We start from the raw sequence: 72,089 nt of genomic DNA on the forward strand, positions 1-72,089 counted from the left end.
CCGTCCAGTATTGATTCAAAACGGGACGCGCAATTTCATTCTCAAACGCGCCACGATTCCGTATTTTAAAGGACGGGTGGCAACCCTACAGTGCCAGGTAACCACCCATACAATCAGATTGTGATTCACACTACGAATGCAATGAATGTAATTACCCCGATCTACATACAAGGCGAAAGTCTTGCAACATTCAAAGATGATGGTTTGGGATAAGTACACCATACAACATAAAAGAGCTTATGAAGCCTTGAACCGAAAAAAGCAAGATCTCAGAGATCGTAAAAAAAAAAATAGGAGGTAATGTCGTTTTACTCGCTGTAGATTTTAGTCAAACATTACCAGTTATTCCACGAGGGAGACCAGCAGATGAACTCAACGCGTGTTTAAAATCCATGCTTCTCCCACGCTCGGTTATATGTCGCGTGTTCTCCGGTAGGTGCACCAAAAAATGTAGACATTTAAGCATGCAATGGGCAAACAAAAAATGAGGTATACCCGAAGGCACTGCAGTAGTACTTAATGTAACTTTACTTCTTAAATGTTAATGTTTTACTGTTTAATAATTTATACGCTTCTTATATGTTCTTCAAATTCTTTTATCAAAATACCACTGACAGCGCAATGCACGATAGCATGGAGTGAATACACCATACGCATCCGCCCACGGCTGCCCTGATGTGCGCAGATAGGACTTGATTCTACAATAAAATAAAATAAACATAAAAAGAGTAAAACAATCATCACCCATAAAGCGTGTGTGTGTGTATATATGTGTATATATATATGTTGATATGTGGATGTGTATATGTATATATATATATATATATATATATATATATATATGTAGATATGTAGATATGTATATATATGTGTATATGTATATATATATATATATGTTTATATGTGTGTGTGTGTATTTTATATATATAAAACACAGCAACACTCATAACAATGACAACACAATTACATTGACAATCATGTTACGTTATTTTTACAATGTTTCCTTTTTTTTTCATAACCTCTTTAACACACTACTTCTCCGCTGCGAAGCGCGGGTATTTTGCTAGTCCATTTATAAACATTAACTTCACAAGTATATGCAGGGCATATGTAGTAGCTATACTTATCAATAAAATCTAATGATGTTTCTTATATAACAAACATGGCCACAGCAATAGTTTCAGACTGATCCTTTGGCTGGCTAAATCTTTGGACAGGACCCTTTAATTAATATAACAAAACATTCTCAAAGCCTTCCTATCCCTGCAGCTTCAGGCACAAGATTGGAACAAGCCCAATACAAGAGACCAGGTAACTGTAGATATTCACATTAAGTCTGCTACTATATTTAGAATTTCCTTACATTACTCCTAAATGCATACTATTAAAATAACCTGGAAAAGGTTAGCTGTCAAGAAATTTGAAATCTTTAATTATCCATTTCAGTGATGATTATCAGACAAAAGCATATCAGACTGTAGGCTGTTTTACCACTGTTGTCACATCCATGGTTTAACATGTTGCATTGAATAAATACCAGATACAAATACAGAAATATTTTTATAAATGCTGTGGAAATGTGAAAAAGTTTAGTGGTAGGACAAAGGAAGACTAAGTAAATCATTCTGGGTAACTGGACCATTATATAACATAAATTTAAAGACATTAAAGAGACATAAATAAAGAAGTAGCTGTAGCATAGAAATCCTTCAGCAGAAAAAAGAACTATTGTCGCTCCTCATGAACAAAAAAATATTGAAAAAAGTCATACAGAAGATGGTACAAAGTGTGGCATTTCATGGATATGGAATGTGGACATCCGAAGTACTAGAAACGTGGCTATGAAAAACAATGGAAAACAGGAGTTGGAAAAAAGCAATACAAGTTTTACCTGAAGACAACAGATTTACTGTATAACTAAAATTTTGGTCTGGAATTGATTTTTTCAATATACAAGTAAATGATTTAATAAAATACATTTTGAAAGGTAAAAAGAGAATTTATAGATAATATAGTAATGAAATGATGAAAAGACAACCAGAAGACAACCTGTGAAGAAAGTTAGTAGAAAAAAGGGAGAGCAAGTGGAATGTGAAAGTGTAACTTTACATTTATTTGATAACTCATGTTTCATGATAACTCATGTAACTTATGTTTTCTCTTTTGCAGCCGTATTCCAACCAGCCTATTATAAACACTGTTACTATATAGACAAAAATTTGACTTTTTGATAATACACTATATACAGCCTAAACAGGGGCCGGACGGTGGCACAGTGGTAGCGCTGCTGCCTCGCAGTAAGGAGACCTGGGTTCTCCCCGTGTCAGTGTGGGTTTCCTCCGGGTGCTCCGGTTTTCTCCCACAGTCCAAAGACATGCAGGTTAGGTGCATTGGCGATCCTAAATTGTCCCTAGTGTGTGCTTGGTGTGTGTGTGTGTGTGTGTGCGCTTGCCCTGCGGTGGGCTGGCGCCCTGCCCGGGGATTTCTTCCTGCCTTGTGCCCAGTGTTGGCTGGGATTGGATCCAGCAGACCCCCGTGATCCTGTGTTAGGATATAGCGGGTGGGATAATGACTGACTGACTGATTGACAGTCTAAAAAGTTGGCTGCAGTTATCTGCTTATCATCTTAAAGCAAAGCCATTACCTCAACTGAAATGTAAGTCTGTTTCTTCCACAATTACAGTGTTCATAGTGTTATATTTAACATTACTGTGGTTTATGTTTAAATTAATTTTTTATGCCTATGTGATTCATTTTGGTACTTTGATTATCATCATTTATGTTAATGTTGTTATTAATGTTCATTATTTGTATATTTATGTATTTTCATAAGTTTGTTTTATTGTTTGGTTTCTATGTGTGGATGCTTTTTCTACAATGTTTTATAGGTGGTTCCCCAAGAGGCTGGGCCCCTTGTTAATCATCAATAAAGGCTCATGGGAATTTGAGAATTGCAGACTCTCAGCAGTACATTGTGTGTGCTTGGTGGTTGTTGAGTTTTTCCTTTTTTGCCCTTGCAAATTTCTTTGTATTTACTGGATTTTCAACTTCTGATTTCTCTTTTGTTTTTGCCTGCTATTTTTCTTTTTCTTTTCTTTTTTTTTGGCTTTCCCCATAAAGCCTACTTCTCAGACTTTGCAATTTTGAGATGTCTTGCTCACCTCCTGTCTGCTTTTTGGTAGATGGTCCCCATTACCCACTACAAATACTCCCCATCTTTGAAGGTGACTCTTAGTATGCCTCAACCCCTCTCGCCAGGCACTTCCTCTGTTAATCTCGTCAACAAAGCCAAACTGACCAATCAGACCAAAGCCAAAGTTACCAATCAGATTGCTCAGATGGACTACATATACACACACATACACAGTGTCACAGTAGTATTTTATTATATAGTAGATACCGAAGACGTGTGTTAGGCTGATATCCCAGTGGTTGTAAAATCTTTTAATGCATATACATGATTCCAACCATCATTAAATGAAGACCTCCGTACAGATGATTTGTAATAAGTTATAGTCATTTTTACTTTCATTTTGGGTCAATTTAGATTTTCAACCTATCTAACATGCAAATCTTTAACATATGGGTGGAAACTGGATTAGCCAAAAACAGCCCACACAAACATGTCAGCAAATTCAACACAAGCAACAGCTAGACAGGAAATTAGCCTTGAAATTAACACCACACTGACCTTTGGACAAATTTGTACTACCAAGATAAAACTGAAAAATAACATAAAGTGACCCATTCATTGAGTTTCCTAATCTTCCTTCTAAACAATGTTGCAGTGACAAACAGGACTGAATGAATATTTCTTAATTAAAGTTCTTCTAAGTTTATTTTTAGAAATAATACATATAAAACAGATATTGGAAACTGATAGTGCAAGTAGTCTGTTATAATTTAAATTGTAACACTGTCCATTAACCAAACTAGTACAATAAATTTATTATAGATTTTAGTTTTATTGCAATAGACTCATGTAATTGAAACGTAAGGGGTCATTAAGCATTTACATCAATAACTTGTATTATATTCATGATGACAATATTTCATACAGTTTTTTCTTTTTTTCTTGGGTAGAGAGCATAACACAATGTTCTTCCAAACATTCTTCGGATTTAATGTATTTATATTACAGAATTTCTACATTTTGTGAACTTCTCTTGAAATTTCCCCTTGAGACAAATAAAGTACTATCTATTACAATATATAAAAATAACTGTATCATCTCATATACTATACCCTTTAGTAAGTATGAATAGTAGTGGTTACTTCATTGCGCTTTTCAGTGTTTACTATTCAAAAATTAATCAAGTTCAGGCAGCAATAACAGAGAAGCACAACTGTATGTTCAGTCACACACAGCAATGCATTTTTCCTGGTATACTTGTGGCAGCCCTTCTTTGAATCAAAATAAACTTCACATGTTTTGTGCTTCCAACTAGAAAAAATCACATCACTCCAAAAAAAGTTTTTTGTTTCACTGCATTAGTCAGACTTCTCATGTCCCCTTTCTAATAACTGTCTTTTATCACAATTAAAAAAAATTGTCCCAGTTTTGTCAGCAAAGAAAACACAACAAATTACACAAACGTACAGTTGTTAAACAAAAAAAAAGTTTAAAGTTGGGCTTAAAATTCTTTCATGTGCTATTAAACATATTAAAGTTTTCACTAAAATTATAATTGGCAGAAAATTAAAATAGTATTCTTGCAGTGTCATACTTTGTACCATCAAAATAGTAAGGTGAGTATTATATCACAGATTTACATAAAATAACACACCATATCAGAATAGGTTTTTAAATATTTCCATGTGGTATATACTTAAAAAAACAAATCTCACATTTTGACAGTGAAGCATTACGCTGAAACCAATGATCAGCAGGTTGACACTCTGCTCCACTTTTACAAATGATATAATCATTGCTGTCAAGTAACATGCTTTGAACCTTCTAGGCTATGATAAGATAAAAGATAAGTTTGAACAATGTACTGCCAGTGTTCAGACTTCACAGCTACCCTCACCTAGGAGCAGCTAAGAACTGCATCAACGCTGATTTCCCACTTACATTCTCTACACAGCCATTCTGCAGTGATGTCACTTCTAGGACCTAATGAGCAGAATACCGGCTAGCATCTTCAAGTGACATCATTTAACCTCCCTGCCATTTGAACTTACACAACATTTGCACTTTGTTAGGTGACCAAGGGTCAACAGCTGATCTAACAATGAGAGCGATTAACTTTTATATACTGTACAGAAGTACTATAGTGTTATAATCCACAGTGATTTAATATATGAGTAGTAATAGTTCTCCAGTTAAATAAAATGTATATTCTTAATACTCAATAAAGTCAGAATCCCTGCTAGAACCATTGTTTAGTGTAAACAGGCATTCATATACTGTACCTTATACCCACCTTAGGGAAAAAAAGAGTACCTAGGTATGGTACTCTTTGTATATTCCCTATCACCACATAATTCTCTGTAATGAGTGGAAGTTGTTTTTAAAGCTATATTAATAATGCTACTAATTTAAAAATGTTGTGTGCTACTGTGTGATATTCTAAAATGCAAGGAAAATCCACATGCATGTGAATAACAAATGAGAAAATGCTTTGTTTGACACCCTGACAAGAAACCTGAAAACTAATCTAGATCATTTTGTGAACTGGAATAAATAACAGGTTTCAAATTTCTGTAAGATCAATGGCATTTGCATCCTCTTTGAAAAGATAAAGGGGTTTCACAAGGTTTGTTATGTATGTATATCTGAGTACACAGCCTTTGTAACAGCTGTGTAGAGTATAAACATACAAATAATCACTGAGTGTATTTATAGTTAAAAAGCACCCCCTCTCTCTCTCTGACTACTTTAAAACCATTATAAACGTGGATTTCAAATACTACAAGCCATCTGTTAATCTCAGCAATCTAAGACACAGAGGACATAAGTAAGGTGCCAAGACAGAATAAAGCAGATCGATTTTCCAAACAAAACTTTCCAAAATTATAAACAAGTAATTCATTTAACAATTAACAGAATACATATAATGCTTAAGGGAAACTGAACAAACAAAGCAATAAAGAAAGAACTGTAACAGACTGCAAATGGAAGAAACACAGACTCCAAGAAAATTGACAATTAAGAAAAGGCAAACCCCCACTCACCCTGAAATAAAGGAAAGCATTAAAAATTGAAACAGTTTGAAGATTCTCTTGTCTGAACAATAATACTTTTTTAACAGTAATCAGTCTGAAACTGTTGTTATAGCAAGGTTCAGAAATAATAGTTAAATAATCTTTATGCATTTATGAACTGTGGTTATTTTTATGGTATTTTGAAGCAAATGCTTTTAGCACCTGTCACACACGTGTGTTTAGGAGACAACTAAAAGGCTTGAATGCATGTGATTCCGTGCCAGACCAGGGGGTGGAGAAGTGCACTAATTTTCCCTCTCGATCTTTTGCAGACCATTCTAGGGAAATCCCGCCTGGCTCTGGGGCAGCCGATGACGTCACTTCCGGTTCCAGTATTGATGACATCACTTCCTTCACTGGCCTTTAAAGCCACCATCTTGTCTCAAGAGAATCAGTTCTGTTTTGGACTCAGTTGTATGAACATGTCTTGAATTTGAATCACTTTTGCAGCCGGGAACAATTATACGGGTGGCTGCCCCAAACCTTCTCAATGTTTTATGGTCGTTATTGTGACACATCCGTCTACAAGAAGTAAAATGGATTTAAGATCAGTAACAAAAGGAAGGCCTCTGTTTCATTATCAATACCTGACAGCTTGGCTTCTTTATATATACAAGCACAATGCACTTAATAAAAGTTGAACTCTAAAAATATATATATATATTTATTTTATAGAAACATTAATTATTTATCAGTGAATTATCAAATCCATTTTATTTAAAATTATAGTCTAAAAAGTAGCAAATATAGAAGAAAAGGTTTTCAGTCATAATTGAGGACTAGCGTATTGCCACAACCCGAGTTTAATACATTAACATTTAATACAATGTTCAAAGACATGGACTTACACTTCATGAAAAAGTCAAGTGTTTGTTCTGTCAGATAACTAGTGCTGCTGTCAGTCTCACATAAAAGGCAACTTGTCACTAAAACTGGGCCCACTTTAGAAGTATTGTCGAAAATGGGCTCTGGAGGTTACACTGGAGAACAGCAGGGCTATGATATCACAGAAAAGAAAAAAAATGGACCTTTTCTAATTCTTGAACATCTATTTTTTAACTTATGATTTTCAAATATGTTTTGTCATTGTTTTTTTCCATTTGGATTTTTTTTTCAATTTGCTACATGCTTATTTCTTTTTATCGGTTATTTAGAGATTGAATCCTGTAATTTTTCAGTATAATCACATCTCCTCAACCTGCTGCTGTCAGTCTCACAAATATGCCAGCTGTTTAAATGAGGTGCTGTGTTCACAAATAGATTTACTAGGAAGATTAGCTGTTAGCACCAAAAAGGAAGCAATCTCGGAGTGTTGTTCTCAGTATTCAGCAAAATAATAAAAAATAATGAGGCCAGAAAGACACAAAAATAAGGTGTTGACCCAATGAATAACCGATATGTGAAATGAAGAGTATACAGTAATTAATGCCTGAATAATCATTAAATTGCGAAGGGTGATTGTGAGGTAATTGTTATAATTTGGCAACAGCAGAAACAGGAAAGCATGGTTAAGAAAGTGACCAAGTTTTAAGGCACACCATTGTTCTTCGCTTCCTGTAATTTTTGGACACATGTACAGTAAATCCTCCTTTAAGGAGATGCCAGCAGGAGGATCTAACTGTATATTGAAAGAAACTTCCTCAGACATTGCCATAATTCGAACAAATAAAATTAATCCTTTTACTTTCACAGAGTTAAACTAACAATATGGGTTCTTTCTGGCAAAATAACAAGTCACAAAATAATTTTGTGTTTTTATCAGTATTAGTTCAAAGATTATATTTTAATACAATATCTATGTACTGAACTAATCCAAAACTTTCACTATGACTTGAATCATTGTTTGTCCATAATGAAAGAAATTATTTTCTTTTTTTTCCCTTGTGCTTTAACCTTGTAATTAAAGCTGTTCATGTTTTCTTAAGCACATGCTCTCTCCCAAAGTTTCTTTCCAAATTTTATTCTTTTAAATAGTGTGCTTTTGCACCAAAACAGTTTTTCATATCTTGATAAAAGGATAAATACATATAATATATATATATATATATATATATATATATATATATATATATATATATATATATATATATATATATATATATATATTCTTAATTAACTGAAGTTTTGTGTTATGTTTTTTTTCTTGGAAACTCTGCATACATTACCACCTCAAACCATGCACAGACTTACTACATTGTGAGCATAGATAACCTGAGATATTAACAGAAGTAAATGAACTGTAAAACTTAGCTGCTATTTTGCTAATTGTCATAGATCACTACATGCCTAATTTTCTTTTTAAATGGAAGAAGTGCATTGCCAGTTATCATAAATAAGTTTATGACTGGTTAACAGATGTTTTGCCTTCAGTAACATTTGTTATTTTAAGATGTATACGCATGTATGAGCCAAGTTACACATTGATATATGGTTTTCTTTCCTTAGAAAACAACTACTGTGTGCCTAATTAAAAAACGTTTGCTGTATTTAACTTAACCAGATATATCAGTTTTACCTTTGGTAATATAAAAAATGTAAGCAACAAAGTAATTTTTCACTAAAAGTGCAATTTAAAAATATATATAGCATATAGTATAATGCAAAGTGTATAGGATACTGAAATGAATGCTACCTCCTTAATTCTGGAGTACAGTTGCATACAGAATAGATACAAATAGACAGTCTTCTGCAGGACCGCTTGAATGCAAAAATTGTCCCATTAGGAACTTTCTGTTGTCCCAAAAGACATCATCTAAAAGTGACACAAACTGTAGGTTTTTCTTCATGTCTCTGATACTGTTTGCATTCACCAGAGTCAAGTATTCTTAAGGCAATTTTCCTGAAATATTTCATAAGTTCAAAAAATGTAGTAGGATAGAACGAACCTGTGAACGAAAATTGTCACATAAATTGCTTTTAAAATAGAATAGTTAATATGTATTATTTGCAAAGAAGGTTGCCCAGAATATGTTTGGGAACTTTTAGATTTAAATGGAATGGAACCTCTGCTGATTTTTTTTTGGTCCTCCCTGGCCTCCTGACCTTATCATCAGATTGACATTCAGAGACGTAAAAAAACAGGTCTTAGGGACTCTACTTCTCTATTAATTACAAGTCTATCTTATGTAAGTGTGCATTATTTATTTTTTGCAACACATTTTATTAATTATTTTTTCTATCTAATTTTACTTTGTTTTTTCTTTGATTTCTGGTAAAGCACTTTGAGCTGCATTCTCTGTATGAAAATATGCTACAGAAATAAATACTGTTGTCTTAACAATACATTGTCACATATTTTAAAGGTTACTTATTTTTCACAGCAGTAACTTAATGTGGACATAATTCACTACATTCAATCAACCATCAGATCAGTTCTATTTAAGATGTAAACTGTCAATTGCCCTGTGATTAAGAAGATGTTTCCTGTGTCAATGTGCATACTAGTCTGATAGTTTGTTTTAGGTCTTTACAGTGCACCTATAACTCTTTATGATTTGAGTGGCTGTGTGGTTTAGTTCTGTGTAGTTGTTATATGAACAAACAATATTAAATGTGATTAAAGATATGGCTGTGACTTGTAACACATGCATTCTAAGTGTAACAGAGAATTAAGAAATGTTAAGAAATATTAACAAATTTACATTTGTGAATATTTTTCACACACTGCACTGTAACTAAGTTGCATGCTGCATAATATAAAGTTGGGTCCCTTGGTCCAATGAGACTACTGATGGCACATCTGGCTTTAAATGTCAACTAAATGCTGTGTGAATTTTCTTCAAATATCCCAAAATGAAACATTTTTGGTTGTTATATTGTTGTCTTTGTGTTTATTCTAAATGTCAGTTTAGTTTGTCATTTGACAGCGGTGCCTGAGTAATCCATAACAGTTGAAGTGCCTGACTTACAGCTATAGTACTTTAAAACCTTTGTGATGGGCGGGGTAGAGAGGATCGCTGAGGCAGTATCTCCTCTGGGATGCTAAATGGCAGCCCTTCTGGGCGGCTGTGGCACCACAGATTCCCACAGGACACGCATAGAGCTAGAGTTTGGTATAACCCTGCTGAGCTCTGTGGGGGTTGCCAGGATGAGCTACAGAGGCCTATAATGGATTTCCACCACACCTGGGAGTGATTCCAGGTAATACTGATGAACCACCTGGAGAATTTCCAGGTGCTGAATAAAAGGAGGTGCCTCACTCCATGCTGGGAGTCAGAGTCGGGAGGTGGAGGACAAAGGTTGCTGGGAGAGGAGTGGAGGTGGCAGAGAAAGAAGAAGAATGAGAAAGAAGAAGGGACTGATCATTACTGCTGGTTTTATACTGTGCTTTTTATTTACAAATAAAGTTTGTTTCTTTAAAACCCTGAATGAATCTGTGCAACTGTGTGACACAGGCCTGACAAGTGGTACCAGAAGTGGTTGCACAGGTGGATCCTCAGGACGATGTGAATGTTCCGCTTCCTCCAGACCCAGAGGTACTGCCTCCTATTCCTGCTGTTGCTTCTAAGGATTTGCTAGCGAAGATGGGTCCTACAGACAACCCTGAGATGTTCCTGTTAGCTTTTGAACACTCTGCAACTTTGATGCCCTGGGATAGACAAACCTGGGCTGCCGTCATGGTCTCATAATTGTCCAGGGATGCCCTGCTTGCGTTCTGTCTCTCAGACCGATGTTGTCATTGGTGACATTGGTGGTTCATTGACTGACTCACAAAAGACAGAGTTGCTATCTTTGATTGAACAGAACGCTGATGTTTTTTCCACCCTGCCAGGCTTGACTCACCGAGCAGAACTTAAAATTACTACTGAACCCAGTGTTAGGACGCAGAAGCGCCTGTTTCGGATACGGGAAGCGTGATGGAATATTGTGCGCAAACAAGTCAAACAGATGCTGGCACTGGGTGTTATTCATTAAAGTAACAGCGAATGGTGTAGTCCCATTGTATTAGTCCCAAAACCGGATGGTTTGGTTCGGTTCTGTATCGATTTCAGATGCTTGAATAAGGTCTCCAAATTTGATGTTTACACAATGCCCCATGTTGACAAATTGCTGGAAAACTGGGTCAGGCCTCCTATCTTCAACTGTATGCAGCAGTCTGCCCGGGCATTGGCATTACTACAAGTGATTGCAGAAAACTCACTAATCTGACAAAGAAGATAGAAAGAAAATAATCATTGTGGGCTCTCTGAAGACAGTAGTCGAGACAAGAACACCTTCCTTTGGATGAATATAATGTATCTAAAGCAGAATATAAAGTTTCTCTTTGTCAATCTAAGCAATCAGATCAGAATCTTTCAAAGTTTAGCATAAGTAATAAAGATTTTGAACAAAATGTGTCACACAATGCAACACCAGCATTGCCTTTCATCTTCATGATGGTTGTAAGACATTGACTTTAAGATGTGACTTTTCAAGACATGTTTCAGTCTATTTTAATACCCTTTTAAAGAACATGATAAATTTTTCCATTTACAGATCACAATTCTGAGCAGAACTCATTGCACAATGGTTACTATAGTTGATTTTTTGAAGATGTCTTGCCTTTGTCCGATCTGACATACATTCGCCACATCAAAGATGATATGCAAGAGCTAGTCTTGTGGTCAATATTAATTGCAGATCCATAAGTTAGGGTGTTATGACATTTACAGCAATTACATGTGCAACATTCTGATATGTCTTGTTCCGGCTGTTCTAAATTGTGTACATTTTGATTGTATTGATTGTTTTTGATTACTAATTGATTATTAGTTTATTTTACCCCTAAGGGCTGAACAGCGTGTAACCACTTTATACAGTATTACAATAAAGTCGCATTTACCATTTTAATCAAGTGTTGAATGTTGCAAGGATAACTGGATTTGTAGCCTTAAACCTTTCATATCAGACATTCTGTGCAAAAAGACTTTTACTGAACTCCATAAGTCATAGTGACTAAGTAGGTCATCCATATAAAGCTCAGCAGCAGTTAGGGTTTTACCTCAGTTAATCCATTCTATTACATGTTGGCATTTTAACTTTCCAGAGCTTTACTTCAGAAGATCCATTCAGTTGCATAAAGCAGGAACTGGTGGTGGTGGGTATATATTAAAACTGCAACACATAAAAGTGCATTATTATTTTCTGTATGCAACCTACTTGCTCCTTTATAGCTGTAGAAAATAATGATTATGTCTACTTCTTTGCTCATTCTTAAGTGGTAAAATTTATTTGATAAAGCAGTTTTATCTTTTTTTGTAATACTTGGGTTTTATAATGTTCTAATTTACATACCATTGAAAGAAAAAAGTGACAGTTAAAAATATTTGGACATAAAATAAACAAAGGAGCATTAAATTGTATGTTAATTTTTAGGAAACATAATGGCTGCAACCAAACATTAAATTGTAAAGGAATGTTTTGAATAATTCATTTATAAAATGTAATTGGTGTATTAAGACAAACCCTTCTCTGATTTCAAGAGCAATACCATGAATAACAGATTTTTATTATGTTTACCTTCAAGGAGACAGTATATCATGCCTCTAATTTCAAGCCTTTTTGGCATGCAGATGGTTGTTTACAGCAAGAAATTAGGAAAGTGCCTAATAATCATCATGTACCAATATCCAGGAAAAAGAAAGATAACTGTTCAAAGTGCTTAATGAGAAAGTATAATGAGAAATTCTTTCTTATGGAGATTTTCCCTATGTTAGTAATGATTACCAATGTTTAATTTTTACCTGTCAAATCTTAGCAGCTCAGATCTTTAATTTTTAATTTGTTTTCATGAGGGAATGTTGAGAGTGATTCATAAATGTAGCCAGTTATGTAATTGTTTTGGTATATTAACAACCAGATTAAGTACAAAAGCCCTTCAGTAATAGCTCAAAAAAGCATAATACAAGCAGTTATGATCACTTTGTTGTTACTCTTCAAAATTCCTTTAACTTTCCTTATCTAATGATTATCTCAAACATTGTTTCCTAATTATCCTGAACATTTTTTTTTACCTGTTGTCAAACAGTTGTTCTCATTGTTATTATATTCAAAACATATACTATCTAAATGCCCCAATTTAAATTTCACATGCATGAGCAGTTATGTCTTCTAAAGTATCAAAGTTCATTAATGTTTGATGCTGTAATAATATTCCAGATTATTCTACCTATAGATTTGGTGATGCTCTAAGTGCCTAACATAAAAATTGCTAACATAAAAAGTTAAAGGGAAATTATATTCAAGACATTTGAGGTCTGCACTCCAGAGTCTTGTATTCAGATCCTGGGCTGAAGACTGCTTGTGTGAATATTGCATGCTCCCCTTTTTTTTTAACATGGATTTTCTCTGGGTACTCCAACTGTTTTCAATAATAAGGGGACTAAATTGAAATTATGAGTGTGTGTGATTTGTGATTGACTGGCACACCCATGGCTGGACTTCTGCATGGGCATACAAGGGCCATGAAATTAATGAAGATGTCTGAAAAAAATATTTGGTTCTTTCTTTATCAAAGAAATATTGTTGCTGCTAATTTGGCTGACCAAGTCCTCTTTAACCCCTTTACTGTCACCCCTGAGATAACTTATCTGCAGTCACACTCCATCATCCCCGAGTTTACGCATCCCCAGTAAATGGCAGGTAGTGACACAGGGCGGCTGTTGGGCAGCATTTGAAGTAGTTAGAGTCAAGTCAAGTCAATTTCATTTATAAAGTACATTTAAAACAACAGAAGCTGACCAAAGTGCTGTACAGCTTCCATAAATACATATAATGATAAAATACATACACCAAAAACTGATTAACAAATAGTTTAAGTAATAGTATAAAAAATAATAATACATAAATAAAAAGTTTAAAAAGCTAAAGCAAAAAAAAGGCTTTCAGGTGAGATTTAAAAGTAACCAAAGTTGGTGCTGACCTAATATATAAAGGCAGACTGTTCCAAAGCTTAGGGCCAGCTACTGCAAAAGCACAGCCCCCTCTAAGCTTAAGTCTAGATCTTGGTACGACCATTAAATTCTGGTCAGAGGACCTCAGTGACCATGAAGGTGAATAAGGACGTAAGAGATCAGTAAGTTAAATGGGGGCTAAACCATTCAGGGACTTAAAAACAAAAAAGTAAAATGTTGATGCTGTAGTGAACAGGAAGCCATTGAAAAGAAGCTAATATTGGTTTGATATGATTTCCACTGCCACTGATGTACTGCAGCATTGTGGTACTTTCCTGTGGTGAATGAGTACAGTGCGTTTGTCTTCTTTGATAACAACAACAACATCTAATTTATATAGCACATTTTCATAGAAGTGATGTAGCTCAAAGTGCTTTACAAGATGAAAAAAGAAAAATTCATTATTAAAATATATAAAAATAAGACTAGGCAATACTAAGTAACAAAGAATAAAGTAAGGTCTGATTTCCAGGAGGACAGAAAAAAAAACAAACAAAATAAACTCCAGAAGGCTGGAGAAAAAAACCCAGAATCTGCAGGGTTCTGAGGCCACGAGACCACCCAGCCCCCACAGGGCAAGCTACTGAACAGTATAAGATCTCCATTACATTTATGGTATGCCTGTTTTTTTTTTTTCAACTTAAAAAAGATGCACATTTGTATTGTTGTCCTCATGTTGATCTGGCAAAATTTTACACCGGATGCCCTTTCTGAAGTAACCCTCCGCATTTATTGGGGCTTGGGACCATCATGAAGAAACACACTGATTTGTGCATCCCCTGTGGCTGGGTTTTGGAGAAGTATAGAGAAGGCCAGAAGGAACTGCATTATGTCTTTGTGGACCTGGAGAAAGCATACAAGGGGGGACCCAAAAATAACCAGAATTTTGTTGTTGTTAGGTTGGTACTTGTAGTACGTGGTTGGGCTGCTCCTCACAAGTCAGTCTGCCAAGTGCCATCAGTATGGAAGGTTGTGCTTGTGTTCAGTGAATTTTTTTGTAAAAGTAGTTTGATCGATGCTACAGTTACGATCCTTAGTCGAAACAGCAGTCCAGTCATTGGAAAACCGCAAATTCTCCTCGAGCAAAAAAAGCTCGGCAGGTGAAATCAAAAGTGAAAACAATGTTGATTTCTTTTTTTGATGTCAAAGTTCTTGTGCATTATGAATTTGTTCCAGCAGGTCAGACTGTAAACCAAGCATTCTACCTAGAAGTGTTAAGAAGGTTGCGCAACAGTGTGAGAAGGAAACGCCCTGATTTGTGGGAGTCGGGCGATTGGTTCTTTCATCATGACAACGCTCCATCTCACACTGCTCTCAGCATTCGCCAATTTTTGGCAAGAAACGGTATGACAACCCTGAACCACCCACCCTACTCACTGGATTTAGCACTGTGTGATTTCTTTTTGTTCCCTCGGATGAAAAAAGACTTGAAAGGAAGGCGTTTTGCTGACGTCGAAGAGGTAAAACAAGAAACGACCAGAGCATTAATGGGCATTACTTCAGACGAATTTAAAAAATGTTTCGAACAATGGAACAAACGGTTAGATAAGTGTATTTCCGCCAATAGAGAGTACTTTGAAGGAGACTAATTGTAGTTTGTACAGAAAATTAAATTAAACACATTTTAAAAATATTTCCAGTTATTTTTGGGTCCCCCCTTGTATGACGGGAAGCATTGAGAGGAGTTGCGGTATTGCATGAGGAAGTCGGGAGTGGTAGAGAAGTATGTAAGAGTTGTACAGCATATGTACGAGGGACATGTAACAGTGGTGAAGTCTGTGATTGGTGTGACAGATGATATTCAACGTTGAGGAGGGATCACATCAGGGATCGGCTCTGAGCCCTTTTTTATTTGCAATGGTGATGGACAGATTAACAGATGAGATTAGAAAGGAGTCCCCTTGGACTATGATGTTTGCTGATGACATTGTGATCTGTAGAGAGACTAGGGTGCAGGTTGAGGAGACCCTGGAGAGGTGGAGATATGCTCTAGAGAGGAGAGGAATGGTCAGTAGGAACAAGACAGAATACATGTGTGTGAATGAGAGAGAGATCAGTGGAATGGTGAGGATGCATGGAGTAGAGTTGGCGAAGGTGGATGAGTTTAAATACTTGGGATAAACAGTACAGAGTAACGGGAAGTGTGGAAGAGAGGTGAAAAAGAGAGTGCAAGCAGGGTGGAATGGGGGGGAGAAGAGTATCAGGAGTAATTTTTGACAAACGGGTATCAGCAAGAGTGAATGGGAAGATCTACAGGATGGTAGTGAGACCAGCTATGTTATATGGGTTGGAGACGGTGGTACTGACCAGAAAGCAGGAGACAGAGCTGGAGGTGTCAGAGTTAAAGATGTTAAGATTTGCATTGGGTGTGACAAGGATGGACAGGATAAGAAATTAGTACATTAGAGGGTTGGCTCAGGTTGGACAGTTGTGAGGCAAAGTCAGAGAGGCGAAATTGCATTGGTTTGGACATGTGAAGAGGAGAGATGCTGGGTATATTGGGAAAAGATATGTTAAAGATAGAGCCGGCGGGCAAGAGGGAAAGAGTAAGACCTAAGAGGTTTATGGATGTTGTGAGAGAGGACATGCAGGTGATGGGTGTGACAGAGAAAGATGCAGAGGGTAGGAAGATATGGAAAAAGGTGATCCACTGTGGCAACCCCTTACGGGAGCAGTCGAAAGAAGAAGAAGAAGAAAAAAGGTGCACATTTCTAGCATGCCACAAAAAAAGGAGTTGCAGATGGCTGCCACACTGACTATAATGTTAAAGCTTTGGTATCTATACATTTACTACATTTGTGGAGAAGTGCAAAAACAACCAAATTTCTTCAACCGAAGACCCCAAAATTTTGACTTCCCTTTAAAACTAGGGACCTGTAAGTTATAGTACTTCTATGTATTTACATGACTGGTTTTGAGGTCAACTCCACCAATTAAATGAGTTATTGAAACTTTGACCTTTTGGAACTTTATATTTTTGCCTAAAAAATCCTATATTTCTATTATTGACATTAGTGGCAGTGTGTATGATAACACTAGTTAAACCAAGTAGGCAGAAACCAATAGCTTCTGTGTGTAAACTGCAGAGGGTGAATTGGTAAGTTAAATATCTGACCTCAACCTGCAGCTACAGACCGAGTGAAGTATAAAAATAATACCTAAAAAAATATCAGAATGCACAATAAACCTTGAAATGGATGACATATGATAGGGAGTAACACAACTATTTTTAATTTCTTTTACAAAAATGGGCTAAGAAACAAAAACACTGATCATTAGGAGAACAATATACTGTATGTTCTGCTTTCAGTTTCTGCTGAATCACTTTGATTGGGAGACCAGGATGACAATGAACCCCAAGTGTCCATGGATCCATTCTGCAGGGTGTGTTTTTTGTTGCACACTTTTGATACTAAATATAAAAATAGCATCATTTGAAAGCAAGAGGATGGCAGTATTCCCATTCTTGAACAGGTTCTTTCCTCTAGAAAATGTTCCACACCTATAGGCTAGGAAAATTTTGGAATAACTTCAGTAACATCCCAATGAAAAGACCATAAGGCAGTTTTTTTACATCACTACATTAGTAGTGGTCTCATGGACTGACCAGCTTTATAGAATAACGTGTATTTTATTTCATGATTCCAAATTATACAAAAATTTACAAAGTGATTATACTGCTTAGTCAAAGTTATATTGTTTAATTAAAGAACTGAGATTAATTTTTTCACTGTTAAAAATGTTTTTTCTGATTTGCCATTTTAGCAATCATAAAGAACTAAACAAGGTTGGTTTAGTATTTCTGAGATTTTAAGATGTGGTCTTTTTATATCTGAATGTTTTCTGTGGTATGTTGACAATGTAAATGATATGTTTCATTTGGCATTATTGTGTGAATGAATTTTGTTTATAATGATGTTGATATATGTTCCCTGTCATTACCATAGCAACACAATTTTCTGTGACTGTCTTTCTTTGACTGAGGCCATGTAGTTTATGGTTGTAAAGTCTCTGCCAGTCAGGTGATCTGTGATGTAATCATGCGCACCCAATTTTAGGTGGCAGCACACTATCCACAGAATGTAGATTCTTGGATACTTTCTCAGAAACCTTATGTGTTAAGTAATGTAAAGTTTAATAGGTATTTGTTTGTGTTTCCTTTGACTTTGATGTTTGGAATTCTTAATGGCTTTTGTTATTAGTTTTTTTCTTTTGGTCCTCTGTGTTTTGGATTCCTGTTTGTCTATTGGTTTTTGTTTTCTCTTTCATCATGTAGTGCTGCTAGTGTTGATCTTCGAAATTCCTCAAAGTATGTTTTGCTGCAAATGTGGCCGGCTTAAATGAATACTTTTTTTCCCAGCCTCCTATGATGCCTTGTGAAGTTAGTGTAACATCACAGAGCTGTAGCAGTTCTTCATAGAACTTTCACACATGCTTACTGTACAATTGCCACCCAATCTGCTTTAGGTATGCATGATGTTAAAAACGTATCCAGCCAGATTTGCACCTGCATATATTAATACAAAAAACATAGCACTAGACCTTTCTGGGCTCTTTTAAAACCATCACCAGTGGCCCTTTTGGCTTAGTATTCGGTGGGCTTGTTTGGTAATCATGTGGTTAATTCAATACTTATATTTAACAAAAAGTAATTATAAGATTTTTCTTTGCAGCTCTTAAATTATTTATATATTTTTCCAAAAATGCAATGTTCAATAAGTAAAAAGGTTCCAAGAACAAGTTTGTTCTTTCAGTCCCCTAATATTGAAATGCATGTTGAGTGGGAATGAAAGTGTTCTATGCGAGTAGGTACCTAAAAGCAAGTAAAGTGACTCTTATTTGAATGAAAGTAGTGTGGTTGTCACATTTTTATGCTCTGATATTGTACCCTTCATTTATTCCAGCATCCATAGGGTTACAAATTGATTAATAAATTAAAAAGGAAATACAATATCTTGATTTGATCAGTTTCATTTTCCACAATAGTTTTACTACACACGATTAAATATTTAACTTGCATAAAGTTAATAATAGTTCACATCAGTTTTGCTCTTCATTTTAAAGTTACTACGTAGCAGGATAACTTTAACAATAAACTCAAATAACTTATTAGATTTTTCACCCTCTCCTTTGTAAATTCCTTCTCTGTGAATTGTGTGTTCCTAGTTAGTTTGCCCTGACACCAGATGTCTTTAGGAAAACAAGTTAACAGCATATGTTTGATTTTTTTAAGGAAACTATAGCTCTAGTCCATTCCAAAAAAAAAAATCAAATTAATATGTAAAGCAATGATGTAAAAACATTCTTCTCCCCTCTTTGGCGCAGTCTTGCAATATGGTAGTATTGCTGCCTCACCGTGCTTCAACCCTTGTGTCATTCTCATTCAAGGTACCTTGTTTATTTTTGTTTCCACCATGTTCATTTGACATTTCACAAATCTGAGTTTCCTGTCACAGTAATTAGATATGCTGAGTGGTGGCTAAATTATGCTGATGTGTCAGGATCTGGGAGTTTTTCCTAAAATGGGCTGTTTCTAGTGTATGCATATTTCTGCAGTAATGGACCTCAGTTTCCTGGACTAAAACTTTGGAAAACCAGTTATTAATGCATGTGATAAACACATACTGTATAATATTTCAATTCAAAGCAACATATGAATTTACAGCCAGTGATTCCCCTGTGGAATTGTTTCCTTACCTCAGTAACTTTTTTTCACATGGTGTATTTTACAGCCAGTTGTTCCAGAATTTTGCTACCCAGTAAGCAAAACTCCCAAATGTAACTGGATCAAAAGTGGGTGCACTAGCATTTTGCAAAACCCTGTTACTGTACTTTTAAAATTAAAGAGATTACATCTATTTTCACCATTGTTGTATATACTGTCTTAACAATAGTAAAGACTACATAACATTTAAAAATAGTAAAAAAGTAAAAATTCCATAACTGATTGAATTTTAAATTACCTACTTTTATCAGATCATTTTTGAAACCCACCAGTTTTATGGCTTTTCTAAATGGCATGCTGAACGTTTTTATTACAAAAACAATTTTCACTTAATTGAAAGAAACAAAGCAATCAGTATAAAATCCATTATGCTAATAAATCACATTGCAAGATAGGCATTATGTTTTGCTCTTATTAACAAACAAATATGCACAATAATGGAATTATTAAATCAGCTTGTGACCCTTGGCATAAATGCCTCCATCAACAATTTAGACTGTTTTTTTTTTTTACCAAGGATAAAACACCCACAGAATATAAATTTAACTTGACAACAGGAAAACTGTTACTAGCAGATGATCAAAGTTAACCAAAAGTAAATTAATGAATCAGATACATCCAAAACCATGTTTTAGTCTCCTTGCTTCCTTCTTCAAGTGATGATGCTTGAAGTGATGCATAATGCTCCCTATCTGTAAACAGCCCTAGGCGACTGATTACCATTACAGAATGATTCTTATATTTGTAGGAGGGAGAATATGTTAGCGTGGGTGGATAATTCTGGATGTGTCTTAAACAAAAAAAAAATGGAATGAGTTTGATTTTCTCAGAGTGTTATATGCTAGGAAGACATTGCTTACTCTTTCCAAGGGTTTAAAGGATTTTTACTTCATGTACACTTCTACAATAATTGGTGTCTGTCTATCACATTGAGCAAAATTTCAAAGTGACATTTATTTAATTCTCTCACTAAAGTAGTTTTCAGGAAAGTAATAACCAAAAAAATATTCTAGAGGGTAGCCTCAGTTGTAAAACTACATGAATGTCACCTATGCTAACAATCTGATTTAACTTATAAATGTGTAATGTTATACAACTCTAAAAGCTTTCACAAAAATATATACCAAAATGATATTTGAAACAAAACACATAGTGTATAGGGTGCATGTGTTTTGAATTCAAGACATAATGTTTAAATATTTCCATATCATGTAAAAGACTGCTTCAGCACTTTTCCACAATTATGATTAAGATTTTTACCAAAAAATTGCTTTAATGGGAATGAAACTACAGTTGAATTTATGTATAATGTAGTTCTAATACAGTGTTCGTTGACCTTTTTGGTGTCGTAATCCACTGTTTCCCATATATGTTTCTTTGCAAACCACTAAGTTCCCCTTGGTGAATTGAGCTTGATTGTCAGAGCAGGGGCTTGAGGGGTTCAGTGTCGTATTCTCCATTAGAGCATTAGAGAACTGAGAGCAATTATTAGTGCCGAGAGGGGAAACAAGCACAATCGCTGTAGTGGCAACCCGCGATATACTACTGTGCAACCCACTGCGACCCACTACCAATAATAATAATAATTTTTTTATACAAAATAGCAATTTACAACCCACTGGCGGTGGCTGAGAAACACTGTTCTAAAATATATAACAGAAAATGTATTTAATAATTCTAATGTTGTACTTTCCAACAATACTTTTGTCACTGTAAGCGAATTCAAATCATTGATTCTGTTTGAGTTGAAAATTACTTTTTATTTACCATGCATATTAGGGATATGTACTGAAAACAATTCTGTTTTTTCTCCATTTCACCCTTCTACTTGATGCAGCCTTTTCAAGCCTTTTAATGAAAGAGGAATTCCTGATATTGCCCTGTTCAATTTTTCAATTATTGGCCAGCTACTCTTATGAATTAATTCCTTTTAATATTCAGACTGTTTTCTTTTAATTTTTGCCTGACTACTGCTGAACTGAAATTTCATAATGTTCTCCTTAAATGGCAGCTATTCCGAACTACAAATTTCTTATCAGACATTGACCAGGGTTCATGTGTCTTAAGAAGAACTCCACAATTTAACTTTTAAAAATATTTATGAGCTATAAACTATCTTAACTTAACATTCTCAATTCCACTTCATCCAATTCTGTGTCACTGAGTGCCAGGGCCTTTACTGGCAGCATTTGGAGCAAGGAACAAAGCGGCCCATCATGAGGCCAACTCACACACACGTAAAGTCAGCTTCACATTTAGACTTGCCAATTATCTTTATCTACATGTCTTTGATGAAGTGGAAGAAAATCATACCATCTGGAGGAAAACCTATGCTGACATAGGAAGAACCTTTGACAGTCAGGCACACAAGCGAAACTGAAAGTGCTAGATCCATGCAGGAGGAGTGAAAACCACTAAAATACCATACTGCCCTCAGGTTTAAACCAGTTTGCATAACAGTTGATATATATATAAACCTTTATTTACACATATGATATAATTGGTGCTTCCAAAAATGAGAACTTATTTAATGTTTATTTTCAAGACCCACCCATAACATACAATAATAAAAACCGAACCATTTCTATTTTCCTTTTACTATTGTAGCTGTGTTAGTCCAGAGTTTCCAAAATTCTGCAGCTTCAAGTTGCTTAATAGACAAAGAGTGTGACACGTATGCAAATAATTCCATTGTCCAAGTGTCTTTATTTTAATGGTTTTATTAAAATTCAAAGAGAAAACAATCCACACAAAAATAAACAGACAAATTCATAATACAAAGAAAAAAAAGAAATGTTTTTGTACAGGATGTTTCAGTTTAGGGCGGCACGGTGGCGCAGTGGGTAGCGCTGCTGCCTCGCAGTTGGGAGATCTGGGGACCTGGGTTCGCTTCCCGGGTCCTCCCTGCGTGGAGTTTGCATGTTCTCCCCGTGTCTGCGTGGGTTTCCTCCGGGTGCTCTGGTTTCCTCCCACAGTCCAAAGACATGCAGGTTAGGTGGATTGGCGATTCTAAATTGGCCCTAGTGTGTGCTTGGTGTGTGGGTGTGTTTGTGTGTGTCCTGTGGTGGGTTGGCACCCTGCCCAGGATTGGTTCCTGCCTTGTGCCCTGTGTTGGTTGGGATTGGCTCCAGCAGACCCCCGTGACCCTGTGTTCGAATTCAGCGGGTTGGAAAATGGATGGATGGATGTTTCTGTTTAAGGTTTGCATATTGTTTTTCATTTCTAATTGTTATCACATACAGTATGTACATACAAACACAACACAAGGTCTTACGTCGGGACATACAGTCAGAAAACTGTATGGCATTGTTCTATTTGTTAGCAAATCTAACACTTCATGTTTCTACCAGGCAGACTTTGTTCTACCTGATTAATTAACACTCTATTATTAATGATACAAGTTCTATTACATGTTAGCTTTCAGAGTTTGAAATATTATACCATTATCTAAGTAACTATATAAGTAACTATATGAGATTAACATTAAGCTAACGTTGTATGTAAATATTAACATTAACTTTCTCAGATATTCTCTTATAATTATTATTTATTTGGCAGATATCTTTACTCAAAGCAGCTACCAAAGATACATTACAGTTACTTACACATATCTTTTACAGTTTGAGCACCAGAAGGTGAACTGGCAGAACTAGAAGTGTTTACAAATGCACTTTATAAAAAGTTATTGTAACACATTACCACATTTAACAGAGACTTATTGTATAATCAAACACAATTAGGTTTCATTTGCACCTGTGTTACTGTAAATGATCATGGAAGCAATATGTTTTATATGTTATTTTTATTTATTAATAGTTATTTTTGACTTTGACCTTGATTTTTCTGGTTTCACAGATCTTCATTTTTGGAAGTATTTTCATTATTTTTAAAATGTAGTTGACCTGAATGGGCGTCACCCCATGATAACTATAGTAGTTGGTATGTACTGTATATGTTGTAAAGAGCACTGAGATGGAAAGACTGAGACACCAAATGGGAGTTAAGCCCAATAACAAGCATATTCACACTGTATTTCACAACAAATGATTCACAGTAGTCGTCTAGCACAATCACCCTTTGCTGTAGAAGCTGTGTAAGACGTACCGTAAAAATGACGGTCACTACTTCACTGTTGCAATGTTCCTGATCATTGTCCAGTGTCACTTGTGATGTATCTTTCCCATCCTCCCTTTATCATCTGCACGGCTGTATTTATTATGCTCTGGTAGTCTCCACCTATCTTCTCAAGCCTTCTCAAACTTGTAAGGTGTAACGAGAAAGTTCCAGGCGTTCCTGGAATGCGGAGGGCAGCACACCTGTGAATATCCTGCCGTCAATCACTTATCAGACCCCCAGCTATCTCTAAGGTGGCAATGCTGCCTAATACAATATATTTTGGTTTAAATACTGTAGTATTGATATTTCTTTTTTCCTGTCTAGGGTTTTCTTAATATTTATGTCTCATAACTCCATGGACCTGTTAATCACTGTCGCCATAAGCACATTTTTGCTGTGTCCTCATGAGTTTTCCTCAGCTACTATAGTTTTTCCCATATTCCAGACCTATTAAAATTGCCTGGATTGAAGCATCCAAATTGGCCTTCTTTGAATGTATGCTTGAGTGTGCCAGGAAACAGACTGGCATCTCATTCAGTATTGTTTTTTGCAACATATGCCGTTTGAATATGCTTCAGTTCCACACAACCCTGAAATAAAAATTAAGAATTTGAAAAAATAATAGAAAGATGCATGGTTATGTACAAAGTGTTCAAACCTTAATTTGCTGTAAACATCTACAATGTTGTTGATTGTTTAATATTTTAACTAAATTCTCCCATTAAACAAATGATACCATATTTTCCATATTAAACATTCCATTTTCAAAATTCCAAGTTGTATTGTGCTTTTTACAAGTGGAACATAGGAATTTTAAGCAACTTGTTTATAACTCTGAAGCAGAGGTTGAACTAACAGTCTTATGGTTTAAAATCCAAGTCTTTAGCTACTATATCCCAGTGTCTATCAGATTAAAACAAGTCAGGTACCGTAAGAGAAGGGGAGTATACCACATAATCATGAATTCTGAACACAGGTCATGTTCGTGTACCCTTTTCTCTTTCTCTCTCTGTCATGGATGTAATTCTTCTTAAAGCTGTGTCTCTACAAAGGCATCACAATTCAAAAGTCAATAAATTTCCCAGCAGTCAATATTTAAGAGTTAGGATGATAGGAAGCCCCCCTCACCAGTAATTTAAATTAACAAATGAAGCATCAGCTGTTTAATTTTTAGGGGACAGTAAATTTAGCTAGAATTCAAAGGTAAACATGATGAGTGAGGGAAATAATTTGTGTAACTTTAATGGCCAATCCCATTACCAAATATAGAATTTTAATGTGATGGGTTCAATCACTCTGACAAAATTAGCTTATTAAATTTGGCCCCTTAATTATCTACAGTGTACCTTCATTGACTTATCCTGAATCTCGAAAACCTTAACTTTTGCTCATCTTGCCAGTCTTTTTATTTTCATTGTGTTTATGGCTCACCACTAAATATAACTTGAAGAGGAAGTAGTGGTTTATTTTCAAAACAAAGATAAGCAAATGTTATATTCTTTTATACAAAGAATATTTTTTTCAATAATTGGAACATGACTTTTTTCCCTCTTCTTTATTTTTATGAAGTTGCAACTAAAACAGCATTTTTTATTGTTTAAAAGCTACTAAGTAACCCTGTATAGCCCAAACGCTTCCTTTTGCTTTACTTTGTTATTTTTAAATGATATGCAGAAGAAAACGGTTAATAAATCAAAGTGATAAGTAGAGAAATTACTTTTTCTCATTTAACTGAAAAGATTGCAAGTTCAGAAGAAACTGAAATACAACTGGTATGAAAAAAATGACTCTTACGATTAAGTGCAAAATCAACTATTTCCATGCATCTATAGAAAGAACATATTTCTTTTTCGCTGGTCTTTGTCATTCTTTCATGCAGGGGCCATGAGTCAAAACAAAGTCCCTCTTTTTACTAACATAGCCACAAGGGGACTGACACTTTTGTTTTGTAATTCACCAAGTTGAATTTGAAATATTTAAATTTCACAATTCATTTTCCTTTATGGCATTGTGAAAATGTTTGCTCTCTGTTACATTAATGAACACTCAAACATCAGAAAATATGCTACAGTTTTTTTCAAGCTCATCCCAAATTAATTTACAGTCTGAGATACAGGAGCTGTACATGTCCAAATAGTCAGTCAGTTAATGGAAGACATGCCTCATCTGCACTTAAAATAGATACAATGCATCGTTAACTATCCTATATTATTTTTTTGTTCATCATTACAGTTAGGTGGCACGGTGGCACAGTGGTAGTGCTTCTGCCTTTCAGTTAGGAGACCCGCGTTCGCTTCCCGGGTCCTCCCTGATTGGAGTTTGCATGTTCTCCCCGTGACTGTGTGGGTTTCCTCCCACAGTCCAAAGACATGCAGGTTAGGTGCATTGGCGTTTCTAAATTGCCCCTAGTGAGTGTGTGTGTGTGGGCTGGTGCTCCGCCTGGGGTTTGTTTCCTGCCTTGCGCTCTATGTTGGCTGGGATTGGCTCCAGCAGATCCCTGTGATATAGCGGGATGGATGGATCATTATAGTTATGTCTGTCTACTACTTATAGCGATCTCTACTGTGTCATATAGAGGCTGCCACCATTGTTACAATTGTTACCTTTCCTGCCTGTCTCTGGATCGTGATCAGGGTGATGCAGTGGTTCGAAGCTCCAGGGCCAGAGGTAAAACCCTGTTCCTGATTTCCCTTCTCCTACAGTTTACAGCAGGGAGCGACACACAAGACTTTAATGCTCCAAACACTTGACTTTTATTATTAACTTACAAGGCGCTTCTTTCAACATAACAAGCAACCAAATCAACTAACGACTGACTAATATATATATATATATAATAATAATAATAATAATAATTCATTACATTTATATAGCGCTTTTCTCAGTACTCAAATATATATATCTTAAACTCTCCACCCCTCAAATACTGGTAACTCCGCCCACATCCCACATTCAGAATGATCTGGACGTTAGGCTGCTGTTTTACACTCTCACCCCAACACAATGCTCCTGGAAGTTAAGTTGAACAGCTGCAATAGCTGCACCTTTTTAAAGGAATTTGTATGTCTGCATTTGCTTGCATCTTTCCCACTGGACTGTTTATAGCTGTTTATATATCTATATCTGTCTGCTTTGTGTCTGTTTGATCTTATATGTTTATATATATTTATATACTATATTTATTGATAATAACAACAACATTTATTTCTATAGCACATTTTCATACAAAAGTTGTAACTCAAAGTGCTTTTACAACATATCAAAGAAGAATATATCATTCACGTAAACCGAGGCATATAGTAATGAGGAGATCACCATTTAAAAGGCTTTTGATAATGTACATTTACTATTATGTTTAATTAATTTAATTTTGGGAATATGGTCATACAGTGACAAGTACGTTTGTATAAGTGTCCTGGGGCGTATCATCAATTATTTGTCTGGTCACATGTAGAATTATGGTATTCATTGGGGTATTAATCAGGCATTCCTTCTTCTTTCTATATCCCATTGATATGCATTTTAGCATAAAGGGTGACTTACTGTATGTCTCAGTCTTACTTGCCCTCACAAGTAATCATGCCACCACTTGGAGCAGATTATAAGAAGGTTTCAAGAGCACACCACAGCTCTTATAAAGAACTAATCAACTACAATAAATGGTCCCTCCTGCTTTACTGTTTAGGTACTGAAGGTCACACATAATTAGCATTCATGGGGTCCTGTGAAGCACCATGCCTACAGTTAATGTTCACTTCTAAATTTTACACAGAGTTCCACCTCAAGAACAGATCTTCGGAAAATGTACTGAAACTCAAACTTTTTGTTCAGGTTTGTTTACCTCCTCATTGATGCTCTACATCAGTTAAGCACATATCACAGTCACTACATATAAAGCTAATTAGCCAGTCTTTGCTCATACCGAATACCGATTCTGTAACTGGTCTATTCCTTCCTCCTTTTTTCTAACCTGTTTTTCTAAATAAAGACTCTTGACTTTTTTATAAACTATAGGGCTACTTGTAGCTACTCATCTCTTGTTTACATTCCCTCATGGTAAGTTAATATTTTTCACTATTGTCTTACTTTCGTTATAAAAAATTAATTTTGCAGTGACCATAGATTTTGATCCTACAGTTTTGCAAGCATCCTTTTCCTTTCTTTAAGTAGTACATGATGCATTAGTTTTAGTAATACTTACATGTCACTACATTGCCTTGAAATTTATTTTTTGGAAAATCTTTTTTGTCCTTCTCAGTATTCATTACTATATTCTGATTTTCTCCATATTCACTAGACTTTCACTTTTCAGACATTAAAGAGATTCATATCAACATAACCACAGCACGTGGTCTTCTGACACTTTCTGTCATTCACTCACTCATACTTTAGCTTTACAGTATACAGGTTTAAAAGTTACTGAAAGTTTCCACTTACAAGTGTCATTGGGATGCCCAACACAAATAAACAACATTGCAAAAATGAAACACATAAAGTGAACTGTGAATTCAGGGGTTCTGTGTGTATGAGTAGAAAAGTCCAAATACTTGTTTGTATGCTTTTTATATAGTGAACTTGTACTGAAACTTGACAAAACAAATGGAACCTCTTAAAAGGAAAAAAAACAATGTGAACAAGACACAACTTTTGAATACATGAAAATCAACCAAGATATAACAGGTGGCTGGAATGAACAATGAAAGGATTTGCAGATGCTGAACTATGACTATTAAAGTGAATCTTGTCCAGCATCTCGAGAAGACTTTTGATCTTGAAAAACTTTATAACATTTTCATCATGTGCTAAAAATCATCTGGTAAAAACCCGAATTGGCAATTCTAGGTCCTTTATAGCAAGCATGACCATAAACCCCATGTTGAATGGATGATTTGACCAGGCATTGAGGTGTAGTGGCAAAGGTGGGGAACTTTAAATCACAAGCCTGCTGCTTCAATCTCCATTTTCTTCTCATTATGTGACACTGAGCAAGTCGTTTACCCTGTCTGTCCACAACTGTTCAAAATGTATGTAAAGAACTGTACTATATACTAACGTTTTAATATGCCTTTGAAAAAAGTGAAATATATACTATGATCATTTTGGAAGCAGTTTTCTGCAATGTCAGCTGCAGAAGACATAGTTAAAATACATCGAGTATTAAATGCTGCATGACATTTTACTTTTCTTTTATCGCTTTGTATATGTATATATAATAAAATTCTGCTCTGGGTCTGTCTGTACTGAATTGAATAAAGTAAAAAAGAAATAAAAGTAGAATATAAAATGAATTACACAATTATGAGTAACACATTCACATTGCCCCTCCTTGATCCGCCACCTTATCGTGGTGGAGGGGTTTGCATGTCCCAATGATCCTAGGAGCTCTGTTGTTGGGGGCTTTATGCCCCTGGTAGGGTCATCCAAGGCAAACTGGTCCTAGGCGAGGGACGTGACAAAGAGCGGTTCAGAAAATCTCCTATGGTACATACGAACATTGGATGGCGTTTTCCCTTGCCCGGATTCAGGTCACCGGGGCCCCCCTCTGGAGCCAGGCCTGGAGGTCCGGCTCGATGGCAAGTGCCTGGTGGCTGGGCCTGCACCCATGGGGCAACATGGGTCCCCCTTCCCATGGGCTCACCACCTGTAGGAGTGGCCAAGGAGGTTGGGTGCAGTGTGAGTCGGGTGGTGGCCGAAGGTGGGGACCTTGGCGGTCCGATCCTTGGCTACAGAAGCTGGCTCTTAGGACGTGGAATGTCACCTCTCTGAAGGGGAAGGAGCCTGAGCTAGTGTGCGAGGTTGAAAGGTTCTGGCTAGATATAGTCGGGCTCACCTCGACACATAGCGTGGACTCTGGAACCCATCTCCTTGAGAGGGGCTGGACTCTCTACCACTCTGGAGTTGCCCCCGATGAGAGGCGCCGAGCGGGTGTGGGCAAACTTATTACCCCCCAACTTGAAGCCTGTTCATTGGGGTTCACCCTGGTAGATGAGAGGGTAGCCTCCCTCCAACTTCAGGTGGGGGAATGGGTCCTAACTGTTGTGCCAAACAGCAGTCTGGAGTACCCACACATTTTGGAGTCCCTGGAGGGGGTGCTAGAGGGCGCACCTGCTAGGGACTCCCTCGTTCTGCTGGGAGACTTCAATGCTCACGTGGGCAATGACAGTGAGACCTGGAAGGGCGTGATTGAGAGGAATGGCCCCCCAGATCTGAACCCGAGTGGTGTTTTGTTATTGGACTTCTGTGCTCGTCACGGATTGTTCAGAACGAACACCATGTTCAGGCATAGGAGTGTCCATATGTGCACCTGGCATGATCGACTTTGTGGTCGTGCCGTCGGACTTGCGGCCACATGTCCTAGACACTCGGGCGAAGAGATCGGTGTAGCTGTCAACTGATCACCACCTGGTGGTGAGCTAGCTTCGATGGTGGTGGAGGATGCCGGTCAGGCCTGGTAGGTTCAGACGTATTGTGAGGGTCTGCTGGGAACGTCTGGCAGAGTCCACTGTCAGAAGTAGCTTCAACACCCACCTCTGGCAGAACTTCGACTACGTCCCAAGGGAGGTGGGGGACATTGAGTCTGAATGGGCCATGTTCCGTGCCTCTATTGTCGAGGTGACTGACCGGAGCTGTGGCTCTAAGGTGGTCGGTGCCTGTCATGGTGGCAATCCCCAAACCCGTTGGTGGACACCGGCGGAGAGGGATGCTGTCAAGCTGAAGAAGGAGTCTTACAGGACCCTTTTGTCCTGTGGGACTCTGGAGGCAGCTGATAGGTACAGGCAGGCCAAGTGGAATGCGGCTTCGGTGGTTGCTGAGGCAAAAACATGGGCGTGGGAGGAGTTTGGGGATGCCATGGAGAACAATTTCCGGACAGCTTCGAGGAGATTCTGGTCCACCATCCGGCATCTCAGGAGGGGGAAGCAGTACAGTGTCAACACTATATATGGTGGGGATGGTGCGCTGCTGACCTCGACTAGGGACATTGTGGGTTGGTGGGGGGAATACTTCGAAGAGCTCCTCAATCCCACTAACATGTCTTCCAATGAGGAAGCAGAGCCTGGGGACTCGGAGGTGGGCTCTCCCATCTCTGGGACTGAGGTTACCGAGGTGGTCAAAAAACTCTTTGGTGGCAGGGCCCCGGGGGTGGTTGAGATACACCCAGAGTTCCTCAAGGCTCTGAATGTTGTAGGACTGTCTTGGTTGACACGCCTCTGCAACATCGCATGGACATCGGGGACAGTACCCCTGGATTGGCAGACCGGGGTGGTGGTCCCCCTCTTTAAGAAGGGGGACCAGAGGGTGTGTTCCAACTACAGAGGGATCACACTCCTAAGCCTCCCTGGAAAAGTCTATTCGGGGTTTCTGGAGAGGAGGGTCCGTCAGATAGTCAAACCTCGGATTCAGGAGGAATAGTGTGGTTTTCGTCCTTGTCGCGGAACAGTGGACCAAATCTACACCCTTGGCAGAGTCCTGGAGGGTGCATGGGAGTTTGCCCAACCAGTCTACATGTGTTTTGTGGACTTGGAAAAGGCTTTTGACCGTGTCTCTGGATTGGTTCGCAGCCGAGTGTGAAGTGGCTGGGATGGGAATCAGCACCTCCAAATCCGAGACCATGGTTCTCAGCCGGAAAAGGGTGGAGTGCCCTCTAAGGATTGGGAGTGAGATCCTGCCCCAAGTGGAGGAGTTCAAGTATCTCAGGGTCTTGTTCACGAGTGAGGTAAAAATGGAGAGGGAGATCGACAGGTGGATCGGTGCGTCGTCCGCAGTGATGCGGGCTCTGCATCAGTCTGTCGTTGTGAAAAAGGAGCTGAGCCGAAAGGCAAAGCTCTCAATTTACTAGTCGATCTATGTTCCTACCCTCAACCATGGTCATGAGCTGTGGGTTGTGACCGAAAGAACAAGCGGTTGAAATGAGTTTCCTCTGCAGGGTGTCTGGGCTTTCCCTTAAAGATAGGGTGAGAAGCTCGGTTATCCGGGAGGAGCTCAGAGTAGAGCCACTGCTCCTCCGCATCGAGAGGAGTCAGATGAAGTGGGTGAGGCATCTGATCAGGACGCCTCCCTGGTGAGGTGTTCTGGGCAAGTCTAACCGGGAGGAGGCCCCGGGGAAGACCCAGGACATGCTGGAGAGACTATGTCTCTCGGCTGGCCTGGCAACGCCTCGGAATTCCCCTGAAAGAGCTAGTAGAAGTGGTCAGGGAGAGGGAAGTCTGGGCATCTCTGCTTAAGCTGCTGCTCCCGTGACCCGGTCTTGGATAAGTGGAAGAGGATGGATGAATGGATGGACACTCACATTGCTGTACTATGACATTTACCTCAGTCAGTTATGGTTAAAGCGTAGTTTGATCTACGCTCATTACAAAGGGCATGTTGCAGTATAAACCAATGATGAGTAACAGGTTTTGCTATTGTATAATTACCTTATTTAACAGAAAAAATAAGAATGCTAATTACTCTTTTAAAGATCTGTAGGCCTGTTTTAGCAATGGATAGACTGTAGCAGTGTGTTTTCCTTAACATTTCTGACTTACTAATGTTTTAACACGGTAGCAAAATGTCACCTGTTGCCATAGCTACTCTGACCCTAACTTTAATGATATCAGAAGATTAAAGTTTGATCCTGAGCTTATAGGCTACTCTTTTATGAAACTATGAAAACCTCATTTCCAACAAAAATTGATGGAAAAGGTCTCAGTGGCTCTTAAGTAAGTGTCAAAGCCAAATCTATCAAATTCAGCAAAGGTATAAGGCCACTTCAAAAATGGAGCAGCTTTTCAGTGTCAAGAGACTCAACAGCTAATGACACAGAATAAAAGGACATTTCAAAATTGTGGATTTGATTCTTGCTGATCAGCTTGCCTTGATTTGCCTATTATTAAATTTCAGAGATTGGCTCTAGAGATACAAAACCTCAGGTCTTTAAATAACATACTGTCACAAATAGGCATAGTTAGCAATAGTCTAAAATGAAAAATGTCACTTAAAAAACATCATATTGCTATAGTAAGGCTTGCTTTTTTTTAATTTTTCTCTCTTCTCATACTCTCGTCATCTAATCAGGTTACCTTTTGTGAGCGGCAGAAACCAAAAAGATATCTGAGCACTAAAGAGCAAAGAAATCCTGATTATGCTTAGATCTTAGGATAATTTCAACAAAGAGGCTAAATAGATAGATAGATAGATAGATAGATAGATGTATATCAGACAGAACTTGCTAGTGTATACCATTCAAGCTCTCAAGACATTGTGCCAGCTTAAAAGAAATCCTTGAAGTTTAAATATAGCTGGCAATGTCACATTTTGTTATCTGTATAACATCTGTTAGAAGGATCCAACTAATATAAGAGGTAAAGTGAAATAACTGCATTCAGGTCATCTTTTGGATCACAAATGACAAATACTGAACATGGACATGGACAGACTTCCTCGTGGTAAGTTACTTTTTTTCTTATCTACAAGATTATATGTACTTCATAAAAAAAAAAAAATAAAAAAAAAAACCCTTAAAATGTAAGACAAATTAAAACATTGTAACCACAAGGGGGCACCAGAGAGCCCATTTACCTTTTACAACCTTAAAGATGTTGATGCTAGGCTTGAGATATACTGTATGTGCAGTGTGGAAACAGATTACATAAGCATAACATTTGCCATTGAAAAAATGTGACCTGTAAATTACTTTGTATTTCCTGATTGTGACTGATGTACTGTACAAAAATGAAACATCTCAGACACATTGCGATTTGCTTGTGGGTCAGTTTAATTTTTTTTTCTTTCAATTTTCCATTAAGTCACGGATCTCTGTAAAAGAGACCCTACATTGTTGACATTGGCTGATGATTTGGTTTTTAATATAGTTTTCAAAAGCACAATCCTGTTCTTGTTATTTAAAAAAATGGCCAAAATATGTACTTTATGTATTGGTGGATTTTTTCCCCTACACAGAAGTGAAAATCTTACCAATCTCCTGTGCGTATTATTTGTTAATTTTCTGATAAATAGCTAGTCTGAAAGAAAGGCTGTGTCATATAACGGATCCCAATGTGATATACCTGTGTGCCGTTTGTACATGTCATTCTCAACGGCTCTGCATGTTAAGTTCTTCTTTAGATGACAGTGTTTCTACAGTAGTTGCCCTTTCCAAAAAGGATGGTAATGTCCACCTCACAACCAGAGAAAACAAAAAAATCTTCTTGAACAATCTCTATCATTAAATAATCCCAAAAAAAACTGACATAAGGCTACAGTGCTAAATGACTTGCTAATTCTGTAATCAAGAACAAGAGACTTTGCTATCATAAAACAGTGGGCCACTTTTAAAATAGGTTATGATATAAATATTGATTTTTGGTCTGTATGGTAAATAATGTGACAAATAAAAAAATAAATACACATGCTGTGTATTGTCTCTGACAAACAGAAAGATAGTTACAACAGGTACATTGTGAAAATAGCATAAAATGTAGTATCACCGAAGTCTGAGGTGATCAAATATGTTTTCAAACTCTTTAAAAGATCTGTGTTCAAAAATATGCATTGAACGATAAATAAAATCTATACAGATGGGCAAAACTCTGATTAAATATTTATTATGGTTGCCAGAAAACATATGCAGTAAAGGATTCAATTAAAAAATATTTTAAAATGGTATCTTTGAAGCTTCAGATAACAGTTGCCTTCTCAGAAATAATCGAGTTTCTTACATGTCTGTATGCCAAAGACTATAATTTGGGCTTTGTCTGATATACTGATCTGCCTCAAGAGACGCCAAGCTGCTTAGATGTTGTTGTCTTTCTGCTGAATAAAGATAACTTTGAAATTGTTGTAGAAGTTTTCTAAAGGATGAGTAACACTGAAAGAACAAACAGAAAGTGGTATATTTAGACAAGCTGCTTATAAAGCATTTGAACAACACTAAGTATATTAAAGGGTCTAACTTTTGAGAAGCGTATTCATTTTAATCAAGAAATTGCTTGATGTCAGCTTTTAACTTGGGTGGCTTGAATGTTAGTTTTGCTGAGTCTGCATGCTATTTTGGTGTTAAAATCTTTAATACAAAATAAACATATGAAAATTCAGGATTTTCTTTCTCTATGCAGAAAAAAGAAAGCAGAATTGACTCCTACGGTATCCAGTTTAAATTTGTCTGTTTTCAGACTGCACTTTATTCAAAATGCTATTCAGAATTGTTGGGTGTCAGTTAACACTATAAACACCCGGACCCATGCCAATTGACGTTGAGTTTTCAAATCTTTGTTTCATAAATGTGCACATCACGCTTCTGTCCTTTCCTGGCACTTTAAATGCCTGCATTATTGCAACTCTGAAATCGCCTTTTACAGCCACAGGAAACGCGCCTTAAACATTGGTATCCAGGTGTGAATCACTGTCTCTGTCCTCCGGGTACCACTTGACTGCTTTTATGTGTCCTTTTCATGCACAACAAATCCCCTACTGTCACTGTTTTTGTTGACATTACTGGACATTATTTCCAAGATATGAATTGCTGTCGGTCTTTGGCAGAAAGCTATCAAATAATCAATGAGAAAATGTCAGCTTTACTTTATAATCACTCACATTGTTTCACAACGTGTGATGAAGAAAGAACAAAATCTGAAAACTGTAGGCACTCCAGTTATTTTAGATAGGTAAAAAATAACTATAAATTCACCTGAAATTACATTTCAGTGTTTTTTTTACATACATTTGAAAACGAAGTACATAGAAAGGAGAGAACATGCGAAGTGAGACACAGTGGATGGAGCAATTGAGCTGTGGTGTACGATGGCTCATTCACAAAGTTTTCAGACATTGTAGACAGACAATGAAAGAGACTGCAAGAAAAAATGGCGGTCTATCTTTGTGAAAATGGAAGCGCCAATGCAATGTGTTACTTGGCCGTAAATGAGGCACCTTGCAGGATGATAACAGGAACAACTATATTGAAATACTAGCGTTGAATTACATTCACACAAAATTGTATGTATTGAATCACACAATATGTATTTGCATATGTTGTTTCTGTGAAAACATTGAAAGTGAGCTGCGTTCACTTGCAGACCACTCTGTCCACAATGTGCCATCTTGTGTGTTCTCCTTTCCACACATAAAACTGATGCAGGCTGTGCACTTTGCTAGTGTATCAGGCACTTGGCACACTTTGTGTTGAGATTCATTGTACATTATATTGTACATTATAACTAAAACAGACATTCTCGTTAATGAGCTGTTGTTGAAATTCTGACACGCTTTCATGCAGTAAAAGTCAAACGAACCTGACAAGTCTCAAATCAAATATTTGCTGGTGATGTATGTATACTATATATATATATATATATATATATATATATATATATATATATATATATATATATATATATATATATATATATATATATATATACAGTAATCCCTCCTCCATCGCAGGGGTTGCGTTCCAGAGCCACCCGCGAAATAAGAAAATCCGCGAAGTAGAAACCATATGTTTATATGGTTATTTTAATATTGTCATGCTTAGGTCACAGATTTGCGCAGAAACACATGAGGTTGTAGAGAGACAGGAACGTTATTCAAACACTGCAAACAAACATTTGTCTCTTTTTCAAAAGTTTAAACTGTGCTCAATGACAAGACAGAGATGACAGTTCAGTCTCACAATTAAAAGAATGCAAACATATCTTCCTCTTCAAAGGAGCAAAAAAATCAATAGGGCTGTTTGGCTTGTAAGTATGCGAAGCACAACGGCACAAAGCTGTTGAAGGCGGCAGCTCACACCCCCTCCGTCAGGAGCAGAGAGAGAGTGAGAGAGAGAGAGACAGATAAAAAAATCAATACGTGCCCTTTGAGCTTTTAAGTATGCGAAGCACCGTGCAGCATAGTTAAAAGCTGCACACAGAAGGTAGCAACATGAAGATAATCTTTCAGCATTTTCAGATGAGCGTCCGTATCGTCTAGGTGTGCGAACAGCCCCCCTGCTCACACCCCCTACGTCAGAATCAGAGAAAGCGCAAGAGAAAGAGAAAGAAAAATAAGTTGGGTAGCTTCTCAGCCATCTGCCAATAGCGTCCCTTGTATGAAATCAACTGGGCAAACCAACTGAGGAAGCATGTACCAGAAATTAAAAGACCCATTGTCCTCAGAAACCCGCGAAGCAGCGAAAAATCCGCGATATATATTTAAATATGCTTACATATAAAATCCGCGATGGAGTGAAGCCGCGAAAGGCGAAGCGCGATATAGCGAGGGATTACTGTATATATATATATATATATATATATATATATATATATATATATATATATATATATACTAGATACTATTGCCTATTTGGCGAAAGATCACACTTGATTGCCAGGGAAACACAGTGTGACTGTTGAAGTGAATTGTGAGCCTGTCACAAGCAATGTGAGAAATATATATATATATATATATAATATATATATACTAGATACTATTGCCTATTTGGCGAAAGATCACACTTGATTGCCAGGGAAACACAGTGTGACTGTTGAAGTGATTTGTGAGCCTGTCACATGCAATGTGAGAAAAGCCACTGCTGACAATTTGTTCACATCACTTTCCAATGTACTGGGAATGGTCATTTTACTTTCTGTGCTTAGGAGCAAAAGCAATGTACTTGTCATAGGGCCATTTCACTTTCAATGAACTGGGGCACTTCCAAGGGAGACTCAGGCACTCTCCAAAATAGTTTATGTATATATTAGCACAAGAAGCTGACACAACAGGGAGCACCAATGGTTATTTTATTCATCTTAGGCACAGACTTTGCATGGCAAATAAGCTGCTTGCCCAAAATGTATGTCTGCTCTGCACTGAACTGCTAACTGCAAACAATAAGATAATAGCTGCCTGCCAACTGTGAAAAGGCACAAAAGATACTTAAGTAGACACACAGACACTGGTAACAGCAATGACGTGCTGTAGTGAGATTTCTTTGGGCAGAGGAAGTGAAACCTGCTAAAAGGAAGGATGTTGGCTCAGTATTGAAGTGAACACAGCATGACTCAATGAAAAGTTTATGAATGGGTAGAACGTTTTAAAGTGGGAAGGACAAGTGTAACCGATGTAGCTTGATCTGGTCCACCATCAATATCATGTACACAAGCCTACATTGACAACATGGCAGATTCCTTCATCAGAGATGACCGGTGGATTATGTTGCCCGCTGTTGCTGAACATCTGGATATCAGCTATGGATCTGCACATGGCAAAATATATTATGAATTGTGGCACTATAAAGTTTTATAGGAAAAAGTGGGCATTACCCTTTCTGCTAGGCTTTCATTGGCACACCATGGCCTGTTAAGAAAGCAGATTTAATAGGGGTGCAGGCATCCATCTGCGCCTTCACCTATTTGCATTGCAGACTAAGTCATCTGTTAACAAAGGTGTAAATCAGAGTTGCACCGACTTCTCTCCAGAGCCCCCATTGCAGACCTCTTGAGTCAGAAGGCACATAATGGACTCAAGCAAGGACAGAGACCTGTAACTTAAGGGATGGCAAGTAAGATGGACAGAAGAACTCTTCTTCCTTTAAAACTCCCTGCACCATCTCTGGGATATTTGTTGAAGACTTACTGAATCCTCTCTGAGATTTTCTCAGAGAGGGGGAAATATGCAACATAACTTTCTGAAACCTCATCTCTGAAACCTAAGAAGTTATGAGCCATTCTTCCTTCAAAAGCCGGATTCAACAAACTGTTTTGTTTGTGAACCTGAAGCTGAGACACAGCTTGTCAAGTCAAAACTGTGTTACCAATTGTCTGATGAGGTTGAGAAGCCATTACTTCAAGAAGGGAATTCTTGTGTCAGAAAGAGTAATGCTTTCCCTAAGTTTCAGATGGCGCAGCAAAGTGCCTAACAGCAGAAAGCAAGCTGAGAAAGTAGCTTCACAGAACATCACAAAGGATCATGAAGCAAAGATAAAGCAGGCACTCCAACATAAGAAGAATCCTACACTTGAACCTGGTGCAACAACAAAGCAACAGCTCCACACATCAGACATCATCCATAAAGACTTGGTATCACAGAACTAATTAGCTCTGCCAAGATAAATTAGAGCTCTAGAGAACTAGTAAACAGACAGCCTATATGATATATGTTTGTCTGTCTAGTCTGTCTGTGTCCTGTCTTACAGTATATGTCAACATATATACAGTATGCAGTTATACTTCTATAATCCAGAGGTTTATTAATCAGTTGTATCATACTGTTCCTTTAGGCGAGTGTGCCTCAGCTACCTTGATATACCGCATATACTCGCGTTTAAGTTCTCCTGCGGATAAGTTGGGGCTTGATTTTACTGTATAATTTCCGGTATTTTATAATGTCGGTCATATAAGTCGAATGCGGAAAACTCAAGATATTGGTCCAAGAGATATGATATGCTAACGGCCACCTGAGAGAGTAGCCACAGAGCACACTCCCTTTTTGTTCTATGTATTGTGCCTATGTGACCACACGGTAATACCCAAACTATTCCGAAGCAACATTGGATTTTATGATTTGCATTTTTTGTATTTCACACCCTCATACACCTTTATCATAAGAGCATCCCTCATCTACGATGGAGCATTCCATCAGAAGAACAATATGAAGCTGGTTTTAAATTAAAAGTCGTTGAGGTGGCGAAAGAAATTGGTAGCTGCGCTGCTGCAACAAAATTCAATGCATCTGAGAAACTGATGCGAGATTGGAAGAAGCAAGAAGATGTAAAAAAAAAAATTGAAGTGTCGTATTTTTGAACAGTCGTATAAGTCGGGGTCTGATTTTATGATCAATTTTTCGGGTTTCAAGACCCGACTTATACACGAGTATATATGGTAAGTCTAAAGGCCAGAGACCCACCTCCTACAATAGAGAAACGCAAAGTAAATAAGTAGCAACCTTGCCAAATTATTTCATCCATTACTGCTATTGCAGAAGGCAAAACTGATAGTTAATTAACTAAGTTAAAATTTCTTTTTCAAATCCCACAGTTTGCACAAGATGGGTACCCAAACAGCTTACTGAGCTGCTCAAAGAAATCTCACTACAGCACATTGTGCAACAGTGGAGGAATCCTGCAGCAGAGCATCTTTTTTCATTTGACCTTGGCTTCAACTATACCAAGGGAGGGCAATGTCAGTCCTGTAGAGCCACAGTATTGCAGGTTTTTGTTCCAACCCAGTTTCTTAATGAGATTTCAAATATTGTTGATGAAACACTTATTGCTTAAGTGACATTTTAATGCTTCTTTTTAGTGGTCTTGCTTGTTAATGTTCCCCACCCTTAATTGCTTATTTCAATCTTGAAAAGCTGCATTCAGTGTTTTAATTGCTCCTTATTAACAAAAAGATGTAAATGACAAAGCAGCCAGCAGTTCTCCATCTAGCTTGTGTCTGTTTACATCTGTGTGTGTTCATCATGCACTGTTTGATTTAATAATAACTTAAAATGATCCTTTTTAGGCTTAAAATCATTTGGATGATATCTTTGGAAAAGAAAGAATCTACAATATAAGAACCTTACATTGCAGACTAACAAGCCAAAGAATTAAATAAGATCTGAGATTGGCAAGGATTGGTTTCTAATTAAGCAATTGGGTTGGAATGAAAACCTGTAGCCACTGCAGCTCTCCAGGACCGACATTGCCCACTCCTGAACTAGACTAATGGCAGAACATGGTGCTGTGTATGTTCTAACTACCCATAAGCCATTGCAAAAGTGTTGTATTTTGTCAGGTTCTATCCATTGCTGTTACTGCATAATTTTCAAATTTTGAATTATGCTTGTAAAATCCAATCATAAATGAAAAAAACAATTTTTCAACTAATGAGAGCATAGACATTAATAGTTATCATGGAGGTAGTGTAGATGACAGATTGGACACTTGAATTTCAGCCAGCAATGACAAAAAAATAATTTGCTTTCTTAACTTAACCCATTTTACAATATATCCAGTGTCAAAGCAGTGCTTTTGTTCCAGTGTGGTTTCCCTTTATTTTTTAGATGCACATCCTTGACGTGGCTTTATCAAATACACTGAAATTAACCGCATATCATTTATTAGTTTAAGGCATCTGATTGTAATTAACCCGTAACAATAAAATGGTCCACAGAATGGCCAAACTATTCCAAATACCATTGCTGTTTTAGCGTTGTTACTCTCAAGCATTTATCCCACTGTATCTGAGTGTGGAATCACAGCTTCACGCTTCAGAGCCTTTCCTGTACTGACCTTGCGGTTCAGAAACAGTTTCATCCCAAGAACTATAAACGCAATCAATCAGTCCATCAAGTGCTCCTTGTAGAACTGTTTGTACTTATAAGTACAATCACCTCACTGTAAACTTGCAAAACAGTTATAATATTGCACAACCTGAGCCAACTTAAAAAATCACATATTTACATATGATGACGATATCATTTTAAGATGAAATGCAGCAAACTATGTGTTTTACATTATACAGATAAAATTTTAACATCATTTAAATAATCTATGTTGTTAATAATTAAACAAGTGAAGACATGGTGTTGCAGCGCTAGCAACGATCTGGCGCCCCGTTTAGGGATTGTTCCTGCCTTGTGCTGTATTCTTGCCGAGATTGGCGCGACACTGGATGTATAGATGGCTAGTATAATTAAACATGTACTGTGAACATATTTCAATGTTCCTTAAAAGTTTTGAAGAATCTGCGTTCTAAGCTTAGAGATGGCTTGACATCTATTACAGAGCTGATTGTGTGGCGATTGGTTACTTGGAGAAAGAAAAGTAAGGACAAGAATTGGGGGTTAGTACGTTTGAAAGAAACAGTACTGCTGCAATAAATTATTTTATCGAAGGTAGCACATGGTACAGCAAGCATCTTGCGTGAGGCAGGAACAATCTCTGGACGGGGCACCAGCTCGTCACTATCACTGTGCCGCCGTGTTCCCATGTTTAATAACATGCTTTAGTTCTTATCATCATGAAAATGATATCAAGTATACATCTCAGTATTTAATTTGTTTAGACAGCGGTAATATCATGAATGCAATGGATTCTGTGTCCTGTTGGAGGAAGAGAAAGCTCGTTTAAGAAGCACATAGTGATTCACACACATAGACCACACAGAAGAACACATACAAAACAAAGCATTTAATGTGCTACTTTAGTTACAATGGGATCTGAGAAACTAGTAAATTAAATGATTTTAAGATAAAGTTTATGATCGTCTACTTTAATGACAACATAAACTACGTAATTAAAGTGGAAATTTCGAAATTAAAGTTGACACTTCGAGCTTTTTTGCCACTGTGTGCCTATCTTTTTCTTTTCTCTATACCCTAATATGCTTCCATATGATTCTCAGATGATGGGCTACAACTTGCCTTTTCACTGTGACTTTGATATTTGACAACTTCTTTTTATTTCGGACACTGTACGACTTTGTGAACTTGAACTTTCAAGTTTTTCTGACACTCTATGTCACTCGATCAACTTCCTTTTGTTGTTTATACCACTGTTTAAACCAACAAATAGTTTTTCCATGCCGCCACTTGGTATTTGCTAAACTTCTTGTATTGTCCCCCATGTTTTTGCCATTGTCTTTTCACAGAACGCTGAGCTTAAGGGCTATTTATATTGATTTGCATATTCAAAGAGGCATAATTCTGGGAAGAGTTGGGGAGTGGCGGAAAGGCGTGTGCATGTGCGTTACTTTTTACGCTGGCCGGGATTTATGTAGATTAGATTCATGCATCTGGATTTTTTTGTGCGTACGCACATTTCCACTTTTGTCTGTACACCATGTTTTAGTGTGAATTCTACGCACAGCGTTATGCATGAGGCCCCAGGACTCTGAGAGTAGGAGAAAAAGATTCTGTGGTCTGATGAGACAGAAATTTTATTCTTAGGGCATAATTCCAAGCGCTGTCTCTGGTGAAAACGAGTTACTGTTCATCACCTCTGGTAAAGCGTGGTGATGGTAGCAACATATTATTCAAGTGCTTCTCAATGGCAGGGACAGGGAGACTGGTCAGAATTCAGGGAACAATGAATACAGCCAAATACAGAGATATGCATGAATAAAACCTGCTCCAGAGTGCATGCAGCCTCAGACTGGGACAACAGTTTAGCTTTCAGCATAGTAATAACCCAAAGCATACAGCCAAGACAATGTTGGAGTTGCTTCAGGATAAGTCTCTGACTGTCCTTCATTAGTTCTCTCTCCTGAAGATGACAGTTTATAGATGCTTCCCATCCTATCTAATGGAACATGAAAGGATCTGCTAGGAAGAATGGGATAAACTGCCCAAGACCAGGTGTGCAAAGATAAAAGAGACTTACCTCAGGAAGAATCAAAGCTGTAATTACTGCTAAAGGGGCTTTTACACATCTCTCATAAATGAGAGATTTCAGTTTATGATTTTTAATAAATATGCAAACCTTTCAGAAAAGATGTTTTCAGTTTGTCATCATGGGGTATTAAGTGTATGAGCAAAAATGGCAAATTTATTAATTTAAAATTGTACCTTCAACAGAAAGTTGCAGAAAATGTTGGGATCGGAACAGTTTCTGAATCCACTATAGGTAACATTAATCAAATTTGTACAGCTATTTGAAAAGATTAGCAACATAACTGACCCACAGGCAAGCAAGGTATTCATGTTTTATAATCCACGTGTAAGGTATCACAACATTCAACACATATGCATTGTTTACTAAAATATTATTAAATAACTACCTCTGAAGTAGTACATGACCAAGAAGTGCAGTCAAACAGGATTGAGTTTTTGAATTGAAGACAGGACTCTAGACAAGTGAATGAGGAGGGTGGTGGGTCATCAACAATCCATGTGGTTTGGACATTGTGAACATATGACTGGATAACCGATACATGGATTATCTGACACAAGCAACTTAATATGAGTCATATTGAATATTGTGTAATACTTTCGTTACATTTACATTTATTTACTTGGCAGATGCTTTTATCCAAAGCGACTTACAAAACAGGTAAACATAACTGAGTAATAGTTAGGGCCTGTTTGTTCAGCCAGTTTAGTAGGACAGGTAACAAAAGTTGATTGCCACAAGTGAAAAGTTGTAATAATAAATTTACAATAATAGGTTACAATCAATAAAGCAATTAAACTAATCTAACAACAAATTAAACAACAATATAAAATATTACAGAGCAAAGTTTATTCCAGTAAAGTAGACAGATATTCACAGAACAGATGGGTCTTCTTAAATACAGTGAGGGAATAAGCAATTTGGATGGAGGTGTGAAGCTCATTCCACCAACTAGGAACTACACAGGAAAAGACTCTGGATTGAGACCTGATGCCACATAGAGGTAGACTTGACTGGGTGAGAAGGAGTATAGCACTTCACCAGTGTCTCCATGTACTCAGATAATGACCCACTGACTATTCCGTAGGTAAGCATCATGGAATTGTACTAACATGTGCTGCTACAGGTAGCCATTGTAGTGAATTGAAGAGAGGATTGACATGTGCCCGTCTTGGCTGGTTAAATACAAGATGGGCCACTGCATTCCACACCATCTGCAGTGGCTTAACAGCAGAGTCAGGTACTCCTGCCAGAGGGAGTTGCAGTAGTCCAGACATGACAAGACCAAAGCTTGGACTGGAAGTTGTGCTGCATACTTTGCCAGATAAGGTCTGATTTTGTGGATGTTGTGCAGTGCGAACCTGCATGAATGAGAAACAGTAGAAATGTGGTCAAAAAAAGATAGCTGCTTATCAATCATCCCCCCTAAAGGTTGTGTACTGACTTGGCAGGTGTTAGCAATAATGTGTACCAAGCTGTACAGAGATGGGCAGTTGAGCAGACTGACTGGCTTGGATCACAGAAAGCTTGTTTTTTGCCAAGCTGAGTTGTAGATGGTGGTCTTTCATCCAGGTTGAGATATCAGTAAGACATGCTGATACCATATTGTCCTCCTGAGGGAACGACGGGTACAGCTGTGTATCTTAAGCAAAGCACTGATAAAAGAAACCATGCGATTGGATGTGTTAAAGAATGTGTTTCAAAAAGTAAAGATGAAGACAAAATAAAGTTGAACAATATTTAAAATAGTCAACTGCACTTAAAAAAGCAAATGGCATAAAATTAATTATACTAAATGTTATGATTGTACTACTTTGATTTTTTTACGCATTTTTGGAGACTTTTTTCTTAATGTCCAAGTTACTTATAAAGGCTTCTGGGGTCAATTAATTTATATCTGAGGATAGTTTCTGTTTTAGTGTTCTTATAGGTAAAAAAAACCCCTCTGTTTTCAATGTATGCCACCAGATTATGGTCTGAATACCACAATGCTGCTAATTAAAATCAACGTGAAGTGAGTGGCACATGATGTCTCAATGGTATAACAGTCAACACTGCACTTCCTGGTCATCTGAGGTTGTGGATTACAAAAGAACTGGTATGCCCATTTCTTTCTGAAACCCTCCTGGTTAAAGAACTTTTCCCGCTGTGTTAGGGACTACAAGCCTGGTTTAGGGACTTGGCTATGCCATTTAGGGAAACTGATTTTCTGGTTAAAGAATTTTTATTTTAGATTTGTATTTCATCTTCTCATCCCTAGTCTCCTTCTGTTGTAATTCTTCTGCTTCAACAGAGCACTAAAATTGGAATGGTGGCACTGGAGTTATGGAGTTGTATATAGTTGCAACTGAATATGACAATAAAGCAATTAAAGAAAGAGGTTAAATTCAATAGATGAGAAGAAGAAAAATTTATATGGGTAAATATTAATTTAAAAGGTTGACAAGATCTTAAAATTAAGTCAGTGTATGGATGGCAAACAATATGAATGAAAAACTGGCTAATATCAAAGTGAGGCTATCATGTGCCTTTGTTGGTATAATGTTAGATAGATAGATAGATAGATAGATAGATAGATAGATAGATAGATAGATAGATAGATAGATAGATAGATAGATAGATAGATAGATAGATAGATAGATAGATAGATAGATAGATAGATACTTTATTAATCCCAAGGGGAAATTCACACCCTTGACCATGTTGACCATGTTGACTATGTTGACCGATCATCTCAAATAGCAGTATCACACCTTTTAAAATATTCAGAAAAGAGAATATCATAATAACTAGTGACTTTAATCACCTAAATATAATCTGGGAGAAAACTGAAATAGAAAAACATAAGCCTAATGAGCGTTACCATTTTTTCATAATTTTTCGACCGTATATTTTTCAGTTATAACTGAATTCAGTATGTACAAATGATTTGACTAAAAACAATTAGTGACCTTAAAAAGTGTTTGTTTCATATGCTCTTTTTCATCTAAAATAATTATTTAAAAATTTTAGCCAGATGCAGAAAAGAATTAAAATCAGAAGGGATAAATATGTAGAGACATAATGGGAATTATGACAGATAAAAATGTATCATTAATAGAATGAAATTAACTCTCATCTTGAAAGTAAGTGAGAAACAAAGTCATCCTGGGCTTGACCACCTAATAGAGTAAGGTAGCAGTTTGCTTTGGAGTGTTTAAAGTATCTAGCCACAAAGGCAGCGACAAATGAGATGGGGGAGACTAACATCATAAAGCACTCCGAATAAAAAAAAGTCAGGTAACAAAACATTCCATCAACATATGAAGCACAGGAACAGGACTATAGGGAAAACTGTAATCCATGCTGCAGTTGGATAGTTAGTTGGAACTGGTCAAGCTACATTTCCTGTCCCACCTCCAGGCCATGAAGGAGAGATGTGATAATCGTTTAGTCAGGTCCATTTCACATGCTGTGTAGATCAGATGAAATCTACAGTCAACTCCTGGCCCTAAACATCAACCTAGTTGACAACTGGGATCTCTTCTGGAATATATCACTTTTCTACAGACATGACGACCAGCGTCTGAATACATTTGGTGCTTGGCTGCTCCAAAAATATCTCAAAGGTGATTTTTTTTCTGACTACACAGCTTTAGTCCTGTGTTAACTAGAGTCCCTATTAGGATAGTAATTCTGTAGAGGGTTCACCTATAGATGTGCACTGTATTAGCATTATAATGAACCATAGTTTAAATGAAAAATCCAGTAAAAGTGGTATAAATGCAAATAATTAATAATTACCAGTTGACCTATGTATGTGCACTGCATTAGCACTGCAATAACAGACCATAGTTTAAAAAAAATCCAGGTAAAGCAGTATAAACATGAATAACTTAATTATCATTTCAAGCTGCCCTAACACTCTTATACAGCTGCACTCTTCTGAGACCTTAAATGTGGCTTTACTAAATATGAGAGTGTTAACCAATTAAACTTTTTACATTAACAATGTTATCAGTGATACATGTGAGTGAGTGAAACATGACTCAGATGTGATGGCGCAGCAGCGTTAATGGAAGCAGCACCTCAGAATTGCAAATTTGTTCATTCGGTTGACCAAAATTGCCAGTTTTGGCACTATTATGTCTTTCAAGTAACTCACGCCTTTCACAGTCTCTCGTATTGTTTATAGACATCCAAAATATAATGCCCTTTCATCAAGGAATTCTCAGACATAGTTTCTATAATAATTACTGAGTTTGACAGGTTTCTAATTGTAAGAAATTTAAATTTTCAAATGGATCACCAGTATGCCCAACATTGCCCATAAAGCAAGATAATTTATAAACTTATTGTACTCTTTTACACTTTGGTAGCAGGTCAGCCAGCCTACACATAAGGGAGGCCACATGCTAGATTTAGTCATTTCAAAAGAACTAAAAATTGATGCAAGGGAAGTCATGGATATTGGTACTGTATATCTAACCATTTCTGAATTTTATTTGATGTAGAAATACTGGTGACTACAAGTAAAGAGAAACGTATTGTTAAAACAAATTATTTTAACGCATGTGCAGCCTCTACCTTTGCTAATTTTCTAAATATTCAGCCAAATGTAGTGCTTGCCCTAATACAGCTAGCAATGTAACCGGTAAGGTAGAAAATCTGAATGCTAGGGCAAGGGCTGCAGCTGACATAGTGGCTGCTGAAACATTGTTGACAAATCCTATAGCACTAAAAAGCTTTAGACAATAGAGGAAAAATAAATTGACATGACATAGTAGATGAAAAATAAAGAATATTTTATACTGAATACCAGAAGATCAGAAGATGTTGAAGCACCTTTGAAGATGATCAGATGCTGAAGAGAAATTATGAAGGAAAACACAGCACAACAGCATGTATTAAGAAAATGTTGATGGCATATTCTGCAAAGACTGTGAACACAAGACCAAGAAATAAAAGGAAAATTAAAATGTCAAAAATTATGATGAATGAAAGAATATTGTTATTAAAGCAAAATATATGCTTTGTGATTCTTTCTGCATTTTGATCAAGGAGGAGGATAACTGCTTTAAGAAAAACATGGAGAAACGTAACACATACCACAGACATAACTGTATTCATTTTAATTTCTTCATAAACATAGATGTCAATGACATACCAGTAGCTCCATATAATCTGAAATAATTTGGAGATTACAAAATGTGCTACAGAGGTTAATACTTTGAAAAAGAAATTTTTTGAATCTTTTGCAGCTGACAGTACTAGCTCACATTGTACCATTACATGAAAAACTGACCATGTCAACCCCAGCAATTGCAGGACAGTTAGAGAAGTTGCTTTGTTTGTCCATTAATGGCAGTTATATAATACATTTTTTTCAAACCTATTTAAAACACTTTGCAGAACAGCTAGAACCTATTCTGGTGGCATCATGTTTTCAGCAGGAATCAACCCAGGACCTTATCTGCAGGCCCACTAGTTTAGTATCTTTGAGATGTAGGAAGAAAACCAAATCACCAGTATAAAGGCCCAGGCAAACAAGGGATAGCCATTTAGCCCCAGAATGAAACACTGTGAAAAGTGATTATGAAAAGAAGCCACACAGTATGGCAACCAGTATTTTATTTTAGTCAGGGAAGACCCTAGTTTTCTAATATCCTAGAATTTTATAAGGAAACAGTGAAAGGTTCAATAGCAGTAGTGCAGATAAAATTACCACCTTGACTTACATAGATGTTTTGATGAGATACCCCTAGAGAAGTTAATCTTTAAGCATCAAACAGCAGGCATTCAAGTGGGGATATGCAGATGTGCGCAGATGTGAGCAGAATTGGTTCAAATGCAGAAAAGAATGGATTTTGATTCTTCGATCTTTATTTCAATTAACAGATGTCATGAATGGTGTCCTGCACAGATCAACAGTATTGATTCTGTTCATGTTAATCAATATAAATTATTTAGGTAAAAATGTAACAAACAATTCGATTAAACTTATCCTAGAATCAGTTAAATGCCTGCAGATAGACTAGGAGAGAATGTATATTTAAGATGATATGTGGCAATTAAGGTTAATGTTAATAAACCAGAAGTTATTTAATATATATATTTTAAAAGGAGGACTGAAATATGTGTGTGTGCGTGTGTGTGTGTGTATGCTTTGAAATGTGTGTATTTACAGAAACCCAAGAGTATAGTAAAATCTTGTCAAAAAGGTGTTAGCCTCAAAATACATGTGCGTGTATAATTATGCTTACTACAAGTATGTTTCTAGTATACAAACTACTTTTTGAGCTTCAGCATAAAAATGGACTCTGGCTAAAAGGTATATATAAACTTGTCTATTGCTAAATTAATGTCTGTCCATCCATCCATCTCAACCCCACTTATCCTGAGCAGGCTGGCAGGGAAGATGGAGCCTATCTCAGTAAGCACCAGGCACAAGGCCAGAATAACCCATGGTCAGGACAACAGTCCATCGTAGGGCAAACACACATGATCACAAGCACACATTAGGGGTGGGTCAGTAATGCCAGTTCACTTCTGGGAAGAACATGCAGACTTCATGCTAGGATTATCCGAGGTGTGAACCTCAGTCTCTTTACTGTGATTCAGCTGAGCTACTACTGCGGCACCATGTCACCCGTAAAATTAATGTATTCCTCATAATTGTAATAATTCTGAAGAATTGTTTCTATGGTAACATTCTACCTTTAATAAGATAATCTGTGAGTGTGTGTATGAATTTAGATTTTTTTTAAAATGCACAGGGCATAAGAATGTGAATGAAGGTCAAATGGAGTAGATGAATAATAAATGGGACAAAGGATGGCAGGAGAGCAAGGAAAAGAAAAGCAATGAAAAATGGAAATATACAAATATATTTTAACCTGTTTAATTTAATTCAGGGATGTGGAGGGCATTCCCTATGTCATCAGCACTGGGCAGTAGGCAAGAATCACCCTTAGACGGGGCAGCAGTCCATTGAAGGGCCCACTCACACTCGCTACAATACAAGCACTAACTCTGGAACCAGTTTAGAGCATCTTTGGGGAATATTGTGTGGCACCAAGAAGAAAAATCATAAGGCACAGCAAGAAAGTACACACTGAATATGGACAAAAACTGAATCCTGGCACTGGGTATGTCAAGCACTGTTCAAAAATAGAAAAATGCACATGTGAGTTTGAAAGGATGTTTAAAATAGTAAAGGGATCAAACGTGATATTATAGGTGACTGGTAAATGTGACTCCACCACTGTACTTACAAATGTTAATGAATAAATAGTTAGCTGTCACAGTCACAGTGAGGCATTATGCAGAGTATTGCTGTTGGTATAAAGGAGCCCCCATCTTCTGATGATGATTCATTGGCTTAAAGTATTCAGTGTTAGTGTGTTGTAGAGATGATGTGTAGCATTGTTCATAATGGTGCCAACTTTTGTTTTAATTCTCTCCTTTGCTATGAACTCCAGAGAGTCCAGAATGTGTCCTAAGTCTCTCAAACTGTAGTCTGCTCGACAGATACTCCATTACTGAGGAGTTAGAGGGACTAAGCACTATTCCACCCCCATAAAAAAGTACATTTTTACCTATTGTGGCAGACGGCTGGGGATCCTGACCAGCCGGGATGCCTGGAAGGTAGATACTTCTCGGGACACAAGACAGCAGCTGCCCTGGTTTGTATCTGGGCCACAGGATCAGAGCTTAGTGGCTTGACCCTGTTGAAGCCCGTGACCACCACCAGGGGGCGCCCGGATGATTACAGAGCCTTGGACTGCAGCACTTCCGCCATATCAGGAAGTGCTGCCAGAAGATCATCATGGAACATGTAGAGCACATTCGGGACATTATAAAAGAGGTCGCCTCACTCCATTAGATGAGCTGGAGTCGGGTGGCAGAGGACAGAGCTTGTGAGGAGAGGAGTAGAGGCGGCAGAAGAATTGAGAAAAGGAAAGTGAAAAAAAGGGACTGTGAGCAATTATAGCTGATTAATGCATTGTGTGGTGCTGTAAAGCCATAAAAAATATTAAACGTGTGTGATTTTGGACTTCTGTGGTCTGTTTGTCTGTGTTAAAGGGCTGAACCTTCACACTATTTACAATTACATTACTCACCATTTAGAAGGCAATGGGTATTATATGATGAATAGTCAATAAGTATTGAAAAATGTTAATCATTTTTCCAAAGCCAATTTTCAATCAAGAAGAGAGGTCAAGTTAGAGTCACAAACTTGCAAATAAACACCAAGCAGGCAAAAAATAAACAAACATCGTTTATTTATTATACACACACTAATAAAGAGAGGAATGACCACAGGGACAAAACAAATTGCAAATAAACTAAAGTCACACAAGCCTACAATCTTTCTGTTTCTCTCACTTTGTAATCACTTGGCTCTGTCTTGTGCCATTTGGTGCTGGTGCTGCCTATATATACAACTAAATAAACTAACAAAATATTGCAATAAACAGATGCCCGGTTCAGGGTTAGTTCCCTATTTGCCCCCTATATTGCCAGGACTGGCTTAAACCCCAGTGCAAATACTGCAATGCAATATTTTCTCATTATTATTTTTCTCAACAGTAACTTTTTAGGGTCATAGGGAAAAATGTACTCTATACATTGCTTTTTTTGTGGGAGAGATCATAATAGTTGAAAAGCAAACTCATTCAGTTTTCTTTTGACATGGCACCAACCCTAATCTACCTAAACTGATTATTGTGAATAATGTATGATGATTCAAAATCCAGGAAATACAGTATTAGTGCTTTCTCTGAAAAATTTTAAAAGTGGTTTTGAGTTAAATTATTTATTTAAAATTAGATTAATTAATTGAGATGATCATGGTGATTTACAGAATTTGCTAATGCTGACAAACTTGACAGTTTTTCAGTGAGCTTCTCTATACTGTAGTTTTACTTTCATCTTTCTAAAACCCATAAACTGAAAACCTTATAAAACAACAGAGTAAGTAGGTAAGAAAATGGTTATATGGATGGATAGACATGTGCTGGGATTGTATAGAGTTGCTGTACATTTTTCACATTAGCACAGTGTTCAGAAAGCAAAAACTGCTTGTAAACCGTAACGAAAAATCACAAGAGCATTTAGGCAACCATCGAGGTATTAAATCTACTGAGAAGCTGCACAATGAAGTTCTGTAAGAAAAAATCATCGATACCAATAAAGGAGTTGAAGAGTTTTAAGTGCAGCACATACTGTGCTGTCTGCAGAAGAAAGGCAATTCTGGTACTGCAATGGATAGCAGAAAAACAAGCTGAGTCAGGAAGAAGCAGCCATCTCAGAGAAACAGAAAATCTTTTAAGTGAGAACAAATGCACACTTTTAAAGTGCTAACAATATGAAGCACTGTTTTCTTTTCCTATTTTTCTTTTTGACCTGACATTTGATTATTGTACAGTGACTGCATTTGTTTCATTGTATTTTAAATTAATAGCATCTTTCTGATTTTTTTCAAAATTCAAGTCTAGATGCGTACTGCACTCTCTGCAAACTTACATTCTCATTCCTTTATTCTTTTAATGCAACCAGAAAAAGCAGTAATTCAATCCACCATATACTGTAGCAATGTTTCATTATTTCAATCTCAAGGCTTAATGTTTTGTCAAGGATTAGTACAATGTTCATCCTTGAATTATCTAGTTTACATGTAAATTACCTATAACACAAAGTACAAACGACAAAGGAGACATTAAATAGTACAAGGACAGAGCTGTACTTACCTATACAAAGAACCTGTTATATTTAATATTTCAGCATAATCATATTCACTTTCATTCTACAGAGTTTCAGCTAAGAAACAGCACAAAACAGCAAAAACAAGAAAGCAATTTACAACATGATGCAAAAGTGCCTTTTGCAATATTCTGGCACAACTTGACAGATCTATCAAGTCTACATCTATATGTATATACAGTATATTACAATCTGGACAAAGACAATTTGAAAATTTTGACTTGTGTAAACAGCACAGGGATAATTATACAAACAGTGTGCATAATGCAGGTTTGCAACAGACGTTACACCTGTAAAGCTCTAAAATGATTTCACAAATCTAGCCCAGGCAGATGTAATTTCATAAAATGCTTTGCTAAGCCTTTTAAAGGAAGCTGCACGCTAATATATCCCCGATTTGCTGCTTACTTTTACAGTTAATGAAAAGTGAAATGATCGGAGGCACAATGGGGGAAAAGTCATTAATAAAATAGGACTGAAAAACTGTAACAGGAAAATTGGATGGAGGATTGCAAAGCTGAACTCTAGCATCTGTCATCTCTTAACTTGTTTTTTTGATAGAAAAAGCTGGGAGCATTGGTAGGAACGGCCTGCTGTGTCAGCACATTTAATGTGACTAAGGACTATGGAAGCAATGCTTCTTGTCCTGCTGTGAAACTGAAGAGGAATTGCTGGGCGTTATACTGTAGGTAATATTTGATCGTGAGTTCATAGATTAGCTCTCTTGCTGCCCTTTAATGTAATTTAAGGTCTAAAATTATAACAACAGCTGGAATAATATTACAAAGAAAATATATTTGGATGACCCACAAGAAAAGGTTTAGATAAACAAATTATTCAGTAACACTGCAGTGGGTTGGCACCCTTCCCGGGATTGGTTCCTGCCTTGTGCCCTGTGTTGGCTGGGATTGGTTCCAGCGGACCCCCGTGACCCTGTGTTCGGATTCAGCAGGTTGGAAAATGGATTGATGGATGTTCAGTAACAACACCAAAAAGTGCAACCAGATTATCACTTTTGAAACAGAATACTACTAAAATCTTTAAGGATCTGAGTATTATTATTTGGTAGATTTATTCTGTGATAAATGTCATTGTTAAGCTTTTGTTTTTGCAATTCAAACCCAAGCACTGCACATATTTAATTGTACACCTTAGTGTTTAGGTAATAAATGAATGATTGGGCTTCTGCGCGATTTTTGTTCTCTGACGAAGGCACAGCCTATATCTGTTCATAAACTGCGTACACCAGCCAGCCGATGCTTGAAATTCCAACAAAGGCTACCATCGATCGTTAAATGCTTTCCTTCTTTTGCCAATTGAAGTGCCCGTATCCGAATGCTCGAACGAGTCACAATGTATCCATTTTGCCTGCATTCCACAATCCAGTCATTCAAGTCCTTTTCCAGTCCACTGAAAGGCGAAAGTCCAAAATGCAATGCTTTCTTAGACTTTGGCATTGCTTGTAGGGAAGACTTATTTTTTATCCAATCTCTTACAAGTTTTTCGCTAACGCAAAACTCTCTGCCAGCCACACAATTATTGGTTTCCTCAGCATGCTGAATAACTTTCAGTTTGAATGATGTGGGATATGATGCTCTTGTCTTCTTTTCAGAACTCATGATCGTACCGGTAAGAAGTTTAACTTAATATATTGATCTATTTTACTAATAAACTGCAATTAAATATACGTAGGCTAATAATGCAGAGCATGTGGGGTCTTCAAGCTTCTTCCAATGAATTGCGGTTCCAATGTTTCGCATTTCCTTTATAATGACTTGCTCCCACCGCGTATAGGCCTAATTGAGCAGTCAAAGCATATCAGGTAGGTGAAACTAAACTGAACCACAGTATTGGATGACAGTGGTTATCAACTAATAGAGCGATAGCCAATAGCTCAAGTCAGCTGGACTTCGCCTCATATAGCATGAGCAATAAAAAATTAAAATGAAATGTTCATTGTATTGCAGTTGGTTCGGGTTTTATGATAGTTGGCATTACAAATTACAGTCAGTGGATTTCAAATTTCGTAGACTCGTGTTTTGTACTTTAAGTAAAACCTGTTTATAAGCATTAGATGGTAGGCGATTTAATGGAATATTAATGGTGGACGCTGATTTAAGCAATTTTTATAACAGATGGACCTAAATTAGATATACTGTGGGTACAGAAACAATTCAATGCAAATTTGATAAAGAGCTGCAAAACGTTGCGCCAAATGAATGTTGAGTGTATGTTTCGCGTATCGCGTGCGTTGCCTTGGTTCTTTTGACTGCAAATCTGGTTGCACGTGGCAGCTAATGGTATGTTTGTTATCCAAAACCTGCAAAAGCTAATGCTCAATTTCAAGTATTTCACAGTTTAAAGAATTATTTAATGAAATTAGAAAAAAACTAGCTAATTAGCAATAGTATTGCTGGCTTATAATTATTTCAAAGACCATGGGAAACGGCAGATGACCGGTGACTTAACACCGTGAAGCGTTGAGTGTACAATGTCATTACCCAAATTCTATGGACAATTGTGTTGCCCTGTGGATAAGTCGACCCTGTTATTTTGAATGCATTTTAAGGCATAAATTTTTCGACTTATACGTGAGTATAAACGGTAATTCTCTTTGACGAAGTTCACACAGAGGTAGACAGTTCATCACCCATTAACTATTTTGCACTGGCTGCCCATTCTATATTGGTACAGAAGTTTTATACCCACAGCATATAAACTTCAGACCACCATTCTGTTGAAAGGAGGTAAATACTTTTATAATGTGAAACACAAGCAGACATTAATACAATATCTTGAACTGGAAAATTTTCTAAGAAAGTACCTCTGCTGCATTATAGGTTTACGTCATGGTGCACAATATGAGGCTACACGTTTATATTGCATGACAAAACCCATCACCAATTACAAATCTCTTCTGACATAATAAACAGAAAGACACACTGCACACATTAGTCCCCACAATTCCCCAAAGCTTTGAATCTACATCTGCTTTTAACCTGCAACTGATTGCAATTTTGGGTGGAAATGGTGGTGCATCATGACCACTGAACGAATTCTAATACTTTTAATACTCTGTTCTCTTGTCAAGCAACACACTATTTTACATTAGCAGGGATCCTACGTTTGAGCATGCAAATCACTAACAATCACTAAATAATATACTGTATAAGCACAAAAAAAGCTAGTAGTATGTGGTGTGATCTCACAAGGAGCAAGAGTTGCTTATAGCTGAGTTATATACTGCATACGAATTGAAAAGTCTTCTGGAATGAGAAAACTGAAGTTATAGCTTGTGTACTTTCATATAAAGTTGACAACTCAATTGAGATTCTCTGACTAGCATTGTGATTTGTGAAGTGGGGCACTGCAACTTGACAAACACACAAAAGCTTTGTAGGTACACTTTTACATGGTGGCCGCAGGTAGAACAATGCCTAATCAGGTAACTTTAAAAGCTATTAATTCAAAGCTTAAATCGCTGCAAGACACTTAGTCCATTTTCTGTGCATTCTATAGCGCAGTGAATTTCTCCAGAAGCAAGGGAGAGGGTCATTGGCATACTGTGGGTGTCATGTGCTGGTGTGGATTAAACAGCTCCACTGTGTCCTGACTGCAGGAAAGACCTGTAGGACAGATGACTGTTCAAGATTTGGTTGTCCTTGGATGATCATACCAGAGCAGAATTGAAATATGAAACTACAGTACTTCATCTCATACTGCTGATATTACCAGCAGAAGCAATGCCTGTATCAATAACAGGGCAGCGCAGGGCATACTCCATGTTGGTGGCCTTACAGCAAGGCAACCTGTCAGATGATCTCTGCTCACACCTTCTACACAACCTGACTGTACAGAAGAATAAAGCCCGGCCACTCACACTGATGCTGTCGTTACAACAGTCTTGAGGAATAAACATGTGTAGCTATTGCCCTTGATGCACCTTGTGGAGTACCTTCAATCGCAAATATGGAGATGTGAACTTCTGCCTGTCAATGGTCCATAGCTTCATAAGGTCCATTTGCAGGAATGGAATTTTATCCCACAATTACAAAGGTTCATTGTCTCTGAGTGCCACTCAGAGGTGTCAATCAGTGATCACTATAAGAGGTGGTCACACAAGATACCAAGGAATGCAAGATGGCTGTTTTTAATGGTCACAGTTGTTATTTGTTGCTTTGTTGTTGTGCTGTTATTTGGTTTTTCATCATTATTTATTATTTTGCCAACATTATTTATTGTTATTTCAGCAGTGAGTTTAGAAATTTCAGTCTAACAATTTCTTGCATTTCTTTTTTCCATCAGTATTAAAAAACAGCCTTTGTCATTTTCATTTTATTCATCACAGTGCACGCTTCATAGCCAATCCTTCTGTCTGTGTATAGTCTGATCATTCTTCCCATGTTCTGCACCACCACCACCTGACCAAAGTCCTGTGCGGTCACCTGTGATGTTTGAATGAAGGTTGATACTCCAACCTGCCACGAGACCCATTGTGTTGAATCCTCTAAAACAAAGTTGTAAAGAATTACTTAAGGACATTAATGTTAAGCAGAATGCCCAGTGGGGGATGGAACTCCTATGGATTTCATTTTTTATTTTTTTTTCTTTCCATCCTAGCCAACTGGGGGTCTGCTGGAGCCAATCCCAGCCAACACAGGGCGCAAGGCAGGAAACAAACCCCAGGCAGGGCGCTAGCCCACCGCAGCTATCATTATTATTATCATTATTAAAAGACTTAAAAAACTATTTTATATTTAAGGACTCTGTTTTACTTATTTACATATCTATCCTATGTAAGGGTGCATTATTTATTTTTGTAAACTACTTATGCATTATTATTGTTATCAATAACTTGTCCCAGTAAGGCCATGGGACGATGTGGAAACCTACTTACTAGTTTTTAAAGGAACAGCCACCATGCAATGATGGCCTCAACATGAGTGGTCACACCTCTGGGCCTCTTTTTTAACAGGAGAAGCACAACATGCTTACTATAACTTAGATGAACACTTAGCCTTCGGTTATGGAACCCTGAAAACGGAGATCCTCACCCAGTACGGCCTGGCAACAGGGTACCACGTGCAACGATGCCAATTCGACCCGTAGCAGCCCATTTGATTGCAGGATGTTGACTTGTGGGGGAAAGCTGACATGCTGGCTGTGCCCCAGCGAAAACTCTGCAGAGTGCCTTGTGGAAATGGTAGCAGTTGACTTCCTCATGCTAGCCATTCCAGACCATCTCCTGTCACTTGTGCAACGGCAGGCGTAGAGCAATATGGAAGACCTTGTCAAACTGAGAGAACAACATCAGGCCGCCAAACTCACGGAAAGGCCTGAAGACAAGTGCCGGTCCCACCTCCAAAGCACGAATCAGGAGCCAGAGAGTCAGAAATGTCCCCTCCAAGAAGAAAGCGATCTTCACTGCCCCTGCACTGCTATTGATGTGGGGACCTGGGCCATACAATCTCCCACTGTCCAAAGACCTATGACTCAATGGAATGTGGATGGACATGGGGAGAAAGGTACTGTTTTGCAGTTGCAATTAATGGCCATGCTGTCACCGCCCTGTATGACTCTGGCTGAAATGCGATCATTGTTGCTCGCCATTTCATTCAGACGGGACAATAAGATGGTAAACGGGCCGGTCTAACCTGTATTCATGGTGAGCAGAGGGAGTGCCCAGTGGTCAGCTGCTGGATATGAGCACAGGGCCTACTCTGACAGTTGCGGGTGGTGGTCCAGTCTACGCCTCTGTATGCCTTCATACTAGGGAGAGAGTGGCCCCAAAGAAGTTCTGACCTGGATTTATTGTGCCTGCCCATACCGAGGAGCCTGGCCATGGAACGGGAGTCCCCAAACCTAGGAGCATCCCAGCCATTCAAAAGAGAAATTAAAGGGGTTTCGAGTTTTCCAGCTGGGAGACAGAGTTATTGTGTTGATTCTCATATGCCACTCTAAACTTCTGACCCACTGGAATGAGCCTTACAAGGTCAAAAAACTTAAATGGCTGGTCAAGTACTTAGTCTGTCAGCTTGACCAGCATCTGTGGGAGCGTACTGTATATACCATGTTAATCCACTTAAACCGTGGGTAGATCGCAATTTTCTGGACTCACCAGGGCCTCCCACCCTGTCTCTGTTAGCAGAGGCCAATCAATTAAACTATGGGAAGGCCCTTAATCCCTGACAACAGAAGGAGCTCGGGACTGGCATAGCTTCTGTGCACGGACTGGTAGATGACAAGCCAGGTTGCACAGAACTGATCGCCTATGATATAGTGACTGAACCAGGGGTAGTAATCCGAGAAAGAGCCTACTGCTTGCCAGAGATAAAGAGAGTGGAGGTGGAGTTGTAAAAGCATCAGATGCTGGATCTCAGCGTGATTAAACCCAGTAACAGCAAGTGGTCCAACCCAATCATATTAATCTTAAAGCTGGATGGCTCCTGGAGGTTCTACAATGACTGCCATCAGTTCAACCAGGTCTCCCAATTCGATGCCTACCCCATGCCATGGGTGGATGACATCTTGGAGGTCTGGGTAGTGCCCGGTATCTGTCCACACTTGACCTGACAAAACACCACTGGCAGATTGCCCTGACAGACACACCAAAGGAAAAAATGAGTTCAGTACCTCTGGCACCTTTGGGCTTCACAGGGGTCCCATGAACTTTCAGCGTCTGGTGGACAGACTGTTTTGGCTCCATAATGCCTATAGTGCTGCCTACCTTGATGACATAATTGTCTATTCCAGCACCTGAGCAGACACATGTATGGCACATTACAGAGGTCCTCTGAACCATCCACAAAGCCAGTTTCCAGATCAACCCCCGGTAGTGTTATTTTGGGTCGACCGAGGCTAACTATTTAGGCTATGTGGTAGGCAAAGATCACGTCAAGCCTCATTGGTCCAAAGCTGCTGCCATTCGCATCTGGCCCCAGCTGCAAACTAAGAGGTAGGTACAGGCTTACCTGGGTTTGGTGGGGTACTATCAGAGGTTCATTCCCTGCTTCTCCGAGAGGGCCATGCCTCTCATACAGTTGACAAGGCAATCGGCCCCCAATATGGTGATGTTGAGCCCCACAGTGGAGACTTGAAAACAACCCTTATGTCTGCACTAATATTGCTGTCTCTAGACTTTTCTCTCCCCTTTCTTCTCCAGACCGACGCCTTGGACACATGCTGTGTTGAGTCAAACACCCCATCATGTATCTCAGCTGCTTCAGCTAGTTTGCATGTCTTGGGATGTAATAGAAAATATGGACTATCTGAAGGAAGATAGTGCAGATACAGGGTGATTTTTCACACAGACAATGACGGGATGAAGGTTCTAAACTAGGACACTGAATTTGTGAGTTAAACCACTGTGCCATATTACCACCCTAGAAACTGACAAGTACATGGAAAGTATTGCAGCAGGGAAAGAAATAGTGAAACTATTGTGACTAGAGAACATTGCAATCAGTTAATTTTTTGTTTTTTGTGTTCTTTATTTCGCCTTATACAATTTCTTGTATTAGGAATTTGTTAGTTTTCGCATACCCCTTGGGGTCAGAGCGCAGGGTCAGCCATTGTACAGCTCCCCTGGAGCAATTACAGGTTAAGGGTCTTGCTCAAGGGCCCAGCAGAGTAGGATCTCTTTTGGCCGTGACGGGGATTCGAACAAGAAACCTTCGGGATACCAGCGCAGATCCTTAGCCTCAGAGCCACCACCACTAATTGTACCCTTATGTAATGCACCTGAGGGTTCTATGATCATCACACCAAGAGTGATGCCATATTGTTAACTGAGTTGAAGCACATAATCCCAGCCAGTAGTTTATCTGATTAAAGATAATTAAAAGGAATTTTAAGATAACATTTCATTCTTTAAAAAGGTAATTATTCTGTGAATTAATTGATAAGAAGTGAGAAGCAATTACCATTGTGTATGATCAGGTCCAGAACTCATCTTTTGTAAAGTATGATAAAAAGAAGCTTTTATCACAACAATTACTATATCTACAATAAATACTTTTACAACCTATTTACAATGTTGCGGCAAAATAATCCCAACTATATCATATAGTGAATTACTGCTACTAGGACCTACATGAGGAAAATATTCCTATCAACTATTACTCTTTAGATTCCCAGTCTGGGAGTAACAGACAGACACACACAGTGAAACTGAAGGCAAGGCAGAAGAATCGCATCCTAACCCAGTTTTATTTAAATATTGAAAAAATTAATAACCACTAAAATTAAATCCACAATTAAATTTATAGCCTTAATGTGCTTTAATCGAAATCAGCATCACAGCAGTGTCTTATCCACTAAAGGAATATCCAGACTGAAATATATCTTAACTAAAACGACAACAACATTTATTTATATAGCACGTTTTCATACAAAATGTTATAGCTCAAAGTTCTTTACAAGATGAAGAAAGAAAAAATATAATAATTAGGCAATACTAATTAACAAAGAATAAAGTAAGGTCCGATGACCAGGAAGGACAGTTAAAAAAAAAAAAACTGCAGGGATTCCAAGGCCACGAGACCGCCCAGCCTCATCTAGGCATTCTAAACAACATAAATGATCTCAATCAGTCCTCATAGTTTTCAGGCTTCATGTGGAAGAATTAGACTATGATGGTGATGTGGACATCTGACCTTCAATCCATCAATGTAGTAACTGCACGGTGCTTTGATCAGGTGGTGGTGGCGCAGATCGCCACCACAGAAAAACTGAAAAAGAACAGCAGAGAAAGTAGACATTAGTACTGATTTTGGAGCCATGAAAAAAATGATAATTAAAAGCATATACAGAATATCAGTGTTACACTAAAATGAAGCTATGAGAAGGCCATGTTAAAGTAATGGGTTTTTAGCAGTTTTTTAAAGTGCTCCACCGTATTAGCCTGACAAATTTTTATTGGCAAGCTATTCTAGATTTTAGGTACATAACAGCAGAAGGCTGCCTCACCACTTCTTTTAAGTTTAGCTCCTGGAATTATAAGCAGACACTCATTTGAAAATCTACGATTTGGAGTGAAAGGTGAGAGGCATTCCGAAATATAGGATGGAGTGAAATTATTTAAAGCTTTGTATACCATAAGCAGTATTTTAAAGTCAATTCTAACTGACACAGGTAACCAGTGTAGTGTCACAGGTGGCTGGGTGTGGTCGGCAATCAGCTGCCTATTTAAAGGTCTGCCTCCCGACAATCAAGGCTGGAGTCGGGTGAGGAGCTGGACGAGGTCGGTGAGAGAAGGGGGCGAAGAGAGGCCCTGTGTGTGTGTGAAGAGTTTGGGAAGAAGAGAGATGGCTAGTGAGAGCCAGGACTGTGGGACTGTGGGGAGTAGTGTTAGTGCACTTATTGACTTTGTAAATAATGGTATGTATAATAAACGTGTGGTGATGGACTTAGATGTGTCTGCCTGCCTGTGTCCGGGTCGCCCTATTACACAGTAATGACATCAAAACTGGAGAGATGTGCTTGGATTTTCTTTTCCTTGTTAAGATTTTAGCAGCTGCATTCTGTATTAGTTGCAATCGATTGATGTCTTTTTTGGGTAGTCCTGAGAGGAGTGCGTTACAGTAATCTAGTTGACTAAAAACAAATGCGTGAACTAATTTTTCAGCATCTTGCAAAGTTATAAGGGGTCTAATTTTTGCTATATTTCTGAAGTGAAAAAATGCTGTCCTAGTAATCTGATTAATATGTGATTTAAAATTTGGGTCAGAGTCAATAATTACCCCTAATTTCTTTACCTCTGTCTTAACTTTCAAGTCTAATGGATCAAGTTTATTTCTGATAATCTCATTATATGCATTTTTGCCAATCACTTTCCAATTTCTCCTTAAAAAGACATTATCCCAAAGAAAACAGAACTCGAGTGCCCATTGTTGTCTGCTTATGCTTGTCTTCCTTACTGCAGAAAGAGAGCTGCCACACAAATAAGTAAAAAGAAAATGTCTAAACACCAAATTGCACTAACTAACTACTAGTGCAAGAATAGTGCTGATTCACCATAATCAATGGTTCAGCACAACAGCTTCAGAATACTTTATTTTATGCAGAAACAGTATTTATCAAAGCTCCCTGTCCACCACCAGCTCAAAAAATCAGCTTTGACATAAATAGTTCTCCTGACACAAAATCCAGCATACTCCACAGTAGCTCACCCAACAAAGTTTAAAAATTACAATTAAAAAAAACAAGTAGGATGCTCAAATACATGCATACATGATATACCAGGTAATTAAAAGTCAGGAAATTTTACAATATGTATTCATGCATTTCCCTCTCAGTCATTTGTTACAGCAGTCTTCCACCCTCTTTCTTTTCATCCTGTTAAATTCACCTTCCCAGTGTGATCTCCATCCACAGTTAAAGAGTGCAATCAATTATAACACAAGTGCAACTACCATTCAATTACACATGCCTAAAATAAAAGAAATCTCGCATCTAAATATATAAAGTAGAAATCCAGACAATTCAACCCAGTGAACACACTTACCACTTGAGCATGGGAAAAGCACTATATAAATAAAATGCATTAATAATAATAATAATAATACCTCACCACTACCCAAAATAATACCCTGTGCATTAAATTAAGCATGAAAACTGCATTACAAATAAATGTCCATAGTCATGCAGATATAAAGTATGTAAAAACATTAGCTTACATTGTTCTTCAAGTAAATAGAATTATGGGGTTTGCACTGGGTTTGTTGTACAAGGTTATTATTCATAGCAACATGTTACATATACTGTAGCACGCAGCATGAATCAGCATGGGCAGAAATAAGGTAACAACTGTTTAGATCTGTTGTGTGAATGAGGCTATTTGGGAGTAATAAAACTAGTGGTATAATTTTGATATTCTGGTGTATGTTCAGACCATAGTGTGTGTGTGTGTGTATCTATCTATTTATTTATTTAATTAGCTTCTGTAAAAAGCCAGATTTTCCCCTGGAGACGAATGAAAGTTCTATCTATCTATTGTCATAAAAATGACCAAAAGACATTGGGAAGGTTTGGGGCAGCCACCCATATAATTTATCCCGGCTGCAAAACTGATTAATAAGATCAGACATGTTCACACGATTGAGTCCAAAACAGAACTGTTTAACTGGAAGCAAGATGGCGGCTTTAAAGGCCAGTAGAGGAAGTGATGTCATCAGGACCGGACCCGGAAGTGACATCGTTGGCTGCCCCAGAACCGTAATGGTCTGCAAGGGATTGAGAGAGAGAATTAGTACACTTCGCCACCCCCTGGTCCGGCATGGAATTACATGTATTCAGGCCCTTTAGTTGTCCTCTAAACACGCGTGTGTGACACTATCTATCTATCTATCTATCTATCTATCTATCTATCTATCTATCTATCTATCTATCTATCTATCTATCTATCTATCTATCTATCTATCATCACATATACAGAGTACACTGAAATTCTTGATTTCATTTCCAACAACCTAACTTGCTATGAGTAGCTGTATATTCTTTGGTCAGTTGGCTCAAATCCTAGCCCATTCACAGAGTTTCCACATTTTCTCCCATGTCTGTGTGATTTGTTTTTCAGTCACTCAGGGTTTTCCTCCCTCATGTATTTGTCCTCATCCCTCATGCAATTGTCCCTGTATGAGTGAGTGAAGATGTGTGGGTGTGCTCTGTGATGAAATGGTGCCATGTCCAGGGTTGGCTCCCACCATGAAACTGCTGTTTCTAAGACAGGTAGAAGTTCCAAACACTTCAGGACTTTTGATAATTTTGCTTATAAAAATGGAGATTGTTAATGTCTGAGATTTTAAGCAATAAAGAACTTTTGCTTGCAGATTTTAGCTGTAATATTATACTTCGAAATGTATTCATGTTTTATTATAAGTTGAGTGGACCTAGCATAAGCAATAAATATACATATGGGTAAGAATAAACTGAAACTTAGCATCAAAAAATGATGATTAACATTAGAGACTTTCACAGCAATGCAGAAGTGGGTCATTATCTTGAATTTAAATGCCAAAATTCTCACAAACTGAAATCATTTTTGCCAAACCTGGTTCAGCAGGCTTTAGAGGCTGGCAAATGACTCGGGTTATAAAAGGTAAACCACACAGAGAGGTATGCTGAGTTATTAGAGTTTAGCGCTTTAAAGCCATATGGAAGCACTTGTCTTAATGACTTTCAAGGAGGCTCAGGATTCTGTGCAGGTGCAAAGACATTCACTGAAACAGCATAACTCTAAAAGTTTAATAACAAGATGATAAGTGGCCATTTGTAGGAAAAGAGCACTTTTAACAGTCTGACAGCAGGCGTGTGAAGGGGCACATTAACGCAGAGAAGCCTGGTGAAGTATGGGATCAGGCAAATATTGACCAAGTGTGACGGTGCAGTTCAGCTCCACACTCCCAGTTGCTCTACGGAGCCTCTTGAACCTGCCACTGTTTGTATTATAACCAAAGGATGAGCCTAGAAGATGAGGATAGCCAGACAAGGGATAGGTGCATAAAGATGCCAAAGTGCTTTTATTAAAAACAGTTAAAACGAAGTGTTCAAAACAAAGTGCAGCGTTTCATCACTCAATAAATAAATAAATAATCCATAAAAACTAGTGATAAAATCCAGTAAATAAATAGCCATTAAAATCAGTGGTTAAAATCCAGAGACGATCCACAAAACTGAGCCCTTAATGCTGCTGTTTTAAACCTGACACATCATCCCCTTATCCTATTCGGACTTTGCAGAAGGAGGAGACACCACCTGAGAGGTGCAGTCAGTCTTCACATCCTGGCTCAGGTCCCTATTGCCCAGCCTTCAGCAATCCTGGGGCACCATGCTGAACCACAAACATTCCCCACTACCAGTCCCTGGGCGCCACTCCTACTCTCCGGCAATCACTCAGCAGGAATGCCCTTTCTTCAGCTTCAGGCTCCTACAGCCCTGAAGCTCACTCCCAACCTTTTGCCTCTCACTCTCCTTTTCATTTAACCTCCTTTTCTCGTTTGTCATTCTGTCTCCCTGGCCAGTCTATTTTTCATCCTCTCATCCCTCAATGCCAGCACCCCCTTAAATGCCTCAGTGGTTGCAGCATCTCAATTGTGCACCACAGAAAGCTGATGAAGCAGTTGAGATAGACTGCACCCTCACATTCAGGTGTGTCTCACCTCAATTACCTCACCAAATCCCCACGAGCACGCACACCCACGGAGATCGAGCTGGTCATTCAATTATTTATTTATTTAAAAACGGGCTCCTAATTGTTAAGCAACACACCCACTATTCCACACCAAGACTGGTTCAAGATATATACTGTGTAGATGTATGTTTAGGTATCGGGTAAGTTATTATAAATAAGAAGTTCCACCATATTCTATTGATGTTTTACCTATTGAGTCATTAATTATTCGCTTCAATGAATTAAAACAACAGATGAGAAATAACTATTTGAAACTCACAGTCATTCTACAAATCAGATATTATCAACTTTAAATAAAAAGGCCTGAATTTTAGTTTTGTTGATACCACTGTCAATTTAAAACTGACCTATTGCTTGTTGGTCACATTATACGACTAAGACCTGCATTTTCCTGTTATGAAATATATAACAACTGATGTTAGTTCTCATTTGCAAGAATAAAGAAATATTTTCTCCTTAAAGGTATGTCTTATAGCGATGACTACTATAATGTGCTGTTCTACTATGTTATTATATTTTGAATGTGCACTTAATTCAAAATATGACAATATACTGTAACATCCACTCTTCACTCTTTATGTTGGCTTTGAGGTTTGTTTAGTGCTGCTTTCAAAATCCTCCTGAAGTGTCAAGCTGTCAAAGACTTCTGCCACATTTATTTAACATCATTTTTTAATCCAAGTGATCACAAGGTACATAAGACATTATTAAAAATCCAAGGATAAATATGACTACTATAGGTTTTAAATGCTTTAGGTACAGAGCCTAGAAATTTTGCAGTCCTGTGTTTGCTAATTTAATGGATGCCCAGCAAGTTTGGCATTTAAATCCAAGATGACAAATTCATTTAACAAAATATACTTTTATTAGAGCTACTACTTTATTTGGCTCTATTGTAAAAATATAGATATTAGTGATTATTTGCGTAAAATAAAATATGGCAATCATAATTATCAACTGTAAATAGCACTTCCCTACAGTTTGTTTAAAATTAACCACATTTGCTGCTTGCTAAAAGAAATAAATTAGAAAACAAGATTTTATACACAAAATATTTTACTGCCATCTGCTGTGTGGAGGATGAAATGTTTTTGATTTCCTGAATACATAAACTATGCTTCCTAGTCCAAAATTTTATTTATGATCAGATATTTTATTTTGAATTCAATAAGCAAAAACAGTCAACACCAGAATCTTTAAGGATTTTTATTTGTGATCATATATTTTATTTTGAGTTCAAAAAGTAAAAACAATCAACAATCATAGAAAAAAACTGTAGCAACAGTAGGAAATAACAACCTAATTGCCCCCCCCCGCTGAATCCCCATCCCCACCCACACAAAATCACTCTGTAAAAGGGGTCTCTATAGAATTAGAAGTTACTGAAGCTTGCATAGACCACTGACAGAGACCCAGCAGACACAGTGAGCCCAAGTGAAGAATCAGAAAAGGGAAAAATTAAGGATTAAGAGTAGCAGCGTGATGCAGACTCCCAGACAAGTACCTCTCAACCAGATACACAGCTTGCTATTTCTCTGTATTACAGCCAGATGATCTGTGCTACTGCAAATTCAAGAAAGATTAGACTAAAGAAAGAGGATTTCCTGAAGTTTACAGAAAGCAAGTTAGGAGATTTCCAGTGAGAGACTAAGATTAGTTTTGCTGAGATGGAACCCAGACAAAGTAACCTTTGTTGGAAAGAATTCAGAATAACAGCATAGAGGATAAGTAGTTAGAAACATCAGTCCAACCTTACGCGGAAAGTTTGCTATCACTTACAAATGTTCAGGACATTCATTGATATATTTCTTACAGTATTTGTTCTCAGTTCTTCAAAAACATTTATATTTAGTACACATTCCATTGAAGCAATAACCACCTCTATTCTTAAATATTCCAAATCCTGTTGTTTTACCCCCTAAACACAGTACCTGAGTTAAAAAAGATGTTAGAAGTGACTATCTATCATGGGCAACATGAAGCACCACAACCACTTTGACATATTGTTCCAGTTATAATTTAAAAAAATAAACTCAGTCATTAACCTTTTTACTGCACACTACAATGTCTTCAGCAGTAATTCTAAGTGTAGGTTTCTTTTAGGCAGCCATGTTGCCTCATTTGATCTAGAAAAGTTGCTGTGCCTCATGCCTCTTCACTAAACATAGCACTAATTTGTTGACAGCTTTCAGCCTATACTTCCAAGCTTTTAATGATGTGCAGAGTTCCATTTCCTTATTAATGGGATGATCTCATTTGCCAAAATATTGAAGAAGTCATTGGACAGCGCGTATGTGGTGATTAGAGGGTCCAAATGTTTATCAGTTTATCACTCCATTTTAATTCTATAGAGCCAATAATGTTTTTTAGCTTGAACAAAATAGATAAAGAGATGGACACAGTGAAAAAAGGAGTACACAGAAGACATCCAATGGCTTTTAAAATATTAAATTCAGCAGAGCTTTTTCCCCTAATAAGAGAGTGAAGTGAATTTAATTACACAACATGAAAGTAATCAATATGTTAATATAGCAGTGAAGCAATAAACTTGAACAAGATTAAGTGGTAGAGCAAAAATGGTTATTCTAGGATAACTAAGAATAAGGATGCATATATTTTTCTAAAGAATGTATATTTATGTTCATATTTTCAATTTAAACATTGTATCTTGTTAATTTAAGGATTATAACATATGCTTTACCAAAATCCATAACTGTGTTCATTTGCATTTATTTCTGAAACTTTCATGATTACAGCTTATGTGACTTTCTTAAGATCACAAAGAGACTTGGCTGTGGAAGAGTGACCAGCAGACTTGCTGTTTACAGTTCAATGCCTTTTCTCCTGGCACTGATGATGATTACTCTTCAATGTGTTGTTGCTAATGGATTTTTGATAATATTCTGATATATGTGGAAAAAAATTTAAGCAATTGTAGTACTGCTTTTTTTTTTTAACTTGCACTGCATTTTTATCACTCTTTAATTAATATTGTTTTTTATCAGTATGCTGCTGCTGGAGTATGTGAATTTCCCCTTGGGGATTAATAAAATATCTATCTATCTATCTATCTATCTATCTATCTATCTATCTATCTATCTATCTATCTATCTATCTATCTATCTATCTATCTACATTTTCAGGTAGTACAAATACACCAGAAATATTTAAGTAAGTTTTGCCTATCTGAGAATATTTTCAAACGATTTTGTCTCATGTGTTTTATGTAGGGACACAAAATATCATTATGCTTTTTTCACTCCTATATTCAGAAGTGCTCAATAGGGGTCACTGTGGTACTGCTTTCATTTAAAGCACTAATCACTTTACCCTGAAGCTAAGCACATCTTACCAGAGCTATATCCCTTCCAGATATGAAACAAAGTTTGCAGTTATTTAAATAATACGGTATACAGTTTAAAACCTAGCATCTGTTTACTAATTGAACAGGAATTGCCAGTTTTAATTTATCTTAAATGTATTACAACAACTTTATAAATAAAAAAGTTGCAATAATACAAGTAAAATCTGAATTGTTATCACCTCCACCCCCAGCATGTATTAGGTTCAGTTAATGTGGTACAGCTTGTCACTATCTCACATTGCTTATGCTGTTGATTCATTTACTGGCTAATATATTGTCTTTGATTTAGCATTAAGGTTGTCACTTATGTGTATTTTTGTCTTGTTTGAACTATAAAGTTATTACTTTTCAAATATATGTACTTTAACTTTTTCAAATGATTTATTAGATTCATTCAAATTACGTACAATGTAAATATCTAAAGTACCTGCCTTTCACTTACTGCTGCCAGAAAATGCTCACACTTCCAATGTGCCTAACCAGGAAAAACTGGTCAAAAAAAAAGAAAATACCGTATTGCTATTCAGAAAAAAGAGTTTATATATGTATATATGAGTTAGACTAGGAGATTAATAGTATGGGTGTGGTTGCAAATATCTTTTATTTCATGGCAAATAAGATTCCAGGTAATCAGATTATTCATATATCAAAGAGCTAAATAACCAATTGCATCATTTCATGTAACGTCTCCTTAGTGGGAGTTTATTAATTAATTTAATAAGCAGCTTGCAGTGTTCATAATATAAGAGTCAGGCTTGGACATATTTCATTTATCCACTCTAACTGTCCTTTTTGGCAGTAAAAAACAATGTTACAACAAGTCACCAGTAGCAAGCGAAAGCTGCCTGGTTGCAACTTGTTTTTGCCAGAATTTTACAGAATCCAATAATACAACAGATGCAGCCACTGCTGCCTTATTTATCTTTGGACATACTGTGTACACTCATGAAGCAGCAAAAAAATTTATCCAAGGCCACTCTGCACTATTTCAGTGCTTATGCTTCATTTTGACAGCATTTTACTTGCTAGTTGTGCTTAAGTATCAGAGCCACGAATATGTATAGGTTAATAAAGCAAAAACTATGAATCACTGAGTACTGATTTGATTTAAGGACATTGTCCATAAAATTATGCAAATACTGCCCAACACAAATGCCATAGGAGGCCTGTCTATGCAGCTTGTTACATCTAAAGCATTCTGACAAGTAACATTTTCTGATGTTGATCTCGATATTCCAAGCAAGCCCTTACTCTGTAACTTTTTTTGAAAAGGAAATCTAATTTGCTTGTCTCCCACGCTCTGAAACTTTCTACCCAGGTCTGTTCTTCATTTTATTTGAGGCTGATCTAGCATTCTCCTTTTGCCTTCCATAACTGTTTATGCTGAATTAAGTAAATGGAACGGCTTTACTGAGTTCTATTTGATTTTTTACTGTCTTATAGCAAATATTGTTTTAAATTATTTCACTGATTAAATTGTGTCTTTACTTATTTCAAAACAATATTCTGTTAATGAGTTTCAGTTTGAGTGTTAATATCACTTGATTTCTTGTTTAGGTTGTTAACTATTGATTAATTTCTTATTTTTTGTGCTGATGGCATTGGTGGGATTGGTGTGCCTGGTTCAGGGGTCTTTTTTAAAAGTGTGTGTTTTGCGTTTTTTAAGCTTCAGTGTTACTTCCTTAAACCTGATTTTGGCCACCAGCAAGTCGCTGTTCAGAGACGTTTACATTTTTCCTTTTCATTTGTACAGAAGTGAAAGGTGTGTGTTAATAGGTCAGTGCTTACAGGGCTGTGAAATTAGTGCAGTGTGGAGCGTGGGTTTTACTCAAAATATCCTAGTCTACTGTGTAGAAGAACACATAGACACTACTTGGCAATAACATGTGCTCAACTTGGACTTCTTTTGTTATGTTTTGAACAATAAAAGTAATGTTAAGGCATTGGCACCGTCTGGCTTGTTCAATTTAACATTTACAGAAAACTCCATATGCAAGCAATGTCAATTTATCTAACACCTTGGTTTTTAAATCATCAAACTTAAGATGGAACACACTGCATTGTGCTGTATTCCAGTGATGGAACTGCTTGCCCAAACAGCACAAATATTAAGAGCATCAAAGAAGCAAAGTACAGCCCAGGAAGACAGAGAGTGATGTTGCTGAAATTTTAGCAAAAAGAGGCAGAATACAGATTTATAAGAAATGGTGTCTGCCTTTAGACAGCTAGGGGAATTGCATATGAAACATAGAGGCACTGATTTACTAGGAACACATGTTTTTCGGGCAATCAGTTGAGCGATGGTAAAACTGAGGAGTGAAAGGCAGACCACTTAGGATAGGTTGAGATGGACTAGACATTAAAATTAACAAATATAAAAAAAAAACATCGTGGTCTTTTTTGTCAACATGGGCTGGACCCAATTTCCCCATGAACAGTAAATGTGCCTCGTCTCTGCACTTCTGCCTTCCCTCAGTGGG

This window comes from Erpetoichthys calabaricus, chromosome 6 (genome assembly GCF_900747795.2).
Source record: "Erpetoichthys calabaricus chromosome 6, fErpCal1.3, whole genome shotgun sequence".
Classification (NCBI taxonomy): Eukaryota; Metazoa; Chordata; class Cladistia; order Polypteriformes; family Polypteridae; genus Erpetoichthys; species Erpetoichthys calabaricus.